The sequence below is a fragment of the Orussus abietinus genome, unplaced genomic scaffold (assembly GCF_000612105.2).
Source record: "Orussus abietinus isolate OABI.00-Male unplaced genomic scaffold, Oabi_2.0 scaffold230, whole genome shotgun sequence".
In the NCBI taxonomy this organism is placed as follows: Eukaryota; Metazoa; Arthropoda; class Insecta; order Hymenoptera; family Orussidae; genus Orussus; species Orussus abietinus.
The window spans coordinates 1-69,447 of record NW_019394379.1 but is presented as its reverse complement, the minus strand read 5'-3'; the positions used below and the strand labels follow the sequence as shown (position 1 = coordinate 69,447).

Here is a 69,447-nt window from a genome sequence, read left to right as displayed (position 1 = left end):
TATTAAAAATGTTCCCTTAAAAAAATCCAACTTTTGCAGTCGTTGAGTCATGTTTACATAAGGTGTTTAAACGTATATGGTGGCACAGCTAATTTAACTTCCCATTAATACCTCGACATCACATACTATCATTTCGTAACTGCTAATGGATAACAGAGATCATGATTAATTAGTCTAACTAACCTGCCACTAGTTGCACGTTATTAATCGGCATTTGCTCTATAGATTATCCGGAGTACTCTATATTACAGGGTCGATTACATCCACCTAATACAGGAAGTTTGAAATCCATGTGTGTTTTTTTTTACACACTCCTGCGTCATCCGTAACACATGAAAGTGTTTTAATTGACGGGAAATTACGTCAGCAGTCGTTACGTTGTCAAAACTAACATTTTCCTACAGATAAAGCAAAACGTCACATCGTTAACAATGTCCTTTGTGTATCCCATTATCTTTATATTTCGGGGTAAATAAAAAAAATCTGCAACTCACACCTTAAATGAAGTACTCGTATTGCTGTGGCGTTAAATCGGACAAAATCGTGGATCATTGAATCATCTATTTTTATTCAAAGGGTCAGAGGGTCCTCCATTCTTTCACGAGGTGTCCCTGAAATACCGTGACGTCACTGGTACCAGAAGGAAGATGGAGGAACGGAGTCAAGGTTCTGATCGGAACCGAAGGATGATCAATAAGCGCCACGCGCATCTCCGTGAACCCGGAAGCACCGAGAGGAATCATTTCTTTTTTACTGTCTTTCATAGGAGGGAGAGACAGTAAAAAAGAAAAGAGGCGAACGAGTTACGCAATTACGAGTCGAAGGCAGAATTACGTAAACGACAGTGGGCATTCTTAACCCTCTCTAACACCACGTGACTTTCGAGTAGATATCGATATTTTTAAGTCTTACTTGATTTTTCCGACAGGACTTAACCCTTTAAGAGAGACAGTAAAAAGAAGAGAGGCGAACCAGTTACGCAATTACGAGTCGAAGGCAGGATTACGTGAACGATAATGGGCATTGTTAATCCTCTCTAACACCACGTGACTTTGGAGTAGATATCGATATTTTTAAGTCTTATTCGATTTTTCCAGCAAGACTTAACTCTTTAAGGTGATATGAAAGGGCCATTCTATACATATGAAACGTGAAAATATTAATAAATCTTTTATCCAAACTGGGTGCACCGAATCATTTGAAACTTCATCACGTGATTATGAAGGCCCTAAGGAAGAACGCCATGCTCGTGAAATTTCATTTTTCAGAAGAAAATGTGATCTTGGTTCTAATTTGGGATAAATACTAGAAATTTTGTTTGAAAAATGACATTTCACGGGCATCGTGTTCTTTCTTAGGATCTCCATTATCACGTGCCGAGGTTTCAAATGATTCGGTACACCCAGTTTGTATAAAAGTTTTATAAGTATTTTGATCTTTTTGGTATATATATATGACACTTTCATATCATCTTAACATCGGCCAATTGCACGTTGTATGGATATTTCCTTGGCTTGAGGAAAAATCGGGCTACAGGAGATTAAATTCGGTGTCGAGAGGCGCGACTGGCGTCGCGACGCCCCTCTTGGAGGGAAATCATTGGCAGAATCTCGTACTTTGGCCGGACCTAAAAATAATCATGAGTCAGGGAGAGTATCGCACGCCGTGCGATTACGTTCTTGATAATTGGAGGCCTCAAATGGGTTAATCGCGATCACGAGAACGTCGTGACGATCGTCTGACGTCCGGCCGAGACGGCGTTCGTCGGGAGCGACGCCAGGAGCGGCGCCGTCACTCTCCGGATCCGCGGCTGGAATCGATCACGGTTAACCCTTTAATTGGATACGTCATTTTCGCAATACTCCTTGTATTTGCTCCCTCCACCTACGCGGACCAGATCTGCTCGTAGATATCGCATCAGAGGCCCATTGATACGGCCGAATCGAATCGATCGCCTCTTCGATGATCCTCGATGGCCGATGCCAGGGCGTTAATCATTAAGGGGATGTCAAAGTGGTATTTGAAGGGTCTAACGTTCATGAAACATTTCTCCGAACTGGTTCGGTACAAACTTTACAACGTGAACATGGAGGTTACAAGGAAGGTCCTGACACTCAAGAAATTTCATTTTTCCCAAGAAATTTTTAAAACATCTACGAACAGATATGTAAAAAATTGAAATTTCACGGGTTTTTCTTTAGAGAATTTCATTTTTTTATAAATAATTTTTAAAATATCTATGAAGATATGTAAAAAATTGACATCTCATGAGTTCCAGGACCTTCCTCATGTCCTCCATGTATATTTAGTAGTGTGAATCGATTCGGTAGAGTCAGTTCGGAAAAAAGTTTCATTAACCGGATCTCTTTGACGCCACTTTCACATCGCCTTAACAGTAGAACGACCGGCAGATTTTTTTTTTTTGTATAGGATGAGCCATTTGAAAGGAGTCATTTTGACCCGTCTTGGTAGTTCTAGGATTAAATTAATTTCTTTCCACTCTACCACATTTCTTTATGAAAAAGGACATGTCTCTTCTTCCTCGTCGCGCGACATGTCTTCTCATTTTTCTGATCCTGTGAAATTTCATTACGCTACGTTTCGTAATCGTGGATCGATGTCGGGAACGGCTGATCGACTCTTATCCGAATAAAAAAAAAAAAGGAAAGATTTCGCCGGAAAGCGGAATCTTCCTGAATAATTAATCTCTTTTCCGCAAACGTCTGCGGGCCGCGGATTTTGGATAGGAAAGTTTCGGCTGGAATTAGCGCCACTAAAAATGATTACACTCCGATAATCTCGTTTTGTATGTTGATTACACCCGCCGCGCCGTTTTTCTCTGCACAGTTAAAAAGATCCACAAAATTCATACGCTTTTAGTACATAAAGTTGCAGTAAAATTATAAATTTGATGTCTTCAGAGTGAATTAATATACATTTGTTATAAAATTCTAATTAAAATATATAATTCTATAACATCGCGTTGTAATTTTGAGAAATTGCGGAGATAAATTATAAAACTCATGTTCGAAAGTCATTTAGTACACATGGGTTGCAAGTCTTTTATACGAGTTTTCAATTTTATGATCATATGCGTAAGTTTATTTTTAAAGAAATTTAATCGAGAGATGACAAGTATCTATGATACTGGCGGAGAAGCATTGTAGCGAAATTCTTGAGTCCGAGAAATATTCAAATAATATTTAAAAAAAAAATCCTTATAATCAATAGAAGACTCCGGTAGTATCGTGGACAATAAAACTGATACTTTTTCCGTGAGTTCCGGGTTTGGATTCCACGATAATTGCAAATAGATTTTTTTCGTGAGTTCCGGGTTCGATATCACGACAATTACTAAAAGATTGTTTTCGGCGTTTAAGGTAGGGCTGCCTCTAAAATCGTCCTCCACGTGCCCGGAACATATGTCAAATTTGTTTACAAAAAAAAATGTTTAATATCAAGTACCGATTAACACAAATTTCTAACATATATTATAAATTTATTACACATATGTACTAAATTTATAATACATGTTATACATTTTACTTGAAAATATGTTATAAAATTTGTATATACCATGTCTGAATAAAACTGCCAATAAGAATTTTATGAAATTATCATATTATTTTAACAGCGTGGACTGTCGTTGTTCCGCCACGACGAGTGGATTTAAATGTGTCTTATCAATCCGTTTCACAATTTTGCGAATTGTTGGTTTTTTTCCACCTGTGCTCACAGAGACGTGCCCCCCTCCCGTTAGTCAAAGGAGTAAAGTTCTCACAGAGGCGCGGTGACGTGTTCATTAGATCATTTTTCTCATTAACCGGGTATCGGAAAGTCGGCGACGCTAATTGCGCGGAAACGGAAGCGAGGCTGTAAAATTACCCTCGGGATTTCCGCGAATTCCATTAAGGGACCTTGATGCATAAGTCGATTGGCTGAATCGATCGTTGCACTTTTTCCCGAAATTACATGCACTGTTAAACAAAATATAATTTTATAACGTTTCTCTTGGAAGTTTCATTTAGACATGGTATGCTATGTTCATAATATATTTCCGATCAATTTACAAAATGTGGTATAAATTCAGTATACAGGTGTATTAATGTTCCCCATGAAACTGTATATAATTATAACACGTCGACAAATTATGAATTTGTTTAGAAATTTTTAATAAATGTGTACTAATTCACTTTTGGGACATTACATTTATAATTCTGCTACTTAAGGGACCTTGGTGCATTAGTTGCACCAAGTTCCCAAATTGGTTGGGGCATTGGTGCATTGGTGCATATTGCACGAAAACGACAGATGGAGTATGCCATTTAGTACAGTACTCAATATAATTCGATACGGCTGTCAATATAAAAACGTACGTCGGCAACGTAGGTATTTAGAAAAATCTGTTTTACCGAAGTCGATCAAGTTCCTCCACGTGTTTCATTTCACGTTAAGACAAACAAGGATTTCTTGCTTGTGTCCTCGACGAGCGTAACGTACATTTGCGACATTACCCGCGGTTCATTAAATCCGTCTAAACGGCTTTTCGGATCGCTCGGTAAAGAAAATAAAAGAAACGATATCCGGAGGACGCCGGACGTCTGTCATGTACTCCTCTGTAAGGAGTTAACGGGCGTGAATGATCGATACAATCTATTACACATATGCTTTTTGCCCCCGTCGAACCGCGAGAGCTCATTAATCAAGAGGCATCGCGACGAAGAACGAGTTTTTATTACCGTGCCCTTATTAAACCTAATTCGCAAATTCGGTGAGTCGGCGTGACTCGCTAATGTCCGACTCTTTCGGGCCCCGAAAAAAAAGGGACAAAAAATGGAGAAAAGAAAAAGTCGATGCGTGACCGCCACGCGCGTTGGAAGTGAAACTTCTGCTGGTGGGCACGTAGGAAAAGAAAATACTACTATAATTGAATGAATAAGTTGATAAGGATCTGAATAATTACAATGATTCAAGTTACATCGTAATATTTAAAAAATTAAAAAATTTTTATAATTTATATAGAACCAGTCGCGCGTTGGAAGTGAAACTTCTGCTGGTGAGAACATAGGAAACGAAAATAGTACTATAATTAAATAGTTAATTTCAATAGAGAGTTTGTCTGCAAAAAAACCGTTTAAAATCAAATACTGATCAACATAAATTTATAACATGTGTAATAATTAAAACTAAATTTGTAACATATGTTATACATTTCATTTGAAAATATGTTATAAAATTTGAATACCGTGTCTGAATAAAACCCAACAAAAGTATTATAAAATTATCATATTTTTTTGTTGACAGGGTAGAAATAGAGAAAAAAAAAAGTACTGATAATCTTGCGATCGGAGTTCGGTCTCGAGTGTCAATGGGATGAACTCTTGACCGAAATCAGACGTGACAAAAGTTGCGTGTCAACGGCAATCCCCGGAATTCGCAAAAGGGCACGCGTGCGCGTTTCATTCGTGTATACGTGCAAGAGAAACTCGAGTCTCGTTCGAGCTTTTTTTACGGCCCGAAGAAGCTCATTGACGAAGCGAGGTGTGAGAAAAAAACTGCCTCGAAAATCTGGAAAAAAGTCGGGGAAATTTTCCGAGCAATTCGCGAAAGCCCAGGCCTTTAATCTTTCCGCGATCACATGGTTCGCGCACATGCGAGGGAAATCATGTGATCATAAGGCAGTACATAGGTGTATTAATGTGTACGGGGAATAAATATGTACTCGACGCGGCTTGCTTTCGTTTGATCAGACACCCTGTGATCACGGAAAGCCTACGAGCCATTTTACCCAATTGGGAACTTTCCAAGAGGCTCGTTCCAACGCCTTTCTTTCTCCATTTATCGCTCACTCTTGCAACCCGAATATCCTTACACGGTTCTAATTTTACTTAACTATATATACCTATTTTTTAATAGTCCTATCTTCGACACTGATAAAAATTCCCATGTAAATTAACATAATCATTGGTTATTTCGACGCCACGTTAAATTACAATGAAATTGTCCCCGTAACATGTGAAGAGTGTAAAAATGTATCGAAAATTTCCATCGATTTTTATTAGAGCAGGATTTCCTTTGTACACGCCCTAGGAGCACGAAATGATTTCTAAATATTTTTTTTGTAATGTTTTGTAACATTTCGTTCCATTTTAATACAAGTATTTTTTAAATATTATCTGCCGCATACATTATAAACGTTTTAAAAATATTTAAAATCAAATTCACACGTTTTTTTCCCATTTTGAAATAGCGGAACGAAAATATTAGAAAAATTTCTCGTGTTTTTTGATACCAAATGAAGTGCCCGATAACAGTCGGGAAGTAACAAATTTATTTTTACGTTAATAAGTTAACATTTCTCAATATGTTTACAAATTATTGAAACTAAATATGTCATTGAGACTCAAGAAATATTTCAAATATCTTGGAATAAAATCTACAAGAAATCTGAACAAAATCTGTCGCTTGAGATATTTAGCAAAGATTAGAAAGAAATATTTGAAAATTATTCTATGCTATTAGGGCTGGATCGTGCCTCCGTCTCGAGGTATCGGCTCGTCCAACTCTCAGGGCGTTCCTCCGCGCGTATTCGCGGCACGTATTCCGCGACGCTTTTCCGATTCCCGGTGCGTTTCCTACCGGCAAGGTGCATTTCGCGAGAGAGCGGTGCATGCCGAAGGCGCGTCGAAATCCCGGGCAGAGCCGACTCTAGCGGAAAGTGCGGCCAATTACGGCCAGGTAACCGGCCGGCGTACAGGTGTACAACGGCGGACATGAATGCCTCCCCTGCGCATACGGCATCGCCTGTGCAGGTTGGGAGGGCATCGATGTCTCCCAGTGTACGCATCGCCGAGTCGGCTCATGCCGATCGGCGCGATCGCCGTTAACGGTGAACCCGATCGGCCTTCGGGGCACCCGGAAAAGGAGCCGCGCTTTCTATAAATATAGGTCCTAGTAGCTCTTAACGTCCCCGCGATTCTATAAATACGTCTCGGCGTGACCAACGAGCGGGCCCCGATAAGCTGCCACCTGTTATCACCGCCGACTACCGCGGTACAGGTGTCCAAGTGACGAAATACCTCTCCGAAAGGTAGCCTCCTCTTGGGGCGACAGTGACAAGCCAAATGATCGTCATACTCTACGCAAGTTCCGCCAATAAGAATCGATTAATCAACTTATTGATACCTGGGCGGCCCGTAAACAACCCTAGTAGCATAGAATAATTTCTAAATATTTCTTCGTAATCTTTGCGAAATATCTCAACAGATTTTGTTAAGATGTCTTGTAGATTGGAATTCGAAGATATCCGAAATATTTATTGAAAATCTTAATGACTTTCAGTTTCAATAATTTATAAACATGTGTAGAAGTTTTATTTCTTAATTTATGAACATACAATAGGTATACATTTTCTACTTTACGATTATTATCGGACACTTCGTTTGGTATTAAAAAAAAAAATTGTTGTAATATTTCCGCTCCGCTATTTTAATATGGGAGCAAAACGTGTGATTTTGATTGTAAATATTTTTAAATCGTATGTAATGTATTCGGCAGTAAATATTAGAAAAATATTATGAAAACACGTGGAACTAATTTTATACAAATATTGTAAAGGTAATATTGTAAGGAAAATGTTTTGCAAATGTTTCAAATGCCTGCTAAATATTTACAAAATGTACGATATTCGTTAAATATGTAGATAATATAGATTTTGTGCTACTGGGGAAGGCTTTGCATTCAATTCATGCGAACAATCAAGATTTCAGTTTCACCCCACTTATCAGATGGACTATTTCATTCGGACACTTCGACTCGACCCGTCCACGTGTTCCTTGTCGACAGGTGCGCGAGGTTATATGAAGAAATCGATTTTCACGCCTCTTCGATTCCTGGCCGACGCGACTCGCCCGAGTGTACCCACGTGAGACGTGGGTGTCTACTCTTAATTACAGACCAACCTCCCTAATAGAACAAAATATATCTCCTATATTTTCTCTATATTTAACGAATATCGTACATTTTCTAAATATTTCGCAGACATTTAAATATTTTCAAAACTTTAGAATATTATCTCTATAATGTTTATATAACATCGTTCCCCCACATATACAAAACATTTCGTTTCATTTGAATAAAAGCATTTTTCAAACATCCGCCGAATACATTACAAACGTTTCAAAAATACTTAAAATCAAGATCCCACGTTTTGTTCCCATAATGAAATACCGGAACGAAAAATTTCTCGTGTCCTTTGATAACCAAATGAAGTGTCCGATAATAATCGTGAAGTAAAAAGTGTGTTTTTATAATATGTCATTGAATTANATGTAACGAAAAGGTGCAAAATCCTTCAGGTAATGAAGTAGCTGAAATAATACACGACGTACATGTACTGTAAGCACTGACTGCTAATATAATTAATATAAAAGTGTGTTTTTATAATATGTCATTGAATTATTATTACTTTATGTTTTTATATTATTCCTTTATTAATGATAATAAACCAACTTAGTTGAATTGAAAAAGAAGTAAAATATCTGTGCAACGTGGGCCTCTTTATTTTCTAAAATTCCGTGTCCCAAAGGGTTAATCGGTCCTCGTGAAGTGCATTTCGACCGAAGGCATTCGAAGTTCCCGACGAAGTGACCCCTCGACGTCTGTCGGGGTTCCTCGGGCCGGCCGAGGCGGTCCCCGCGCATGCGCGTGCGCTCGCTCGCGAGTCTTGCCTTTTATTTCGGATCCGGCGTTGCTGCCACGCTGTCTAGGGTCTAGGCGACTATCTCGCGCAGCTGCGCCTCTCGCTATCTCGCAACTCTCTCGCTCTCCGTCGCTCTTCCCGCCGCGCCCGTCCGCCCTCTCTCTCGCGCCCCTCTCGCGTGGCCTCGCCTTATCCTCGGCTCGCCTCTATCCGCCGTCCCACCTCCCTCAAGGACTCGGGGAATAAATTCCTAGCGCTTCGACGTACCGTACACGGTTCCCCGTATCCCCCGATAGTGGTTGCACTCTCCTCCACGCTATCGCGCCGACGAATTCCCACGTCAATTCGAAGAACGCTTCTTTATACGTAGATGCGCTCACCGCACAGTGGGTCAAATTAAGGTAAAGTGAAACCCCCCTCAAATCAGTCGATTCGGGTAAAACACTTTTTCATTTCAAGGGTATTGGATATAACCATGTTGACATATGACTTGTAAGCCCCTAGGAATTATCCTGACACTTTCAAAATTTCCATCTTCCAATGTCTACCTTAAGGTGAAGTGAAACACGTCGAGGAACTTGATCGACGTCGATGAAGAAGATTTTTCTAAACGCCTACGTTGCCGACGTTGGTTTTTATATCGACAGATGGGTCGAATTATATTGGGTATTGTACCAAATGGCATACTCCACCTGTCGTTTTCGTACAATCATTATAAAGAAATAGAAGTAAAACTCCAGAAATCCTCTGGATTCGTGCTTTCTGGGGCCCTAATTGACTGCAGAAGGACCTCCTGCGCCATCTGTGATTTCCAGGTCAATTAAATGTTCACTCCGAGACCTCGTATTACAATCGTTTTGGCATAGAAGCGCATACAACACTTTTTTTGCCTTTATCCCGTTCAAATGCGAGTTTATCGACTACCAGAGTGTTCTAAATTGTCGTAATATTGTCCTGACCCTTTCGATTCTCATATCAGAGCCTTTCTATAATTGTATATTGATCGAATTATGATAGCTCGACGCCATTTTAGTTCTGGTCTGGGCTGAGTTAAAAAATTTATTTAAAAAATCCAAATTTTCAATGTGTCAGGACAATTCTTAGATGATCAGGAGTGATGTGTCAAAGTTTCGGACAGTTTGGCCTGATACCCTTAAAAAAAAGTGTTGTCTTCGAATCGACTGATTTGAAGGAGGTTTCACTTCACCTTAATCAGGTCATAGAGATTGGACTATTCTATGTAAATGCACGGGCACAAGGATCTCATAACGCGCGAGGGTTTGCACGGAAACGTTTTCTGACTGTAAAATCTTTTAAAGAAAAAAAAAAAAAAAAATAGAAAAAAAAGACTGATCAGTTGCATATCTTTTGTGCGCACGTTACGTCTGATTGCAAGACGAACCGCTGGACCGCCCTCGGTCGTTCCCTCGCGGTCGAGAGGAAGTGGAACTCCGGGATCCGGGGTACCATACGTTATGGTAAACGTTGGCTCTCCCTCGTTCCCGCGCGGGTCTCTTTCCCCCTCGAGGCGGGCCTCGAGACGAAGAGCTTCGCCGTGCTTTTACTCACCGCTGTCAATTAGCCGGGCTGAACGTCGATGGCAGAAACTATGGAGCAACGGTTCGATAGATTACGCCTGGAAGTACGGGCGGCAATATCAATACACACGGTTCCTATTCTAGGAACCATACGTGGTACGTACCAGTCGCCGCCGACGAGATCCAAGACCCTACACCGTCCAGAAACTCACCTAAGATTTTCGATCTACCGCCTCGCGCGACCCAGAAAAACACCCTGTGTATTCCTGTCCTAGAAACTAACGGACGTTAAAAAATACCCAAGACCCCGTAGAGCGGCTCGGTACGACATGTTTACGGAAGTACAAACGGGGTCAATTTACCCACTGACCCCAGAACCGACTTACATCCGTGTAATACACCCGCAATGAGGGAGCTCCCTCGAGTGAATCGCGTCGGTGGAAACACACCCATTCAGCGAGCCGGAACATTCATGGAAACATCCACTTTCACAGCGCCATCCTCCGGTCGTTTTGGAAACCTCCCTGAGGAATAAATCACTGGGTGCATTCAGAGGGGACAACTGTGCCCATAATTATGAAAGTGGTCTAAGTCATATATTTTTTGTTTCGAAATTACATTGGATTAATTTCGTTTGAAATAATATGCCGTGAAATAACTGATAAACTCATTTTTTTTTTTAATTTTGACTTAGATCACTTTCATAATTATGGGCACAACTGTCGAGTGATCGGTTAGCGCTCATCTGCTGAATGGGTACGTTCACTCAACATGATCAGACCAATCAGATCGCATTTTCAGCAGAAATCGCAACATGTTCCCAACTCATCGGTGACCGCTTATCTCCTATGAATTCACCCACTGTCAACAGGATCATCGGGATGTAATGTAGAAACTTCTACTCCTAGGAGGAGACCTCCGCGTCGAGACGCCTAATCATTCATTCGGCGTACCTTATCAGCCCCTCCTTCCGTATCTCGCTCCTTGTCTTCCCCATCCCGGGGGACTATTATTAGGCGTACCCTGACCACACCTCGCCTAACTCCACCTCTGCGTCCCCTAACTCCTCTCTCTCTCTCTCTCCTGCTATTCGTTTTCCATTCGTTAACGATGCCGCCGCTGCCAGGGAGATTTCTCGGTAAGATAGAGGACCTCTCTCTCCCGCGCATCCTCTCCTCGCACCTGCGAATCTCTCGCGAATGCCGACCACGATAGCGGGCCTATCATTGGGTGCATTCAGAGGAGACAACTGTTGAGTGATCGGTTAGCGCTCATCTGCTGAATGGGTACGTTCACTCAACGTGTTTACTGATCAGACGCCATATTATGTATCACAAATTTTCTACGCTACCTACGCTCAACGTGTTGGGTAGATCAAATTCAAATTCAAACCGTGTAGATTCAAGTTAAAGAAGCAAGGATGGCAATTGAAATGAGTTATTACAGTGAAATGTATGAAGTAAACGGTATTCGGTACGATGTAGTAGAGAGTGCAGAAGTGCATAGAATGTTAAAAAATGGTACGTTATTTCGAAATGTATACTTAATGTAATGTATTCTATCTTTCTAAAATAGACCAAAAAACTAATAATAAATAAATAATTAAGTTAGTATGAACATGTGAGTATTTTTTTCAGACGTTACATTCTGTTACGAATATTTTTCTAAAATTCATCTATAGAAGTTGTTGGTGTATGTAACGAAAAGGTGCAAAATCCTTCAGGTAATGAAGTAGCTGAAATAATACACGACGTACATGTACTGTAAGCACTGACTGCTAATATAATTAATATAATTGATATATTTATATGCCGCCATATTATGATCACTGAACAGTCCATTCAGCAGAAAATCGCAACATGTTCCCAACTCATCGGTAACTGCTTTTCTCCTCCGAATGCACCCATTGCGCGCCGACGCTTCGGCACATGCGCCCCCGCGTCCTGCGGAAATGGAAGGTCGATCGTGACCGATCGTTTAATTCGGAGAATCGGTACGGGAGAAGGAAGCTTTGGACGAATTATGCATACCTTTGAAGATTAACGCGAAGGCGGCGGATTTTGTCTGGAGTTCATCCACGGCCGCCATCTTGTCCCTCAAAGTCGCCCCAAGGCTGACTCTACTCGTCGCTCTTCTACTACTCCTGCTGGAATGGGCATGATGTGCCGATACGCAAAACTTTCGCATACGTTCGTCACTCAAATTATAATTCAGATGGATCAGATGGACCTGCGGGGATTGCTTGTGCGCCATTTGCAACACGCGCTGATAGAACTCGGCGCCTCCACCAACCGCCGCCATCTTCCCTAGTAACATACGCGCTTACTCATATCTCAGTTTTAGCATTAAAAGACGTATTTTAAAGCACAATTCAAAGCAACCCAACTCATGTGTCGCTTTTAAACCACTATTATAGAAAATTCTTAAAAGAAGCTATAAAAGATGTATCGTAGCAACAATACCCCCTTTTAAGCTTCTTTTCAGCGCTTTTAGGAAAATATTTCGAACGTCTGGTAAATATTTGCAAGATCTATGACATTTGTTAAATATATGGAAAATATAAGAGAAATATTTTCTGCTATTAGGGATATTGGCTATTCACGTAATGGACCAATATTTCGCCATGTTTTCGCCAAGGTAGTGTTCTACATGAGTATGCGTGAATTGTAAGAAGTAGTGGGAAAAATTATTGGTCAGTTGGGTGGCATGATTTTGGGAAAGGGTACTTTCTTGCTTTTCGAAAGTATATAGGGAAAGGTTTCTTTGAAATCTCGCTTTTTTTTTATCGAGGGGCGCAATTGGACTAACTGGTCACTCTGGGACGCGACGTGTCTAAAGGACGGGGCGAAACGGTGGATCCTGGGCTCCTTTTTCACGAGATATTCTTTACCGCGAATGATCCACGAAGTAGAGGGTAGGGCAGGGAAAAAAGGAGAGAAGATGGAGCAAATACCGCGGTCGCTAGACGAGGATAATAACGAGCCTCGTGTCGTCGGTGCCAAGCGGTCTACCGGGGCACCGAGCAAAAACTAGTCCAGCGGCCCGGAACGCCTTGGCAAGGAACGTTCTTACCGATCGCCGTTTCTTCGACTCCTCATTTCCTCTTCAGGGATAAGCCTTCCGACCGACGTTGCATCGGCCGAAGTGCTCGAGAATGCGTCGGGAAATTGCGAGCGAATCCCGTAATGTGGAAACTCCTCGGCCTACCAATTCCGCCTATCACCTGTTACGCGTTACCTGTAATAGAATAACAACCAATCAGTGATCTCAATCGCGATCAATTGATCATATTCACGTTTCAGCATTTTTTTCCGATTTCTTTACCTAGTGGGTGGCCGGAATTACAACCGAAGCACTCTCAGGTGCACAACACAGCTGCACCGGGGGAACGAATTGCAGCTGCATCAGAGCTATATTTACTCGTAAGGATTGTCGCGGAGCGGATTTTCCCTCTGTTTTTTCTTTTTCTTTTTTCCCACGATCCGTGGTCTACCATGATGTTACTTAATGACACCGGCGCGCAGGTGTAGCAGCGTGAAAATATCCTCGATTAGAAGAGCCGTCTATCAGATAACGCTGGAACGGATCCCTGGTCTCCATCCGCGTTATCTCCCGCATCGGTCTACACCGGTGTAGGGTTCGGTGAAATCATTTTTCAATCTCGACGATACTTATGATTCAACGCCTCGTAAGGAGATCCCTCGATCATGGCCGGCTGGTTTTCCTGGGCTCGCCTCTGGGTCTTCGCGAGGTTTTTCACGAACGGGGGATCTTTTTCGGCATGTTCTTGTACGTGTTCTTCTGCGTATTCTTCTGCGTATTCTTCTACATGTTCTTCTACATGTTTTGCTACGTGTTCTTCTACATGTTCTTCTGCGTATTCTTCTACATGTTCTGCTACGTGTTCTTCTATATGTTCTTCTATACAGTCTTCTACATGTTCTTCTACATATTCTTCTACATATTTTTCTACATATTCTTCTACATATTCTTCTACATATTCTTCTACATATTCTTCTACATGTCCTTATACATTTTCTTCGACTCGATAACCCTGTAAGAGTCCCCCTGACCCTCGATGACGTAGGATATATGACGAGGGGCTTTTCATTGTCGATGCAACTCGATATTCCCTGCAACTGCGAAATGCCGACGTAAGTGGGGCATGAATGGAGCCATCGTCATCTCTGAATCCGACAAATCGTCCCAGAATCGTCTCGAGGAGCGATTTCAAATGGCGTAGCCAGAAGACGGCGCGCGCTTCTTCGTCATGGAATTCTTTTGTCTTATTCAAATAGACCGGCACTTGACATCGCCGTAATAGTCATTAATCCGCATCGAGTCCTCGACAGGACGATGTGCATACCCGTGCACCGCACCTTGGCGCCGCTTAGTCACTCGGAATTATTTTCAAAGTCATCCCTGCAAGTCATTCCCCGATCCGCCGTCATCTTCCCGTCAATGCCGATCTCCTATTATCTGCAATTGGCTCGTGACTCACGATCGGTCGGTACTTCTTCTTCCGACGACTTGAATTAGAGTAAGCCGACTAATCGCTCTCCTTATTCCTTGAATCTTTAACTCTTTCACGAGTATGGGGAAATACCCCATGAGTTTCCTCCCGCAGTTATGGGGCACTCCTAGGGAATCCGATGCCGCTCCTATCCCTGTTGAGATAGAGAAATTAATCACATCTCATGAAGTATTAATTTATACCCTACATATATCAAAACGTCAAAATATTTATCAAGCTTTTCTCCAAACTAAGTGCCTCGAATTATTTGACGCTCTCCTTATTCCTCGAATCTTTAACTCTTTCACGAGTATGGGGAAATACCCCATGAGTTTCCTCCCGCAGTTATGGGGCACTCCTAGGGAATCCGACGCCGCTCCTATCCCTGTTAAGATAGAGAAATTAATCATATCACCTCAAGTATTAATTTATACCCTACATATATCAAAACGTCAAAATATTTATCAAGCTTTTCTCCAAACTGGGTGCCCCGAATTATTTGACACTAACACGTGATTATGGAGGCCTTAAGGAAGAACGTGATGCTCGTGAAATTTCATTTTTTTTTTATACAAACATTTTTCCATTTATCTCATACTGGAACCAAGAATACATATATATATATTTTTTTCTTTAAATGAAATTTCATGAGCATCGCGTTCTTCCTTAACGCCTCCATATAATCACGTGCTGAAGATTCAAATGATTCGGTGCAATCGGGTTCGAGAAAAATATAAATATTTTAACGTTTTATATACATGTATATTTCATATTTCAAATCACCTTAATTGGCTAGAGATTGAGAATTAATGAGAATTAATTCATTATTTAATTCATGATTTTGTATATTGTTCTGCATAATTCTTGCCGATTACTCCTACGGCTCATGAAGGCTCGAAAAAAGCGGGAATAATTTCTGATTTATCGTTCAATAGTATCGGCACATCGATTCGCTAGGTATATTAAGTGCGCCACTCAGCGAGGTATCGCTGAACTAATAGACGCAATTCGAGAAAAGGAGGTCGAGCTAAGGAGAACTTCGCGCCACTTGACGCACCGTCATATCTCTTTACCCCGATTATTGCGACGTTCTCGCGACGAGCAAATTGGATCGTCGAGCGATCGCAATAAACGATAATGTACCCTACCCAATTCCGTGCGGCAATTGTTACGCCGACCATCAATTATCGCCTGTATTACGAATGTGACGAGCGAATAAGTGAAACTAGTCTTGCGCGATGCTCACTCCTGAATCGGAGAAATTCAACGCTGCTGACATATGCTCATGAGAAATCTACCCTTCGAATGTTTACACCTTGAAATACATTATATAATATCACCCCTCCGAAGTAGAATCGCGATTAAGGTGATATGAAAGGGTCATGCTATATATCAAAACGTGACAACATTGATAAAACTTTTTACTCCGAAACTAGTCTTGCACGATGCTCACTCCTGAATCGGAGAACTTCAACGCTGCCGACATATGCTCATGAGAAATCTACCCTTCGAATGTTTACACCTTGAAATACATTATATAATATCACCCCTCCGAAGTAGAATCGCGATTAAGGTGATATGAAAGGGTCATGCTATATATCAAAACGTGACAACATTGATAAAACTTTTTACTCGAAATTGGATGTACCAAATCATTCGATACCTCCTCACGAGATTATGGAGGCCCTAAGGAAGAACGCGATACTAGTGAAATTTCATTTATCGACAAAAAAATTCTGCATTTATCTCGGACAAGAGACAGGAAAACATTTTTTCTTTTTCGATAAATCAAATTTCACGAGCATCGCGTTCTTCCGTAGGGCCCTCCATAATCGCGTGTTAAAGTTTCAGATAATTCGGTGCACCCAATTTGGGGAAAAGTTTTATATATATTTTCACTTTTTGATATGTATGTATGACAACGTTCATATCACCTTAACACATTCGCGACCGCTGACGTGAATTCACGTCATTTTAAATTCTATTCCTGATTGCCGCTGACGTGAATCACGTCCATGACGATACACGATACAAGTTTGCGACAACCAGTTTCAGAATTTCATTATTTTCGCCGGTACTCGGTATTTGAAACGGAAAAGATATGCCGGTCGCGAATGTGTTAATAATGTGAGTTGCAAGTTAAATTAATTCCTCTGTTTTTCAGGAAGATAATCATGCCAGAGGACCGATCAGTAGATGAAGAAACGCAGCCTGAAAGTGTGCTTTTACTGCATACTTGGACGTCGAGAAGAACCAGAGAAGTAGCTGCCTCTTCCGGTGCCTTGATATCCAAAAACTGGGTCTTGACCCACGGATCCTCCGTAGAAGGTTGTCTAGCTACATGTCCCAAGACCCTAAAACTCATATCGAATTTGGAATCAGGACACTTGGTGCTCGCCAAAGAAGAAATCGCAGAGGAGTCGACATTCCGGGTGATCAGAGAAGAGTTAAAAAATCCGGAAACGAACCTCGAAGAGGAGTCGGCCCTCCTCGAACGAGAAGGAGTAATCGCGGCAGCCTGGAGATGTCCTCTTCTGAAGGATACCCTAGACGATGACTTTCGCGGATGGAAGGTGGGGAACGAGACTCGATACACGAAGAAACTACTCCCCGTGTTCTTGCTGATAAAACTTGAGAAAACGGCCGACGTTGAACCCTCGACTATCCAAAAGGTACTAAGAAACTTGTCCAGGAAGATGGTATATCCCGGCAGAGGTTCTCTCGTGGAAGTCGAGTCCACTCCTTTTGGCAATCCAGTATTCATTGGATCGGTCGGGGTAGGAGTGGTCAGTAAAATCCTCGGATCCAAAGGATCGATCCTACTTACGGACGCGATTGCTTATCCAAGTTCAGTAGGTGGACCCGTCTACGTCAGCGGTGCAAAGTAAGTTCCAAGAGTCGATGAAAATACCTAAATAAAATGATCAAGCTGAATGACAGAACTCTCCTACACTCGTGGCTCGGGTCCACGTGCGACGTTTCTTCCTAGAGTAGCTAGAATTTGCGGGTACCCTGTCAATAAATGTGCACAAGCTCTCTTCCAAAGCCATGTACGCTATGGAAGGAACTGTCCGTGAGCAGCTCTCGCAAGTTGTCCTTACACCTGGACACGAGCCATTACAAAGATTCGTCGGATAAAGGAACGACCCAGTTAATGAACACTCTTCTCCATGGTAGCAGATCAATCTGCGGAATGGTGATCGCGTCCTCCACCAGCTATGACGGCGAACGAGTGGACTTCACCTTGGTTGCAAATCTGTCCCCTTGCCTGCGACAAGTCACGGGATTAGACCTCGCCGACGAGCAGTCAGTAGACTCTCGATTATACGGTAACCCTAGAAAAATCATTCTTCTTTATCAAGCCGATCCGACCTCTAAGTCCTTACAATTTCGACAGACTTGGCGGAGAGAAGTGTGGTGGTCGTTCGTTGCGGTTCCGATTGGGGAAGCGGAATTCTCCTGTGCAAGGAAACGGGCACGATTCTCACTTGCTCCCACGTCGTCAAAAAGGTGTGAGGAAAGCGTCCCGAAACGTCAGCTCTCTAAAAAAATAAGATAACGAGTTTGTAGGATTTGATTCCTCCTTCCTAGGCGCCGGGTCGACGCATTAGGGTGACGTTGAGGCGGTCTCTTCGCGGGCGGTCCTCGTCCTCCGCGGTCGCGAGATTGGTTTATAGGACGACCTACAACAAACCTTACGACGTGGCTATCCTCCGTGTCGACCCGGAGGAGACTCAGGACCCCTTGCTGAGGAATATGAACACCGCGAGTGGCCCCGTTCTGCGTGGTAAGACATCCAACGATGACCACGTAATGAATCGACCGACTTCTGCGCTGCAGAGATAATTCGGTCGACGTTGGGTCCTCCGATGTTCCCTGGTGATACCAGAATGAAGTTGAACTCACCTACGACGGTGCTCTAGGAAATTTTACAAGCATCGCGTTCTTCCTCAGGACCTCCACAATCACGTGTTGAAATTTCAAATGATCGGTGCACTCAGTTTGGAGAAAAGTTTCATTAATATTTTGTCGATTTATATTTGGAAATGCCCTTTCATATCACGATAAGTGCCTGGAAAGGTGGACAGTTGGTTGATTATCCCAGTGTCTACGTTATTAGATATTTCCGACATCGCGTTCTTCCCCAGGACCTCCACAATCACGTGTTGAGATATCAAATGATCCATACACCTAGTTTGGAGAAAAGTTTCATTAATATTTTGTCGACTTATATATAGAAGTACCGTTTTATATCACCATAAGTGCCTGGAAAGGGACTTATGAATGGAGAACCTTGTTCCAGGCGAGCCAGTGGCCCTGGTGGGATTCCCGTTGTTCCCGTCGACGGAGCCGACGATTTCCAGAGGATACGTCTCCCGGGTGTCGTGGTGCATGGTCCAGACCAGCTGCTGCGTGCAAAGCGGCACCAGCGGTGGACCGGTCATCCGGTGGTCAACCGGCGAGATGATCGGCATGATGGTCAGCAATGTTCGGAGCGATTCCGGCCTCTATCCCCATCTGAACATGGCCATACCAGTTTCGGTTCTTTCGGGCCCTCTGGGTCGATATCTAAAAACCGGCGGTACGTCCCTCATTGATACGGCCCAAAAGCGGGTCTGGATTTTTTACCTTATTATCATTCCCACCGAATAACTGACGCACCCACCCGTCTCGCGGTGGTCGATTTTCTCACGTGGTATTTATGGGTGCCATTTCAGACACAGATCCCCTTAAACTTCTCGAGTGCGACGATGCGATCATCCGCCGAGCCTGGGATCTTCATCAGCCTCCTCCTTCTGCGAAGTTATAGATAATTAACATTCCCCGTTTAACGAATTCAATCGAGCCGATTATTTCTCTATTTGGACTCCTTAATCGAGGACGGGCGGTTAATTATTTCCGGAGCGTGCTGTCGTTAATGGGCATGTTAAAAGATGCAGAAAGAACGCATCGAGAACCGCGGCAGAAAGGCGCCGCGGGGAGGGATTAAATGCATTCGGCCTGTGACGTCAATGGACCTCATCGTCCGATCGAAATGGACTGACGTAACAAGATTCCATCTGCAATACTGCAACGTTCGAATTGCAAGATGAGACCGAATGCACCGAAAAAAAAGGAGAAAGGAAGGAAACTCGTATGGTAATATTGCGTTCAGGGGAGTTTAAGGAATATAATTAAGTCGATGGTATCATCGGACTGGAAGGACATTGGTGTTCGGAAACATCTGCTCTCGGTGCATATGCTCCTTGATTAGTGGCTTATTAAGCATTTTCTAAGGTTCATGTTCTAGGAATTGTAATACCATTAGGAGCTTTGCGCGAAATAAAATGTTATAATGGAACAGAGGCAGTTTTAATTTACCTTTAATTAACTTTTGTGTTCCCTCTATGTCGAGGGTTTCAATTAAAAATACGTAATCGAGCAGAAGTCTCGTGGTGGTCGATTTTCTTACGATTTTCTCACGAACTTTGCGCTAAATAAAATGTTATAATGGAATACAGGCAGTTTCGAATTTAACTTTAATTAACTTTCGTGCTCCCTCTATATCGAGGGTTTCAATTAAAAATACATCATCGAGCAGAAGTCTCGTGCTATCTCTTGAAAATAAGGAGCCTTACGTTAGTTCAAAGTTAAATAAAAGTAGAACATCTGTATGCAAGAAATACTGTCTTTGGGAAACTATTTTACATGTTTAAACAGTGGTTATATCAAGTTTCAATAATATGCAGCTTAGGTACAGGAAGTGTGCACGTGCTGTTATCTACTGCATTTCTGCGATAAGGCTAAACATGAATATTAAGAATTACCATCAGATCGTACGTGGTTCATATTTGAAATTTCGTGGACCAGCTTCGAGACATCGTACGACAGATGGTGCTGCTTTTTTGTTGTGGCTATTTGTTAAGTCGAACGTGCCTCTACATTTGACATGTTTAATATTTACAGAGCGACTGAAGTTTTATCACTGCACATGTGCCAATAGAAACAAACCAAAATCTGTCATTTCATCGTGTCGTTTATTATTAATGCAATTATTAGATAATAATTGAGTATCCGGAATTTTATTTACAAAATTCGTGATGTGTGAACCGTACTATCTATATTTGTAGTTTACCATTAGGTACGAGTGGCACCGAGGACTAGAAAAATATTAGGGCTGAATTATTAATTGTTAATTAACGAGGTTAAGGGTCATTGAAAGGATGGCTCTTATCCGTATCGATGACAATGATCCCTGGTACGTTACAACGATGAACTTTATTTGTACACAATTTCCCTGTTATATTTTAGAGTATGATAATATCTCAGTTATACCGTTCTCAATTTATATTAGATGATTTCAAAATGTTTACATTACTCGTGCATTAGGTTATTGGAGTATGATGCCTGCGAGAAGCTTTTTCGAGATATCATGGAAGAACTGACGATGCGTAATCGAGAAGTGAGAACTTCTCAAGCATTTGCAGCCTTATCGGCGAACATCCGTTTTCGGATGAAGCAGTACAACGCTGAAGTAAGACAGTTAAGGAAGAAAGTCGAAGAGGCTTCAAAGTTTAGAACAATGTATCCTTCTATGACGAACATATTTCTAACTTTAGATACTTTAGAAGCAAATATATAAGTCTTAAAATTTGATATATTGCATAATATTCCTTAAATTAATAATGTATTCAGTACTGTAGAAGAAGCTGAACGTAGGTCAAGACAGATTGAACAATTGGAAAGCAAAGAAGTTCAATTACAACGATTATACGAATCGAGATCTACAGACTTGGCTGTAGCACGTGCCGATTTAATGAGGTCTAGTACATCAGCATTTGCAGATAGAGGGACAACTAGTTGGGGTATCGACAACGACGACGATCAACCAATTGATGTACACGTATCTATTGATGATTTAAAGAAGCGACAACAACAAATGCTACAAGGTAACTTGGCTAGTTACTAATTACTTTAAAATATACGACTTTATTTCAACATTATATCTCTTATAGAACAAGAAGATGGTTTAGCGGAATTATCGAAAGTAATTTCTAGACAGAAGAATATTGCACAGGCTATTAATAGTGAAGTGGATCATCAAAATGGTAATTCAATGGAATATATTGAAATTTATAGACATTTATGTAAATTTGAGCACCCTAGTAATAAATTTAATCTGGTTCCAGAGATAATCGAAGATCTAGCGGATCATATGGAGAAAACCGATGAACGTTTAATCGATGGCACGCGACATATACGAAGGACTAATTGGTCAGACTCCGTCTGTATCTATTGGGTTATCATAATTTTACTTTTTATCAGTATTATCGCGACTGCTTTGGCATAACGGTATAACGTATACAGTGCAGTGCACTACTTACTTTTAAACTATGCTAGCTAGAATAATTATACAAACAGATGTCTATAATTTTGGATAATTTGTAATAGTATGAAGGGATCTCTGTGTGTATCCGTCATGATCATATGTTATTAATATATTTTTCATGTTAAGTATATTAAGCTGATAAAATTTATCAATTTTAATGATGGTATAAAACGTGTATTTGCAAAAATTTGTGTTACAAAGTCCACCAGCCTGAATAACTACTGCTTGAAAACAATTGAATTCTGAGCTGAGAATATAACACATAATTGACCAATGATTGATTAACTTGCATTTAGAAAGAAATTTTTATCCAGTTACTTAAATGTAAGTAATTAAGGCCCTATCAGAGGTGTGGTATCAACGGAATTAATAACGGAGATTAAGATAATTGGCTTCTAAGTATTGTTAAAAATGCGTAATTTCTAGGTTGTTTTAATATCATAACAATTACAAATTAGTAGCATAATTCACCGATTGAAATTTGTTATTCCCTTAAATTAGTTTGATAAAGATCAGATTTTGCAGTTGCGGACATTCACTTAAATAAATTGATATTTTTACAAGAATGCACTACTGTTACGCTTAGCATTGGCTTTACCTTGTGACATGTAACATTGTATAAACGGTATAATATAGTAATATATATCTAATTTCTACAAAGTCTTGTACGCTCACATAATTCTTGTCGGGGTTGTAAGAAGTTGTATACATACTCTTCGTAATGCGCGGTACTGTCATCTCGATTGCTTACCAAAAAGTTACTTGTCGAGGTCTCTTTGTGCTGTTAATCCTAGGCTTTTGAGGAGGGCTGTCGGATTAGGATCCCTACCTCGGAATCGTCGAAATTTTTCTCTTCCCTTGTAAGCTCCCCCTAAAAACAGGAACGTGTCGCGAAATCGTTCCGCAATCTTTTTCTTCTCAGCTTTATCGCCGGCGGGTACTTCTTGAAATGCGCTGTATATATCAGCCGCGATCATTCGAGACCAAATTCCGCTGAAAAGAAATTCTGTTAATAAAGAGGGGACTCGTATAATCAGTATCTTGTATTACCTGTAATAAGCTGCTCCCCACTCGCTAGTAAATATTTCACTGAATGAACAAATATGAGAATCCTTTCTGTACTCGGGGATGACAAAATGCATTTTCCAAAGACGTTTCATCATCGGTACCCAGAATTCCTCTCTGAAATAAATTATATTTAATGTATAAATGTATTGCATTCAAGACTAATTTAGTATTACTTACTTGGAGTATAGTTCGAGATCAAATCGAGACAAATACAGTTCTTGGCATAGTTTGTAACCAGCTAAATGCAATTTAATGTATTTAATCGATTCAACCAATTCATCGGGCAACTGCTCTCCGGTCTTATAATGAGTACCAAACTGTCTTATTAAAGATGGTTCATAAGCCCTATTTACGACAGTAAGAAAAATATTAGCAATTTTAGACTCCTACCAGTAAAAGACGTATCCTCGTATTTTTAATATCATTTTAAGTTTAGGATTCCCCAAAGGTCGGACAGTTAAAACATTTCAAGGTAATTGTGAAATATCATACTTCGAAAATACTAATGTCATACCAATTTGCCAAGAGCTGCCCGCTAGTCTTGACAATATCCCATTCGACATTCGTTGAACCTGCTACCTCGGAGTAATTAACTTTGCTTAATGAATGCTGCAGTGCAAGTCCGGTCTGAAAAATGAATGGAAACGAATAAGAATTGTAGTTCAGATTTTCCTTTACCATAAGTGTATCGTTTAATTTATTATACCTTCTCGAACAGAGCAAGAACTTCTTTAAAAGTGAGCAAAGAAGGTTTCCCATCACTTGGAGGTTGAAAGCAAAATATCAAAGCAGCCAGAGGCGTGCTCTGTGTGCTTGGACACTTACTTCTCATTGTTATCATCAACCCTTCGCTTCCTAGTAAATCCACTTTTCCTTTTAGTCTAGCGTAAGGATCTAGGTAAATACCTGCAACTGGTTCAATGCTGGATTCAGTTAAGTCGAAAATGTTAAAAAACCTTACGTCCTGATGCCACACATCGACTCTCTTATTTTCTACAATCTTTAAATCAAATAGCGTTTCTAAGAGCTGGAAGAGGGAATCCAGTACATTCGGTAGAGAAAAATATTCTCGTATCACTTCTTCCTTATAGCTGAAATAACATTTAAATTACTATAAGTTATTCTACACGTGACTCAAATATATCTTTTTTCACAAATTGAAATTACTTATGTACACTACGCAATTGCTTCCTGCTCCAGTATGGAACATCCCATTGTCTAAGGTGTCCATTAAACCCTCGTTCTGCAGCAAATTCAGACAGAGATGCTAATTCTTCTTCTTGGGCTGGACGAGCTGCATATGCGTTTTAGAGATTACAAATCTGATTAATAATATATAGAGGTAGTTGTTAACAAAATGCCTTAAGTAGTTACATACCTGTTGCTAAAAGTGTGTCTAGAAAATTATAAACAACATCTAAGCTGCCAGCCATTTTGGTCTCCATGCTCATGTGGGCATAATGCTTATAACCCAATATTTGAGCTTGTTCAGTTTTCATAAACCTAATTTCTTCCAGTGGGGTACTTGTTTGTAGCGAAGAGTCATTGTACAATGACGACCGTGTCACGTTTGCTTCCCATATGTTCAACCTCATATCACGATCAGGGCAATACTCTAAACATTTAAAAAGGGAGATGTTTGAAAGGACATATAGAAATATCAGGACTTAATTTTCAAATTTAAGATTCTATTTTTAATTTTAAGTTTCTGTCTGTACACACCTAAAAATGGTTCATAAATATATGGTTTCAATGTCACTGTCCACGGTCCTCTATATGGTTGCGATGGATCTAATGCAATTAGTTTCAGGAAATCTTCAGGAAAATCCTTCATAACATTTGGATTATCTATCGTATGTTTAAATAAATTTGTTGATATCTGTAATGTTATTTATGTTAATATCGTTCCCATACTATCAGTAATACTACAATATTTTGTACAAACCTTTAGTTTTTCATTGAATTCATCACGAAAGGAGTAAATCCTTTGTAAATCGAAATTAAATGTTTTGACCTTTCTGCCTGTGATATCTATACCATTTAATCTACCTTCAAGTACATATTTACGTACAATAACCATCTGTTCCTCTGTTAATCCATTTTTATCATTCTCAAGAACTTTTTTACATAATCGATAAATGGGTACGCTCACTAATCTCTGCCCAATCGACTTAACGGCTCGAGTATGAAGTTTGTAGTAATACTTTGTAGGCATCAAACTCTGATTACCATAAAACAATACTTTTGATATACCCCAAGTTGTCTCCAAAGGATCCTTCAGCTCTTCAATGGGACCCAAAGCATCCTTAAATAAATCAACTTCTTCGTGTGCTATCGATTAATGAAAAACAATTTAACAGTTACGATCAATAAGATAAAACCAAGAATACCTTTAGTATTATAACATATTACTCCCAGGTGTGATGGATATTTTTCCAGACTCGATAACCATTAAAATTACCTTGTATGTACTTTTCCACATTTTTGACTTCCTGTTCAAACTCGACCGTCTGTCTGCAAATTGTAGCGATGCACTTTTCGATTGTAAATTGATTGAACTCTGGCAATCCGTCTTCCTTCAATAGAGGATTCTTTTCTGGCAAATCCTCACCAATTTCGGGAACACTTTTGAGGCAAAGATGACACAACGTATATACAGAGTTAAAAATTGTAATTGTATCATAAAAAGTGATATAACCTCAACAGAAACAGAAGATCGGTCGAAAATACTTACAGCACTACGTAACCATTTCGTTTAGGAGTTTTAAGAAGACTGAATCTCGCTGAGACCAGTCTCTTCGCACAAAGAGTAGCTGCCATTACTGGCGCTTATTAAAAACAAGATTACTATTTTTCAATGCCGCTTTCATACATACTGATCGACACGACCATGGATTCCACAAAATTCTTTTCCATAGAGAATGTGAGAGAAGAGATTGCTTATTCACATTCACGTTTATCAGAGAGAACCTGGGGTAAAGTGAGGCCAGTACGTTAACCGTTCATACCCTCCACCAGGAGGCAGCACAGGACCGATAGCGCACTTTGCCCGTGAGCAATCTCCCACCTCATCTCCGATATTATATTTATATATTTTATATATATTACAGATAATTTTAAAATTTGTAAAAATTGAAGGGGATCGGTTTTTGGGATTCCTCCAGGGGGCGGACACTCTCATAGGAACCTCTAAAACTCTCACACGGGCAGTGCCCACCTACTAGGTTCCTCATCCTTCGTCCCGCTATTGAAATGATGTATTGGGTGTACAGGGTACCACAAACATCCGTAGAAATAATGGCATAATAGCGTTCGTGTCGAAATAAGTTCTATAACTATGTTCCTCAAGTCGTGGCTACTCTCATCATCCGTCGATTATGACTTAGTTTATGGACAGTTTAATATGACGAATTCAACGAAGATTCTACGATGCTGTTTTTTACAACTTAATTTTTATTAAAGTTGAAAATATTGTTAAGAGCTGTTCATCAATTTCTCGCGATCTTGTAGCTAAGGCAACCGTCGCAAAATGGAGGCAAATTTAAGCGGTAAGTATTGGACAATAATCTTAAGATCGAGCGCAATTTATTTATACCATGTATTCGTTAAGTATAAATAGTAATAGTTTAAATAAGTGATTATCAAAAACAAACAAAAGAGATTTAGGCTCATATTTACTGATTATATAGCGTACCTCTTATGTTGCTCCTGGTCTCAAATTTATGTTTATCTTTCTGTGTGTATGTAACTATTTAGTATTAGAGAATTAAAAATAACAGAATTAGGTTATAATAGGTAAAGAAATGTTATTATTTCCGTCTATTTTATATCTTATTGGATCTTGTTTCTCAATTTTTAACGATTGAGGAGTTAGTATGATATTACTGCTTTATACAGATTTAAGGATATAACTTTAATAGTACAAATATGAGTACAAAGCAATAGCATATTTATTCATATTTTATGTAATTTTAATAATTGTATAACCTAACCTAATTACTTGCATTAAAATTTAATGAATTACTACCTGAGATACGTGTACTCATTTAATTTCATAGAATAGCCAATACATGCTTGGTACATCATTGCAATGCAAATTATTATTGACTTGTTTTTCACATTATTTCGACAATTATATTTTCAACTAGATACATGTTTATTTTTAGATTCAAGTTCTAGTGAGTATAGTCCTAAGCACAACGGTGAAAATGAAACGGAGACTGAAATGAAGAAAAAACGAACGTATTCAGCTACCTTTACGAATGAAATGGATTTGATGCAGAATACCAGCAAGAAGATGAGATACGAAGATAAGACTACTTACGAATCTACCCAAAGTAATTCTAACTCACATTTCAAAGAGGCAAAAGTGGCTCCAAAAAATAAAGGGGAGCATATGATGAGAAAAATGGGATGGGTTGGTAAAGGATTAGGAAAAGATGAACAAGGTCGTTTAGAACCTGTTAAGGAATCTACACAAAAAGATCTTAGAGGTATTGGTTATGAGGTACCTGGATTAGAAGATGCAAAAGAAAAATGGGAAAATTTCCGAGACTACGAAGTGGTAAAATGTCCAGAAGATATGAATTGGTTAAAAAATGAACATAAGGAATTACCTTTCGAAGATGAAATGAAAGATTGGATGCGTACAGGTCCTACAAAGGAATCTTTACATGGCGAAGCAGATTTCTGTCATGCCGATATAGTTGAAGATATTCTGAAGTATAAAGATATATTTGGTTCCTTAGATAAATTAGGAAAACGACGAGCTCACATGCGATGCAATCCATTTGAAACCATTAGGGGGGCTTTCTTCTTAAATCGAGCTGCTGTTAAAATGGCCAACATTGACAAAGCTTGTGACTTTATGTTTACCAATGCAAATGTGTTGGATAGAAATGGATTGCCAAATAAATGTAACGAATTATTGTACTTTGCTGACGTGTGTGCCGGTCCTGGTGGTTTCAGTGAGTACGTACTGTACAGAAAAAAATGGCATGCAAAAGGATTTGGTTTTACATTAAAGAAGGAAAATGATTTCAAGCTGGACGACTTTTATGCTGGACCCTGCGAAACTTTTCATCCTTACTATGGACCTAAAGATGATGGAAATGTGTTTGACTCCGAAAATCAAAGAGCTTTTAGAGATTTGATTATGAGACAAACGAAGGGAGTAGGAGTACATTTCATGATGTCCGATGGTGGATTTTCTGTAAAGGACCGGGAGAACATTCAAGAAATCCTATCGCAACAGTTGTACTTATGCCAGTGTTTGGTTAGCTTGATGATTGTTAGAGATGGTGGTCATTTTGTGACAAAGCTATTCGATATTTTCACTCCTTTCAGTGTTGGACTCGTTTATCTCATGTACCGCTGTTTTTCGGAAGTTTGCCTATTTAAGCCCAATTCTTCACGACCGGCTAATTCCGAAAGGTATCTGATATGTAAAGGAAAACGCTCTAATGTTGAACACATTATTGATTACCTATCCAGAGCTAATGAGATTTTCGAAATGAGTTCCGCAAAAGGGTCAAACCTCTCCGTCATTGAACTCGTTCCAAAGGCAGAATTAGAAAAGGATACAAGATTCCTGTCCTATGTAATCGAGTCCAACGAATCTCTTGGAAGAAGACAAATTGCAAGCCTGCTTAAAACGATTACTTTTTCTGAAGATACAAATCGTATAGAGGACAGGCAAGCGATATTGCGAGAAGCGAGTCTTAAGGACTGGAAGCTAGAGGACGTAGGTCGTACGAAGCCAAGTGATGGGGAACCCCGTGAAATTATACGTAACATACAGTTTAATACACAGTTGCTAGAAAATACAGGAAGGATCCTTAATGAAGATGATGAAACAACCTTCAAAAATTTCTTGAATAATTGGTACTGCATGCCATGCGCTACTGCTCCCAACAATGACGAAAACTGGAAAGCGACATTTTTCATAAGTTTAGGAAGAACCAAAGTTTACCTTTACACTAAAGGCCGTTGGACTAAATTTTCCAAGAGCGTAGAGTTACCACGAGGCACACTTGTGTTTGCAGAAATGGTATGGAGCTGTAGGGGTGAATACTCGAAACAACGAAAAGTCCCTACGTTACATATCTTGGATGCTCATTACCTCGGAGAAGAAGATGTGAGCAAATTATACATAAACACCCGGTGAGTAAGTTTGAAAAATCAAGGATATTTAAATTTTTAACTCATTAATAAATTAAACCAATCAGAGTTCCAATTAAACCTTTGTATTTAAAAAGAACTCTCACTATCTGCGGTATCTGGTAATATTGTTAAGCAATTAATGTTTTTTTATTCCTTTACAATAATCTACTTGGTTCAAGATAGTATGTCAATAGTACGACAATACTCTATTCATTTTTTCATCGCTTTTAAAGACTGAATTTCTGTTATTTATTCTACTGTATGAGTGATATTTTTTCAGGCATAAGCAGATCAAAATATTCTGCGAAGCGCTATGGAAACCGAATGACAATATCAACATGCGCGTCTGCGCCAAAGATTTATTATTCATTAATGAGAATTTCAAGTTACCGTACCAGCTGTGCACAAACAAAAAGAGCCTCCGACTTCCGAGTTATTTCCCTTTTGTATCGCCCGAGTCCTACGACGCCGAGGAAAACGAAACGGAACCTCAATTCTTTGAAGTCAATAGCGTGCTCTTCCTACAGGGTACACCGACAAATTATGGACGTCATTTGAGCCAAAGTACAAAACATTATTATATCTGCGAGAAAGGCACTCCGTTATCGATATATGAAAAGGACATACATGGAATGCCCAAAGCCATTGTACATTTTCCGGAAACCTTCAAAAATCGTATCATTTGGAACAGAGATCCTAATGATCCTTCGTCGATAGATAACTTACTAAGGAGGCTTCGATATTTTATCGAAAAAGCTCGTAATAAATAGTGTTAAGCACGAATCGTGATATTCTACCAATAAGACTGGACAGTATGAAAGAGAAAGCTAAGTATTCATTTGAGCATAAGAGGGCCACAAGATGTAATAAAACAAGAAACCTTGTTTGGAACTCGTTACAGAGAAATAGGTGAAAGACGAGTTGAAACAGGATGAAGAATTTTTCACTTTTTCGAATTGGTTTTGTTCTACATCTAGATTCGTGATTGAAAAAAAAAAAATGTAACGAAAGTAATTCACGCAAACCCAGATCTAACCTTCATGTGTTTAAATATCACCAATGGAAAGTCAAAATTCGACAGAGACCTAATTTGTTCTTAAATGTGAATAATACAATATGCAAATTTACATCGAGTGACTTCACTTTATGTATTTCTATCTAGGATGTATTCATTAATTACAATGAATTAAATTAGCTTATAAAAGACGATGTAAATACTTTGTAAATATTACACATAATAAGGTTATTTCATTAACTTGAGAAGTGTTTGTTATTCTTTCCTTTATATTTAATAATCAGTATATTAGGGGGAGCGGGAATGTAATGTCGTTTTCTTACATTAAATTTAATGCGCAGAGACGACATTACTTTCCAGTCTCCCTAATATTTAGCTTTGAACAGGTATAAAACCTTACACTTGTGCATTATTTACAGTATCAATAACAAACAATGCTAAACAATTTAAATAATTTCAAGGGGTATATTACTGTTACCTATATGGCACAATCATACATGCCTACATACATGTATGTCATAAAATCAAATTTAACTAACAAAACACGGTCACGTATCTCGTATTATAAAGTACATACATTCCAGTATCTAAACCAGCGTGACTTTTGTCGCTTTCTTCTCTACTGCTATTACATATTATACTATTATCCTAAATAGTAGAAACCGCATCAGATTAAATTCAGAGAACTTGTAATGATGGACAAAACACCAATAATGTAAGCGTGAAAATCATAAAGTATTTAATATAATCAAACCAAATGTAAATAAAAGTTTCTAATGTTACGACGGCATGTTGCTCCATTCTATTTTTTTACGACAGACAGAATTCCAACAAGTCATATTTTTCTGAGGATATGACGCTAATTGGTTAAAAATAGTTCCATAGTTCTTATTCAACAAAGATAAATGAGTTTGAAATAATGCAGAAGGAAAATTATTTGATAACATGATTATGAAAATGTTATAAAGGCTAAATGACGATGTTACTTAAATTTGGAAACATTTAGATTAAGCCTCTACTTATGAAAAGAGTAAAGAAACGTAGAATACTAATTATTAGTTGGATCTGGGTTTGTATAACGTTTTTGATTAATGATCGTTTGTGTAACTTGTCACCCTAAGTAGGAGAGTCGCAGAGAAAATTCCACTGTATCGTTATATGTTATCGAAGAACAACTACGAAAATAATGATTATTGCGTTTGTACTATAGTTTATTTAAACTGTATAAAGTGAGAATCACGTGGCTGTTACCAATAAATTTAACATGCTTTACGAGTTAACTCGTACGTGATAGAGTTGATTTTTTGTCAATAGAATTAAATACTTTTTAGTAGCACAGACACCCATAATATGTGCCGCTTCACAACCTAAATCCAGAATTCGTTGTCTCCCTACCTGTGCATCTTTTTTGGGTGTTTCGTAGATGAATACATGACGAGTATGTTCAATTATGGCAATATAAGACCAATCTGAAATATATGCATATGCCGGGATGAAATCTTTCTCAAGTAATCAAACCGAGATGACACTTACCAGGTGGTGAAATGCAGAATTTCTTGTTCGTTTTACTGGCTTCGATATAACCAAATCCTGGAAAGGTATGTACATGCTCCAAATTCCAATCTTCACTATCAACTTCTTCGGTTTCCCATACACAGCCATCGTGATCTTGTCTCAAGCACAGAGCTTGACCATGTTTTAGGCTGCATGTAAAAAGTATTGTATTGTATGTACCAAAATTTATTAAATGTGTTGTTTCATAGCTATTGAAATTAATTCTTTGCAGGCAATGTTCTTTGCCTAGTAAATCACATTCTTCCATTTGTTCTGCATTGAATCCAATTGCAGCTTGATCTGTAGACTTGTTATCTTGCATATCTGTACACAAATGTGCCAACCTAAAAATTAAGAATAGTAGAAGCTGCAGTTATATTTGTTTTAAATAATAATTCGAACCTAAATTGGCGAGTGCAATGATACCTTAAGTGAATTTCAGCAGCTAATGTTTCATTAGGCAGGTATTCTGCACCAATGTCCCCTTCGATCAATTCGTTCCACATTAAACCACATTCAAACTTGAAAAGATTAACTTTTAAAGTATCTTTCTCACGTTCCCAGGTGGTCAATTCTGATTCTAATCTATGTCGAGTATTCCCTTGTAATAATATTATATCATCCAATAAGATGGATATGCTAAATGGAGCTACATTTATTTTAAGTTTACTTTTCTCACTGTTATTTGGTACCTTAAACAACACTGTAAGGGTGTCTTCATCCTGAGACCAATAATAGCGTGGAGTTTTGGCCACTTCAACATCTTTTTCCATAGACGCGTTATCTTCATTGGAAGATGATTCGTCGTGTTCAAAAGCTGCAGCCTCTTGACTAACAATCTGTATGTAATTACCATTTCTTTCCATATAAATGCATTCCACGGCACCTCGTACTCTCAGAGTCTGTTTAGATTTGAAAGTTACCACTTCTACTGAATCTTCTTGTATTTCATGAAGGTAAGAGAGTAATGTAATTCGTGAACATTTCTTTCCATCAATATCTACTACACTGCATAGTGTGACAATTGTCAATTTTTTATCCTTTATATGCTGTGCATCCATGACGATACCACAATCGATATCAAAAGTAAACGGCTTAGTTCCTTCATTACCATTTTCAATTATAATCTGTAAGTTTCCACAACCATTGGATATCACCGCAATGTTTCTTGAACCAAATTTAATCGATGGGTTGTACATGGAACCATGGTACTTGTCGCTTTGAATCGTAATCGTCCCAACAGGTTTCAAAGTGCCATCCTGTTCTAGTCGCCAAACTCTTCCATCCACGTCAACAAACCAGCATGACATATCAAAGGGATTTTTAAAGAGATGATTGTGAAATGCAAATAATCTAGCTTCAAGCCATGACTCTTGAGACGAACTTACTTCCACTCGAAAGACATCTACAATTAATTTTCACTCATCGTTAAAAGCTTTCATAATGTTATTAATTATCAATAAATAAATTGAACGACAAAACATCATTTTTTCGTTAATGATAATCTTTTAAACGCGACTAAATGTCTTGATAAATTAACGAAGTACATATCAGTAAAAACCATGCACAAATTATAAATAATTCTTAAGTTCACCTTTTTCGAGACTTGTTACGATTTCAACGGGTACAATTTCTGCCGAAAACTGATACTTTTCAAAATTCTGATTAATTAAGGCTGTATTTGGTCGTAGTTCAATAACTTTCATGATAGCATACAGTTGCAAAACTCTTCCGTTGTAAAATCAAACCGGATCAGAGTTCTGTCATCAAAATGTGTCAAATACAGTCAAATAGTGATAAACACTAGCAGCTTCGTATTTCTTAGCATAGAAATAAGAAGACATGATAGGATACTGCTAAATGTAATAATTGAGGTGAACAAGCAACATTTAGTTTGCCGACATCATAACAGAGGGCTCTGATTGGTTTTTCCAGAAAGATGAGATTCTGATATTTCATGGCCAAAAAAGATGAAACTTAGTTGTGTGATAACAAACATCCTTCAATATCTTTTACCAACAAGTACAGCAAGCTCTGTGGCGATGAACTACCCATGATGACTTGAATAAGAAAAATGGATCCGCCTAATGAAAATGATCCACCTAAACCTGGAAAGGGGCACAAAAGAACAGGCAAAACAGAACATTCAAAAAAATCCAGGAAGTCTGAGATTAGACAGCGAATAAGTTAATAAAAGTTCAGAATATTAATGGTAGATCGATCTCATTAAATTGACTGAAGTGGTATTTTTCATATCACTAAGTAGGAAAAAATTCATTTAAATGTAGAATCGACAAAATATAATCAAAATGATTGTTCGCCGTCTCTTCTCCGTCAATCCTGACAAAGTGACATAGAAAACAACAGGAGGGACAACGTGGCCAAAAAAAAATGATGATTGTCCGTTCGAAAGAACGGAAGACCATCGTAGTTGCCCTCTTCTTAAGGGGCCTCTTCGGCATATAGCCTGTTCGACTCTTGCAGTCTCTTCGGGCAGAGCCCCCTACGTCTCGAACGCTTGGCAATCCCCTAATTTGTCGGATTAAAAAAAAATAATAATAATCACTCCGCGAGCAGATCCATAAGCTAGCAAAACGACGACCTGCGATCCGAGGATGCGCAGTCCGTGCGTATTGCACATTTATTCGATTCCCAAGCGCGGTCTAATTAATTTTATTCCTGAAAGAAAATTGTTACAATCGCGGATATATCACAGGGTGGACATCCTCCGCGCTTCCGGAAGCGCGGACGATGGAAAATTACCCCAGGTTCAGGATCTCCTCCCAAACCCCCAGGAAGAGATCTCGCCCTGGCCCTGCCTGCTTACATCTAAACATTCACTCAAGACAACTGACCTACCTCCCTAGCTATATCTAAAAGAAAAAACACATTCGTTCCAACACACTCACTCCACGGTTCTCTCTCATTCCGCCCGGGGACAAAAAGCCTAATCCTAGGGACAGCATCCCGGGATGCCTCCGACCCCCGAGCTCAGTTCTCACACTCATACGTTCCGATTGCCATCGCCAGTTGAATGAATGAAAAATTAACCTTGTTCACGGAATCGAAACGCGGATGGCAATTGAAGGGATTCGCGAAGTTTCGGTTTACCACGTCTCCTGGCCCCGACCCGATCGACTCGCTCCTGGAGGAGACGACGGGTGGGGGCCAGCAAAGAACGCGGCCACAAGAAAAGGCACCTACCGTCGTAGAGGCTGAAAAAATCCTAAGCTGATTAATTTATTCATCGTTGAAACGAGCTACTGACTCTACTCGATATCGATATTTCATAATTTTTCCAAGAAAGAAAGGCCAAGCCCAGCACGCACTACGGCCCCAGGGTAGTGGAAGGCTTGGCCGAATACAGCTGAAAATCCTGAAACGTTCCCCTCGTCGAGGCGGCGGTTCTAAACCGATTCGGAGGCACATCGAAGTGCCACCTCGACTCGAGGTCGGCTCCTCGCGAAATCCTCCTCCCAAGTCTTTTTAAGATCATCCGCAGAAATATCGCGAAACCGGTGGCCTCGAAGTCGGAGGGTCGTCCGACTTCCCGGCGCGTGATAAAAAAAAACACGAAACGTAATCTACCGCGGACCCAGGAGAAAGCTATTCCTAATCTAAATCAACATACAAGAAATAAACAAATTCCACGCGGCCAATCGCGAGTCGGCGAGAGGTCATCCCGTCGACTCGTGGTCCCTCAAACAAATCATAACATACAACCGACCCCCGTGCCGGTACGGACCTTTCGTCCTGCGACATGAAGGGGTCGGAGGAAGGAAATGTTGAGACTTACCAACGGGACGATTCTCGTCTTTTTCTGGCGGTACTCCCCCAGGAGATCCCTCCGCAGAGACCTGGGGTTTCTGGCCTCCTCTCCATCTGCCTCCCTTCGAAGTTGGCTCTGACTGCATTTCTCCTTTGTGTCCGCTTACGTTGCTTTCGCTGCTTACACTGCATCCGCTGCATCCGCTGCATTCGCTGCGGCCGCTGCATCCAATCCATCAATTGCATCCGCTTCCTCTTGCTTCATTGAACGATAATTAATCCTTGGCACTCGCGACCCGTGATCACTGTGTCGCCTTGACCGTCTTGACTTCGATTTTTCCGCGTGTCGGCACGAAAATTGCGCATGCACCCCGCAGTATTTACGAAACCTCCCCTGAATCTCGTAACAAACGAGAATGCCGCCAGTTGTTGAGAAATATTCCACGCCATGTTGGTTTGAATTTGTAACGTAGCACGTAATTCGTTCCTCGTCATTCTCTAAATTGATCGCGGCGTCTTATCGCGGCGGCTTATCCGGAGCAACTGCCGGTCCAGCGACACGGGTCGCGACCGCTGGTCAGACCCTGCTCCCGGATTGGGCCCGGCCTCGTCCAATCCGGGAGCTTGATCGCGATATATAGGGATAACTCATTCTTTAATTATTAATTATTTATATTATTTAGTTACTTATTTATTATTTATTTAATTATTTATTTATTGTTTATTTATTATTTATTTATTATTGATTTATTATTTATTTATTATTTATTTATTATTGATTTATTATTTATTTATTATTTATTTACAATTTTTATGTGTTTATATGTGCGGTAAAAGACGTTTATAACCTAGCAGAAGTCGTATATCGACCATCTGCGGCATTCTTCATATTGGAAACGTAATTTAATGTTTTTTTACGATTGTCTCCGGTAAACTACGTTGTTTCGTAATATGCGTAAAAAACCTCGAGAAATGGGGAATTACCCAACCCTGGCCCACACCAACCATCAGGGGGCAGCACAGGAAGCGATCGCGTGACTCTGCCCGCAAACAATCTCCCAACTTATCTCTACTTGTAGAAATACCTTGTCTTCCTCCACCATGACGTGACTGCACATGTGACGTCACGAGATTCGTTCTTCGGGAATCTATTGACGGAAAATTGCGGCTATTTTTCCGTTTTTCTGACACGAACTCCTGTGGAACATGTGGTTAGAGGAGTGCGATGGTTTTGCAGAACTGTGTCGGAGTTATTTACCGTATTACCTGTTAATAGTTTTACCGATATTCATTATAATAGCACCAGCTAATCCCGTAGCTGCTTCCCATGAATTTCCCGTGTATCGGATGTACCAGTATGACTTGCATGGCGTTCCACATGGTATTTAATATTTAATTAACATTGGTTATTTTGTCCACTTGATTGTATTTATTGCCTATAGTTTAATAATTAATACTAATGTTTGAAATCCTCTTGTAGGATGCCGAAACGCTCCTGTCTCTCTGGAGGCGAGGTCGCTCGTTGGATGGGTAACGTCTAGACACTGTGTCGTTGCTAGAGCTTTAGATCTAACGGCCGATCTCTATCAATTGATTAAGAGTAAGGCTGGGGCATTGGTAGTCATTCTGCCCGAGAAAATGGATCGCTTAACAGAGGAGGAGAAGCAGGTAATATAATAAATGATTGATTATATAGATAGGTAGATTCACAATAATCAGACCTGCTATTACCTATGTATATCTTGAGAACACTTGAATTAAATGTGGCTTACATTTTCAAGCAATTCATGGCCTTGGAGGAATCTATGATGTTCGGGTCAGAATGCATGATTCCTGTGTACTTTGCGCAATGGAATCCAGAGCTTCAGCAAATTCTAGATAACATCGAAAACAGCTTTTTTACCGACGATAAGTCTGGTTCGGCAGCAGAAGCTATATTCAGCTCAATTTCGGCCAGTGGATATCAAGCAGTGGTCGCATCAGGTCAGGCTACACCTAAAACTGATGTAAAAGTTGCAACGCTCCAAGGAAAACTTACTGGAACAGGAGCAGAAGAAAAATTACCAACGATTGCCCTAGTTGCGCATTACGATAGTGCAGGAGTAGCTCCGGTAATATTATAATTCATGGATTATTTCTTTGGGTTGCTGTAGATAAAAAGTATTTCACTATTAATTCCATAGTAAATATACTAATTTATTACTTAGGAACTGTCGTTTGGCGCAGACAGCAATGCTTCAGGCGTAGTAATGTTGTTAGAATTAGCAAGATTATTCTCCGTCTTGTATTCCATGAGTCGCTCTAGACCAAAATATAATCTCGTGTTTCTGATAACTGGAGCCGGCAAATTGAATTATCAAGGTAGCAAAAAATGGTTAGAAGATCAACTCGATGGCCTTGAGGGATCAATTATTCAAGTAAGTGTAGCATTTAGTCGCCGTAACACATTTTCAAGGTATTCATGACATTTACAAATATATGTGTTAGGTAATGAAACAAAACAAATATTTCAGGATGCTTCATACGTAATTTGTGTGGATACCGTATCAACAGGCAATAGTTTATACGTACATGTATCGAAGCCACCTAAAGAAAATTCGTTTGGTGGACTCTTTTACAGAGAGCTAAAGGCTGTTTCGGATTCTGTAGGTAATGTACATGTTGAAGGTGTTCATAAAAAAATTAATCTCGCTGAGGAGACGCTGGCTTGGGAGCACGAAAGGTACAGCATTCGGAGACTACCAGCTGCGACCTTGTCAACGATAAACAGGCATGAAGATCCTGCCAGAACTACAATTCTAGATGTTATGAGAAACGGCCAAGTAAATACATTGTATAAGCATACACAAGTGGTAGCGGAAGCTCTAGCACGACATATATATAATTTAAGCTCCAGCCAAATTTTCTCCGAAGCATTGGTACGTACAAATATATCTGACATTGCTAAACAAATATATCTGATGATTTAATGACCGGTCAAAATTTTAATTCATTTTCATTAGGGAGTTTCTAAAGACTCGTTAACACTGTGGCTCAATTACTTGGCATCCCAACCAAGGGCGGCGTCGCTTTTAGCGGATAAGCAAAATCCTTTAGTCAATACCCTCAAGGACGCAATGACAAAATACCTTGGAGATGTTAAAGTCACGCTTCACAGTCCTGACAAGCGGGACCCTGAATTTGTATTCTACGATGTGTCAAAAGCCACTCTTAACGTATACAGGTATTGTGTTCTTCTTTTTTTAAAGAAAATTATTAACCGATTCAATATCTGCATTTGTTGTAATCAATGTACTCTTTGATTACAGCGTGAAGCCGGCGGTGTTCGATCTTTTCCTCACGATTGCCATAATCTTATACTTAGGACTGGTGTACTTGGTAGTTCATAATTTCTCACACATATATTCACTCGCTACGCGAATCGCAGTTAAAAACAAAGTCTCTTAAGCGTACTATGACCATCACTTAAAAATAAGGTAACAACTGGAGAAAGCTGTGTAAGTAATATTCATTTGAAATGATTATGTATCCCTGACAAGTTTTAGGAAAATTGTCATAAGACAGTAAACTTTTACGTTCAAGTATGTCCCAAAAAGTAGGCTAGCTCAGTACGTTTCCCTGCAATTGGTTCGTCGTGAAAAGTGCGATTAATTCGTCGCAAGGCGACGTTTAGAGACATTACATTTTCTAAGGGTATTCACGTGTCGAGGTATCAAGTTTTTCGCAATCAATGCTGATTAAGTTTGCATTCGTATCGCGGATCATCGAATCTGCGATATTCAGACTATCTAGTGAGACTCGCAAATAACTTATAACTTAATGGTCTACTTACGATGAAGAACTTAATGCCATAGTGAATACTGCTCCGTTTCGTGTTACAATTCAACTGTAATATATGAAAATCGTGTAATGTTTAAGAGTGAGCTTATTGCTAACGCGACTCTTCCGTAGCGCCAATAAATGTATAAAAGTCGTACATACAGACCTGTAAAAAGTAATAGATGTCACGGTTGTTTATTAAAACGTAGTCCAGTTATTTAATACCGTGAAAAGCTATTTCCCCTGCTCGAAAAGCTCGTTTAAAAAAAATTGAAAAAAAAAACCCGGAGCGATTGTTGCGACACCTGAGTCGAAATGTGTGAAGCTTTGTAGGTACGCGATTCGTCCACGTGACACTCTGCAAATCTGTCACTATCCACGTGGACCTGCAGAACTGTCAATTACAACTAAATCACTATGGAATGTTTATAAACACCTGTTTCACCCTCTTCTACTCGACAACGTGATCCACTGGGTAAACCAACACGGAAAGTATAAAAGAAAAGGATCTTATTAACAACATTCTTCCAAAGAAATACCCCAAATTTCAAAGACTTTGATAATTACCAAATACTATTATGCCAGGCCCGATCTTCTCAAACCAGAGGTTTAAGAAAAATCATCCCGATTAACTCCACCGATTCCATTCGACGTGGTTGTTTATAAAAAAAAAAGTTGAAACGCCCAACTCCGGAATAATCAAAGGTAAGTCCCTTTTTCGCACATTCTTCAAAACGGTTTATTAATAATAACGCGTCACCTACGCTACGTAACGCTTTAGTATTACNTTATAAAGTAATGTACAATACTTGGAAAAATACAACTTTTAGTGCAGGTCAGACAGCGTAGTAACACTTTCCTCTCCCATCGGGGTGTACACCCAGTTTTAAAGCTGCCGGTATCAAAGAAACCTAACGGAGTACAAAGGTATTGCGGTCTTCCCCTTTCTACGAAACAATGGCTAATTGAATTTCCCCTCGTTCTAGATGAAAAAGGCCGACCCATCGCTAAGGATGCCGAAGCATCGTCGACGAGTGCGGATCACCGACTCGGTGATTCCGGATAAGGAAATAAAACCGGGGCATCGCAAGGGACGCGCTCCGAAGACCTCGGCTCGATTAATTACGATTGATCGATTACGCGTACTCGACGGCGACGCGGGTGTACTCGATCTTCTATTTAATATACAGAGTCCCTCGCTCGCATCCTGGACGAGTATCTACGCGGAGGAATGATATCTCGCATCCCGTAATTTAAGGCGCTTACCGAAGCAGTCACTTTGTTCGCTTAAATACGTGGAACACATTGCACTTAGCAGCTTACAATTACTCTTAGCTCCTAACGAGTCGATGGAAATGTAGTTTTAATATATTCATCCGGTTGATCCGACCGAAATATCTATCCCGGTTGCGAACCAACGAGAAGCGCCGAGAACTCGTTATCGACGCCTTGCTAACAAGGAAGGCATCCCAGGGGACGATCTCTCCGATTTCATTTCTTTTATAATATGTTATAGTGGACTAAAAACTAAGCGACCCGTATTTTTTTTTATCTGCCATTAAATACTTTAAGGGGGTGAAACCACTATCCAAAATAAGGCCTGTGAGGGGTGGCTCACCCCTTAATTTCTTTTTTTTAATTGAAAAAATTATATTTTTCATTTCTCGTTATGAGAAGCTTTCCAATTGAATTGGTTAAAAAATATGTTCTTGTGGGTGAAACTGCCAAATTGCCCATGGACATGCCTTACTTTGGATGGTGGTCTCACCCCCTTAAAGTGTTTAATGGCAGATGAAAAAAGAAACACGTGTCGCTTAGTTTTTAGTCTACTGTAACATATTATAAAAGAAATGAAATCGGAGAGATCGACCTGGGATACCTTTCTCGCTAAGTCTTACGCTATTTTACCAAGGAAAGAAAAAAAGAGAAAGAAATACTGACGTAGAGTGGTTACTCTCAGTGCACGCAAAGGCAAGCTCGAGGTACTTCTTCGGTCTCCTATTGGAATGAGAGATTGTTTACTCTGTAAGCATTATATGAGAGACTACAAATCGTCCTAAGACGATAAAAATAAGCAGGGTCAACGCGAAGTCATATCGAGGACGATTTTAATGTAGGATACGTACCTTCCTGTACATTCTCCGTAACCAGTATCCTAATTACTTCTCTACGGTATTGCACGTCATTTAGCGGCTAAGGATGCTTGGAACATTTTCTTAAGTTATGGATTATCGTTCCTATCAGGAAGAGTACATTTGTCATTCTCAGGTCCACCTGTACTGAAAATCGGACATTGATGATTTCCCATCTTTGGTCTTAATTGAACGCAACGCGACGATCGATTGGACATACTTTGGGCCACGGAAATTAATAACAAATGGTATTTCGTGAAAAAGCTACCTCGGCTCGTATATATGTACCGCGGTCGCGCCTATGTATAATGGCGGACATGTATGTCTCCCCTGCAGATACGACATCGCCTGTGCAGGATGGGAGGGCATTGATGTCTCCCAATGTACAATGTGGACATGAATGCCTCCCCTGCAGATACGACATCGCCTGTGCAGGATGGGAGGGCATTGATGTCTCCCAGTGTACAGAGGATGTAACGACTGCCGGTTTCGTGCACTTAGAGTACGGATCGTGCGTATACCCTGAGAAAACGATTTCATTTCCATCAAACAAATATGTTTGAGCGAGTCTTACTTATTTTTCCTTTTTTACAGAGTCTAATAAGTATGCATTTGAGTAAAACATATCTGTTTGATATCTCTTTGATATAATCATATTATTCCCCTGCTTCGAATTGAATGAATGTTTCGTTCAATAAAAAAATTAATGATTATATTTGAGGTGAACAAACGTTTCATTATCGTTTCATTATCTGCTTGATTTGAATATAATAAATGTTTCATTATAAACGAATATTCTAAGAGAAGAAGAGACTCTCCGTGTTAACGAACGTCCGATTAAAGAACGTTGTTATAACTTTTTCACCCAATTTCACGTGATGCAATTCATATCACAGACTGTAATTATTTCAGCCCATTGAAGTATTCCTACGAGATTATTTATCCCGAAGGACCTGGCGGCACCTCTGAATCTATTTCTTGGAATCGAATAAATCATTTTTTTTTTAATTAAAATACAAGATGATTGATTAAAAAAAAAAGAAAAAAGGAAAATTATTGATATCAATGAAGACAGTTACGTCGAAACAAATAATGTATTTAACTTAAGGACGTGACAATTTCTCATCCACTGAAATCAAATAAACCTTTTGTTCATTGATGATTGATTCTTTTGCTTTAATTAAACCTGTTTTAACATATCTCTGTATTTGGATTAAATAAATTGTTTTCTCAGTGATACCGAACGTCTATACGTCACTAGAAGTTGGTAATGAGATAGCGCGCAAGTAACGAATGCGTCATCCGAGTTGCAACACCCTGCAGTAAATAATTTATTAGCTAAATAGACTTTGTTAGAAATGCCTACATACATATCTAGTTTCCCCAGCCTCGGGCCGATTATCTCGGATTTTGAGTATGCGATTCATGGTACGACGATGCCATAGAAAATTGATTATTTATTTTTATTCTCTCATTCTCTCACTTTTCTTCTTTTTCCCCCTTCTCTTCTTTGCCGATCTTCACTCGGTCGAGGTCTACCCGTTACATTAATAGAATGATATTAAATAAAAGACAGAGTGTGGGATCATTCTCTTAGTTAGGCTAGACAAAATGTAATCTACATATATANTTCCCGCCCACCCTTCTCCCATTTTTCGATAAATTTGGAAGCATTTCGAATCATTTCTCGCGCACCTTATCTTTAATTTAAGTACGTGAAATTAGCACCGCGGAACGTCTTCCGGTAGCACAGAAGAGTACGGTATCCGGCCGTGACAACAAAAGTCGTTTAATAAAATAATACACCGACGTACGCGACAAAAGGAAGCTTCTTTCATAATTTTTCTACCAGCCAACAATCCCGTCTACGTGTTCAACAAATTATACACCGACGTACGCGACAAAGGAAGCTTCTTCCATAATTTTGTCTATCAGCTAACAATCCGGTCTGCGTTTTACAATGTTTAAGATGTATGCGCGAGTTAGGAGGAACGCGACAAGAGCGCCATTTAAACCTTAAATTGGCGAAAGATCCTAATAAACAAATTGGAAATTCCGTCGCAAGCTGTAATTCCTCGTTGCAACGGCGTCCCCGTTTCTCTCGACAATGCAATTGTTACAACGCGACGTACACTGGGAGACATCAATGCCCTCCCATCCTGCACAGGCGATGCCGTATCTGCAGGGGAGGCATTCATATCCGCCACTGTACTCTGGGAGACATCAATGCCCTCCCATCCTGCACAGGCGATGCCGTATCTGCAGGGGAGGCATTCATGTCCGCCATTGTACGTACAATACGACGTACGAGGTACGTTGTATTGCACGACGTATTGTGTGACGTTAACAATTGTTAACGTAAAATGAAGACCCGACTCGCCGGCCGGATATACACCTTCTCTGTGCCCGTCGAAAGCTTCAAATGCGTACTCGCTTTGCAAAGCATCGATTAATTACTATTAATAATTATTTTCAAGGAGGATTTAATCGGTGATCTTAGTGCACACCCGAGTCGCTCGACGATCAACAAGAACGGATCGCGTCCACGTGAGTATTTTCCAAGTACCATCAAGCGAGCGATCTCCTCGCTAAAAGGGGCGAATGACGGTGATTCCTCGTTTGACGATATAAAAAAGGGCTTTGGGCCACGGAAATTAATAACAAATGGTATTTCGTGAAAAAGCTACCTCGGCTCGTATATATGTACCGCGGTCGCGCCTATGTATAATGGCGNTATATGTATAATACACCGGCGACGTCGACGAACCACGAAATAAATACTCCTCGAAGACCATAGCATTGTCTCCATACTTGTGACTGTTATACATCCTATGTATGTACATTGCGGTGTATCCTACAATACTGATGGTCATTTCCTTCGGGTGAACGCAAGCAGTCGCGAAACCTTAAGTTCCATTCGAAAGAGCAACGGAGTTAAGAAGGAAAGAGTAACGTGGGGAGAAAAAAAAAGGAAAAAAAAAAGAGAGAGAGAGAAAAAAGGAGTAAGGTCATTAAAGTCGTCAAGTTCGGCGACCGTAACTGCTAAAATAAAACTGGCGGCTTTTGATTCGAGGGGAATACATAGCGCTGGGTTATGCGTTCATACGCGTTTTGATTCGTCTCTAAGTACAAAGAAACAAGAGGACGTTAGTCGTCGTTAATTAATTAAAAATTACTCTTCGAAGAAGTAACCGAGGTGTCCTCTCGGTCGCTTTGCTTCTTCTTCTTCTTCTTTTTTTTTCATTTCCTTTCTCGCTTTCGCCGTTAATACGTCTTACTTAAGGTCTAAGGGGAATGTAAGAATCGAGAGCGTTATGCCCCCCGCGTGTTTAGAGTAATTACGTGTAATGTATATATATATACAACATCGATTATGTATATACGAAGTCTCGTGAACCTAGTATGGCTTGTAAACGCGTCACACCTTGTGCAGTCCATTAATTCCCAATGTACACGCATGCACGTTAATTCATTTAATTAAGTTAATTAAACCCGTCAGTGTTAAAAAGTCGCGGTCTCGGAGGCAATGATGATTACGGCACTCGTACGAGCTGGTCCATGTACAATTATTAATATTATCATTATTCCTTTGTAAACGCACATATTTTACGCATCTCGTCCGAGTTGCAGTTTTACATGTAAAAAATGGTGTCGCCTCCCAGAGATCGGCCGTAAGCGCTGCACTTGCAAACCTTTCGTCAACTTCCGGTAGAAATTGAGAGCTTGGAGAGAGTACCGGGAGACTTTCTTTAATATCAAAACTGGGAGATCCGAGCTCCTTAGATATTAATTAATATGAATTCCACGTTTAATTAATTAATATGAATTCGACGGTGCCATCGGATATGCTTACGGAAAAGATATATTTTTTTTTCGAATTCGCGATACTTTCCCCCCCTGAATATTGCTTGTATCGTGGTCCTCGTGAATTGGCGAAATAATATAAATTAATTAAGTAAACCTCGAGCGTGCTTAAGATTAAATTAAAAAAAAGAAAAAAAGAAAAAAGAAAAACTCCTAGCAATGATCAATCGCTATGTGCCGGAGTCGTATTACAACTATTGTCATTCATATTCGCATACGATTCCTGCCCTTCTCCCGAATCCACTATATGTTGCGATCTTAATCATTGCTGTTTGTATTTCCAATGTCATATTCCCGAAGTTGAATATAACCCAGCTATCAATTAGAAATCCATACATAATCGGAAATCGTCTCCATCGATCCAGAATTAATAACTGCAAATCATACGCAATCGCTAGTGTAAGAGTTGTCCTCTCGTACCTACAGTGTATAATCTCTCTAACATCAGTCTTGCCTCTTTTGTATCACATGAAAATTGATCCAATTTTTCCTTCCTTTCTTTCTTTTCTCCCGAATAATCGAGGAATCCATAATCTCCCAGTTTCTCGAGACGATACGCAGAAGGGCGCGCTCTTCCAATGGTCGCTCTCAATCTTCACAGAAGCGGAAGTGTTCGAATTTACAGCACTAGAGTATAAAAAACGTAGCCCAAGGAAACAAATACAATGATAACCGCTGTACAAGGTGTGCCGAACGGAGAGATGATCGTTCTTTCAACAATTTTCACCTATACTGGACTGCTACTGTACAAATCTCCCCCTATAAAGATGCGCGCGAAATTCTCAAAGCCCACGTCGCTTATTTTCTTTTCCACGCTCTCAATGACCTGACGCGAATATGGAAACATGAAGTAGTATAAGGAGAGATAACGCATTCCGGTTCCACAGAAAGTGGAAGGCCCCAATATCAGGACCCACGATCTCCGATTTTCGCTTATCTAGCAATGCGAGCGCCACTCGCGGAGAATACGGGAACTCCAATCTACGTCACCGAAGCATCACCTATCGACGTAAATCACCTAAAATACATTTCATTTTGCAATTAAGGTACGCAAAGTGATACGATAATCCGGGATTGATACATAGAATTTGATGTTTCTCTTTTTTTAACGCAATAAAGACTAACGGGCCCGCTGGCAGACGATAACTTTTAATTGCAAAATCTCATCGAGGGGGCGCTCTCAGCCCTAGATTAAAAAAAGGATCCGAACATCCTGGACCCCTAAAGTGGGGAGGATTTCGATACATTTGGCGTTGGAATCTCCTTATACTAGTCCGTGGATGGAAATGTCGTTACAAAAGAAAGTAGAAGAGAGGAACGCCTAAGTGAAGGATCCCTACACACGGCGTGTGCGATTCTAAATGGGCGAGCCAGCACATATACACATATATACGTCGACAGAGTCGAGGATAAATTAAATAAACGTGTCGCGGGAAACGAGACGGAAAAGGTAGCCGTAGAATGGAATCGGTAGGAATGTCGATCGTCGCGAATAGAGAATGATGTACATGAGAACGGAGCCACGTCGATTTGCGGGACACTGAATCGCATCGCTGCAGGATGCATCGGCTGCACTAAAGCTAGAGTCACGGAGAGTTAGCGAAGAATCGATTCGAAACGCAAGAACGTCATGAAAAGGACGATCGTTCGATTTAAGGGGATGCGAGAGTGGGATCCAAGGAGTCATTAAACTTATCTCCTAACAGGGTGTACCGAATCGTTTGAAACATTACAACGTGAATACGGAGGCTTTAAGTTAGGTCCTGAAGCTCCAGGAAATTTCATTGTTCAGGAAAAAAATGTCGAAAGTATCTCTAAAGAAATTTCCTTGAAATTGAAGTTTCCCGGGTGCCAGGACCTCCTTTACAGTCTCCGCAATGACATTGTCAGGTTTGACACGATACGGTATCCCCAATTTGGAGAAAAGATTCATAAACGAGACCTCATTGACGTCACTTTCGCATCACCTTAACTTAAGGCGAGAAGGATCAAATAGTCGAGAACCTTTTCACACATTCTATACGCTCGGATCAACCCTCCGAGGCTACTCGGGTTGACGCGGAATGTAGAGTAGAAAATCAATACCTCTAATTTAAATGGAAAGCTATTTCTCGACTTGATCTTCGCATCGGCATCGAGTATCGCTAACGATCTTTATTCCTTCAGTCTTCCGCAAATCTACCGGTCTTAATGTATCGTCGCTCGTATTTTTCGCAGGAGGTTTTTTGCTTTCAGTCTAACGAGCCGCCCGTTCTTATCGGGCTGATAACGTGGCTCTCGAGTAGGATCACATCGCACGGAATGTGAGAGCTGTAGTCCTTAATATGTAAGGTGTCCTGCGGACCGCTGTCGCGAGCAGGAGGCAGTGCGGAAAATGCATCGAGACATCCTCCATCCACTATGCGAATGCTTGTCTATGAACCCCTCCACGAAGAACAGGACACTCACCGAAGCATCATCTGGAATCCCCTTACTCGGGGAAACAGTGCGTTAACACATTCGCGACCGGCAAATTTTATCCGTTTCAAATATCGAGTACCGGGGAAAATAATGACATTCTGAAACTGGTTGCCGCAAACTTGTATCGTGTATCGTTATGGATTCACGTCAGCGGCAACCAGGAATGGAACTTGAAAAGACGTGAATTCATGTCACCGGTCGCGAATGTGTTAACATTTCTCCCTCCCTCTTGAATTAACAAGAAGGAAATATTTCCATTATTTTTGCGATACCGTTAAAGCCTGTACGCTTAATAATTTTTTAGGCGATATCATTCAGGGGATGTCAAAGTGGCATCTGAAGAGTCAATCGTGCATGAAACTTTTCTACCGAACTGGACGCGTTAAATCATTTCACACTTTAAAACGTTAATGTGGAGGCTATGAGAAAGGTCCTAACCCTCGTGAAATTTCACTTTTTGCACAAAATTTTTAAGATATGTATGGAGAAATTTAAAAAAATTCATATTTCATTAAGGTCAGGACCTTCCTTATACCCTTCATATTTTGATTGTGAAGTCTGAATCGATTCGGTACACCCAGTTAGGAGAAAAGTTTCATAAACGAGGCCTCTTTGACGCCACTTTCACATCGCCTTAATGGGGATTTTTTTATCTCGGAAGAAAGAGTGCTCCGATAAATGAAGCTTATCTCGTCATTTATACCAGATCCTAGAAGTAGCTCGATAAGTGTCCTCTTCGAGGTGGAAGGACTCCCACATATCTTACACGGCCCGAATCCTCGCGAATTCGTCTCCTTTCCTCCACTTAACCCGTTCGATACGAGATTGATCTAAGAGCCAGATCTCGAAATCGCATTCGGCACCCTCGACGCATATCTTGCGATATGAGGAACTGTTCCTCGACGGAGAGGTCTTGCTTGTTCTGCGAAATTCGAACCTGCGATATGCAATGAACGTTTTAAGGAAACGCCACGTTCGGAGACCGTAGCAAAGTTCTACCGACCACCTCTTGTCTTGCCCCCGTTAAGAATATTTAAATCCTAAGACATATTAACTGCGAAGACTAGCGAATTGCATTAACATATACAACGGCATCGCTCCCTTATTTTCGTATAATCTCTAGAAACGTAAGAAATTTCGTATAATTTTTCTTCGCTACGACTTCTAAACCACAAGGAGTTCAAGTGCTAACTACCGATTAAGGCGAAGTAGGATCGAAGCACGACAACTAGCATCGAAACGTTCCCTTGAAACGTTCTATGCGACACAGTTGGTTATCCTGCGGTGAAAAGGATACAATGATGTTAAACCACCCAGTATACCGCAATCATAGAACCTTCTCAAGTCAGAGATGTTCCACACCTCGTTCCCGTCCGCTTACAATTCGACTCGATGACCTAAAATCAACGGTGCACCTCGACGCCTAAAATTCGCAACGGAGCGATCAGACCTTATCCAAAGATCCGAAGCTATCCCGCCACCCAGAGAGCATGGGAATAATTTCAATCGATAACCGGATCGATCCTCTAATTTTCTCGCGATGGTCCTTTCAAAAGCCCTCAGAGCGAAACCTTCAGGTCCCTCTTATCCCCTTACATGAGTGTGCGCTGTAAGAACTTCCATCAAGGTAGGACATGCCCAGCTCCCGTTGTTCGTGTCCAGGGTGTCTTCGGAACAGTCAACAAGGACCTCTAACCCCGCAGTACAGATCCAGGGTCACCATCGAGGCTCCCAGCTCCAAGGGTCCGTCGTAAGGTACAGATCTTGTCGTGCCCCATCCGTTGTTCCTGTCCAGGGTGTCTTCGGAACAGTCAACAAGGAGTTCCACCCCCGCAGTACAGGTGCAGCGTCACCACCGAGGCTCCCAGCTCCAAGGGGCCGTCGTAAGGTACAGATCTCGTCGTGCCCCAGCATCCCCTCGCCTCCTAGCTCGCCTTGAAGTCGAATTCCAAGAGCGACCAACGTCCCATCCGGTCCCTTAGATCAGCCAGTGCTATGACAAGAACTCCCTCTCCAGCTCCGAGATGCTGGGCTTCCGGTTCCTGCTGAGCCGCCTGTTGGCCTGCAGGGGCACGGTGACGTCCTGACTTTGGCCATGCATCGGGATGTCCAGCAAGGTCTCCCTATGGTCCCGAGGCACGCCGTCTCGGTCGAAGGTCACCGGCGAGAACCTGACCCTGCTTATCGAGATCTGGCTGTCCTTCGCGGACACGTAGCTCGAGTCCTCGGAGGTCAGCGAGTCCGGGGGAGTCGGGTTCGTCGGGGTGCCAGAGCCCGAGTTGTTCTTGCTGGCGCTCTTGTTCGGCGAGCTGTACGAGTAGTTCGACCTCTTCAAGCTGGAGCGCAGCCTGGTCACGACCTCGAGGTTGTTCGGCCGCTCCCCAGAGTTCGGGTTAGACTCGTGGGAGTTCTGGCGGGTCAGGTACTGCGAGCCGTACTCGTGGTTCAATATATTGCTACCGTAGAGGCCGATGCTCGAGACGTTCGGCGAGCGCTGGTAATAGTGGCTCGGCGAGTAAAGCGAATAGTCAGCATCGTCCTCGAGGCGGAAAGTCGGGTTGACGTTGCTCTGGCTCGACGTGCTCGCGTTGGAGACGTTCGAGGAGGTGCGATGGTGGGTGTACGAGGGCAGCCTCGGGCTCGGCCTCGCCGTGCTGTTGATGCTGCTGGGGTTGTCGTACGCGTGCGGAAACTCCGGACATTCCAGCATCCGGTCGCTGGAAATCGGAATTCCACTTTATTGACGGTCTCACCTTAGTTTAGGGAAATAATACTAATATACCCAGATAGATACTCATGGTGAGGGAAATCGATTTACAATTTGCAGACCATTTGCTGCGTGAAATGTCTGCAATATGTGTACGCACGTTACGCAATAAATCTCAACAAGAATTCCCGATTGATTTGTCGGAAATAGTTGTATATATTTACCGCATACTCGAGTCATATGCCGGTAATGCCGACATTAATGAGCTGAAAATTTATGGAAAATTTAAAAGAAGCTATTACATCGCCTTGTGACAATTAATTCCCGGACCTTGTATGAGGTCAATTAATGCTACAAATGTGAGCTTAAAATATGACGTTGCTCCATTGTTTATCGGCAATGCGCGACGTAAATTCAGCTGTGCATATGCATACAAACATTGAGACATTGCACGCACGTAACTTTCTTTAATATTTAAGGTGATGTGAAAGTGGCGTCGAAGAGGCTTTGTTTATAAAACTTTTCTCTCAACTCGGTTTACCGAACAATTTGAAACTTTACAGCGTGAATAGGGAGACTATAAGGAAGGTCCCGAAACTCATGAAATTGCAATTCTTTTCACATTTCTTTATAGGTATTTTAAAAATAGTTTATGAAAAATGAAACTTCACGAGTTTCAGGACCTATCTTAGGGTCTTCATATTCACGTTTTAAAGTATGAGATGATTTGAGACACCCAGTTCGTAGATAGGTTTTATGGACGATTCAGCTTTCGGATGCTACTTTCACATCCCCTTAAGTGTTATTTTGGTTCGTAATTGTGTACTGCAGATACGAGTTCCAAACGAGGACTCACGAGCGTCACCCTCGTGGCACATTTTATGATCTTATCAGGCAAATTTGTTGCAAATTATTCATCACTTTGTCTATCTGGGGAATTTTTGAGGAATACGTGCACCCGGACGCTTACTGGTAGTCGGTGTGAACGAAATACGCGGACTCGGGAGGTCGATAGTACTCCGGTGGTACCACGGCGTACATCGGGGGCCCGTAATCGGGAAAGGAGGTGGTGTTGCCCATGTAGATGGTCGGCACCCTCTCCAGCCTGTCGATTCGGCCCATCTCGGGCGAGTAGGCCTCCTCGTTGCTGGTGCTGGAGCTTTTCCTTCGAGGACTGGGTGTCGGGGCATTCGAGCCGGTACCGCTGGCATAATGCTGAGGGGAATCCGTGAAACGCAACGGCTTATCGGGCATCACGGCTGGTGGAAGGCCTGGCGCGATACCACCCATGTTGCTCAGGAACGGCCTGAAAGAAAGAGCCAACCCTCGTCAGAAAAGCTGTCCCCACTTCCCCTCGCCCTTTTGCCAAAATAACAAAATTCTACTTCCACCCTACACTGATCAAAATTGTCAATTTACATAATCAATGGTTATCTCGATGCCACAATAAATTGCAGTGATATTACGGTATCTACGTAATATCACATTCGGCATCTAGGTTAAAGGAAATTATAATGTAATATTACATCTAAGTCAAGTTAAAATACCCTAACACGGTAAAGATACAATGTTAGGTGTATTTATAGATTTTCTAATTTCTCACTTTTCCATTTTACGTTCTAGTATGTAAGCCTTCGTTCATGAGGTGTGTCAAAATGCATGTAAATTTCCAGCGATTTTTTTCAGTACAAGGGTGTTCATACCTGTAGTAATTATTCTATTTTACGTTTTTGTACGTGAAACTTCATTTATAAGGTAAAAGTGTACGTAAATTCCCATCGACTTGTTTCAGTACAAGGGCGTCCATACCCATAGTAATTATTCCATTTTACGTTTTTCTACGTGAAACTTCATTTATAAGGTAAAAGTGTACACTGGGAGACCTCAATGCCCTCCCATCCTGCACAGGCGATGCCGTATCTGCAGGAGAGGCATTCATGTCCGCCGTTGTACATACATTCCCATCGTCTTTTATCAGTACAAGGGTGTCCATACCTATAGTGTCGTGCCGGTCCATGATAAGTGTTGTGCGGGTAGCCGCTGGTCGAGCTGAACTCGTAATCCGGACCCAGATAAGCGGAATTGCGATTCGAGCCGGTGTCGGCCTGGAACCACCACCTGGGGGGCTCATCCTCGCAGTCGTTCAGCCTCGGTTGTAGCCTCGGATGAATCGGCGACACGTTCGACATCCTCACGTCGTAGCCGGTCGCCACGCCAGCCAGCATAGCCGCAATGTTGTACAGGACCAGTTCTATTATGCTTAACTTTGGTTTTTTCGCCTCCCCGTTATAGAGGGTCGGCATTGGTACCGGCATCGGCATAATGTACGGCCCGGTCAGCCCGGGCTTTAGAGGGTAATCCGTCGTTATCCAATCCGTCGGCAGTTCTGGCGGTAGCGCCGAATAGTCTATAAAATATAATTACATCTCCTTGGAATCGCAGAAAGCGCCACGACGCCTCCCGACGTTTCTCTGAGAGCTTAAGGTGAAGTGAAACCCCCCTAAAATCAGTCGATCCGAACAATACACTTTTCTTTTCTTAAGGGTATTAGACAGAACTCTCCGAAACTTCGACACGTGACACGTGAGCACCGAGGAAATATCCTGACACTTTGAAAATTGGAATTTTTTAAATCAATATTTTTTAACTCAGCTCATACCAGAACCAAAATGGCGTCGGGCTCTGATATTTCGATGGATGTACAATTACTGAAGGCTCTAATATGAGAAACAAAAGTGGCAGGACAACTGTACAATTTAGAAGAGTCTGGTAATCGAGAAATTCGCATTTTAACAGGATGAAGGTAAAAAAAGTGTCTTATATGCTTCTATTTTGAAACGATGGTAATACGAGCTCTCGGAGTGAAAATTTAGTTCGCATGGAAATCACAGATGGCGCAGGGGGTCCCTTTGCAGTCAACTAGGGCCTCAGAAACCATGAATCCAGGGGATTTCTGGACATTTACTCAGATTTCTTTAAAATTATTGTACGAATACGACTGATGGAGTATGCCATTTAGTACAATACCGAATATAATTCGACACAGCTGTCAATATAAAAATGAACCTCGGCAACGTAGGTATTCAGAAGAAACTTTTTTACCGACGTCGATCAAGTTCCTCGACGTGTTTCACTTCACCTTAACGCTAATTTTACCCCCGACTCTCCAAGGGGGATTCGTTGTACCGGAAGAATTTCCGAAATTTCGGCAATTTTTAATGCAGCGATCCCTGTCCAGGGACTTTTTTTTTTATCATTTAGACTTCGATGCTTCGTTGGATTTAAGGTGGAATAAATAAAAAGGATCACGAACTGGCGTCAACGAATCCTCCTTTTAGGCTTATAGGGGTGCGAAAGAGCGAAGGGCTTTCGTCCTGCGAATTTCTAGAGCAAGGGTCAATTTCTTCGGAAATCGATCCGAATGGTATTCTAATGAGATGCGGAACCGATTAATCGATTGAAGATTTTCAAACCGGCGGAATGGATTTATGAAAATCACCCCGCGATTTATCGATTATTATCGAGCTTACGTCTAGTTGCCCGACGCTATTCGCTTGCTCGGTTTCTTTTTTATGCATTTTTTTCTTTTTTCATTTTTACGGAAGTTCTTGCGACGCAATGCCGTGCCTTGCGACTTTTAAACTCACAAGGAAGACATCCCAGGTCGATCTGTCCGACTTGATTTCTTTTATAATATGCTATAGTAGATTAAAAATTAAGCAACAGGTATTTCTTTTTATCTGCCATTAAACACTTTAAGGGGGTGAAACCACCATCCAAAGTAAGGCCTGTGAGGGGTGGCTCACCACTTAATTTTTTTTGTTCTTAATTGAGAAAATTATATTTTTCATTTCTCGTTATGAGAAAGCTTATTCGGGTGGATTGGTTAAAAAAATATTACGTTCTTGTGGGTGAAACTGCCAAATCGCCCCTTGACATGCCTCACTTTGGATGGTGGTTTCACCCCCTTAAAGTCTTAAATGGCAGAGAAAACAAAATTCGTGTCGCTTAGTTTCTAGTCTACTATAACATATTATAAAAGAAATGAAATCGGATAGATCGATCCGGGATACTTTCCTTGTCAGTAAAACATCAAATTAAGCGACTTTGGACCACCCTTTGTTTTAGGAATTCGCTCTGGTCGCTGCGAAAAGGCATGCGAAATTTTGGCAAGGCATCGTCCTCGGTCTTACCTTCGAGAAACTAAATTAAGCGACTATCGGGTGCCTTATCACACAATTATCTATCCTACGCTAACATTTAAGCAAGGCGGAACGAGGTGACATGCGATAAGCGTACTTCTATTATCACTAACTACACGTTCCACATGGGTCTCACTCTTAATCGCAGATATGCAAGGGACTATCGGTGCCAAAAAACGGAGAACAAGGCAAAAAAAGGTGAGCAAGATTTTCTAAAAGACGCTACCGGGCCAGATAATCTCAGTTTCGAGGAATTTCGGAAAGCGCTAAGAAATCTGATAACACGACTGATTGCGCGACTTAGAGTTGCACTTTCCTTGAGGGACGGAAAAACCGATAATCGAGGTACACTGCGTTACAGAGAACTTAAGTCAAGCAAGACTATAATTCTAAGGGCATGCTAATACAAACCCCAAACCATGGAGGCAAACTACCAGAAGCTGCGCTCGCAAAACAATAGTGGATCGGCCTCCTTATTCCGACAGTACCTGATAATACACTAAAGGATAATGGCTCGGCAATTGTCCAACAAAGTGCAAGAGAAGAATGTATAATTTTTCTTTCTTTTTCTTTTTCTTTTTTCATTCGCCTGTCTTGAATCCCCCTCTCAGGATATTGAAAACTCAAAACGAGTCGAGATCCAAAGACGCGAAGGACTCGGTAGAGTCTCGCGCCAAGTGCACGGGAGCGAGTCCCCTCGGCGAGTGATAAGCCTCGTGATAAGAGCCTCGAAATAAACCGTTCACTTAAAAGGCGGTTAAACTCGGGCATTGAGGAAAGGTCAGGACCAAAACCAAACGGAGTTAACAGTTAGGAACCCAATGGATAGCATGCAGGGAATCTTTTACGCTCGGCTCCGTATCCTTATCAGGTTATCACCGATACTCATCGAGGCTTCGATTAAGATTATTAGGACTACTCTTGTTTGCAATCGCGTCCAGAAGAGACGCCTGCAAAGTGCTCGGCTGGCAGGCATGAAACACAGAAAAAAAAAACAAAAAAAATATATATATAAATAAACGGATATAAGTAACATGTGGACAAATCATATTCCTAAGTACAAGACTAATCAGCCGTCTTATCAGCGACATTAAGCCACTGCGGCACTACTTTGCAAAGACATCTTAGCTATCATTCCACAAACAACTATCCGACCAACAGTCGACGGTCCGAGCGTAAAAAATGTTGAAAACTAAAAAAAAACAAAATCCAACGTGTCCAACTGAAAAGGTTTTATTGAAAAAGTTCTATTTCTAAATACAGGTGTGTGCGTGTGGCTCCGTGTGCGTGAAATGCGTGTGAGTCTCTGTGTGGTCCGTGGTGTGTACACACTGTGTGTACACCCATTTGCTCGAGGAAACGTCAGTTATTAATTTTCAAAACGGCAATACGGGGACGTTCTTTTCAGTCTAACATCACGAGACGAGGGACCGTCCCCCGAGCGATTTGATCCTTCTTTCATGGCAAATTCAAAATTCAATTTTATCCCCATCACCATCAATGAACACTTATTCAAAATCCAACCAGCTCCGAGCTCACGGTACAACGGTTTCGTAGTTGAACAACAAATACTATCCTCTTTGACATGTCGAGTCGAGAAAAATCGTCCATTAAAAATCCGAGAAAAGCTCCTTACTTAGCCCTTTGAGCGCTAAGCACTTTCGACATACGGGCGAATTTCCTTAGACCGTGCGCGCGATATTGAGCCAAACGTCGGACGCACATATGCGTCGACAGCGTTCAAAGGGTTAAAAATAAAAAAAATAAAATAAAAAGAGAAAAAAATCGTCCCTGCTCGAAAAGCGCCCTTGAGCCCCCCCTCTCCCCAAATCGTCAAGTACAAAAACTAAGTGCTTCTCGAGAGGACCTTAAAAATGCAAACGGAATGTACATTATTCTCTGCGCATCGAAGTCTCAAACCGTCCGTGAATAAAATCGCCCAATTACGAAACCGCGTTTTGCAAGTCCACCGAAAATCCTCCTTTTAAACTAAATACGCATCGGAGGTACGACGGCAATATAATTTAGGAATGACCACTTAATGGAGGAATTAATGCCACGAAGAACTCGCTCGGATAGAGGGTATCCCGACGTTTCTTTCAGCCTCTGCTAGTAGTTAGCTCTAATAGAAAAAGTGTCATGTACCTCCGAGTCTTAACGGGAAGAGACCCAACACCATATATATATATATATATGTATATATATATTTAAAAAAGGAAACCAAAAGAAAACAATTAAAAAGAGACCGCATTAAAGTCCTGCCCCGTGGACCGTAGAACCTTGTTATTAAAAATTTAGTTTTGCGGGATGTGCCAGTTAGCGGATTATGCTGCTAGTCGGTCATTTAAATGCGTGAAAAAAAAAAAGAAAAAAAAAAGAAAAAGAAAATTCGGAGAGGCCAAAGTGCCGCGATTGGTACACACACAAAGATACCTCCGAGAAGAAGGCGGGTGCCGGATATGAAGAAAAAAGAAAAAAAAAAGAAAAGAAAAGTTGAATTAAACAAATATTAGGAAACCGTCATATTGCACCGGCAGGTGAACGCAGAATTCGCGCGAGTCCAATCGTCGTTTCGTTAGCTCTGAAACGCAGGAAAGTAAAAAAAAAAAAAAAAACACGGTACACCTTCGCGATCCTCGTGTCGAGAGTCACGCCAAAGGGTGCCCCCTTAACAGGTAAACCTTAAATTTACGTCTGGTCCCTCACCGAGAAATTTCACAATTGAAGGATAACGAAAGAAAGGCAAGAAATAGGGAAAGCTAAGAGAAGAGAAGGTAGAAAATCAGCGGCGACATTGGGCACGGGATTCCTCGTCGTCCCTACCCTCCGAGACTGCGCCTCCCCTGAGAAATTCCCAAAAGGCCTAAACGGCAGAATGTGCTCGATATAAATTAAGGGACAAACTGTCGACGGACCCTCGAGGGAGAATTGGAAACGGGGTAATGGCGAGGCGACGGCGAAATCCACTCTCGGCACGCGAAGCGACAAACTTGCGAGCGCGTTACGTCGAGGGGGCTTCGGGGGTTTTCTAAATCATAAGGGTGCAACCAGTGATGCGATGAGTCGAACATTTAGATTTGTCGAATTCGAATCATGCACGAGTTAGAGCCAACTCGAGTCCATTTGGTCGTAACTCGAGTTATCGGTTAAAATGTGAGGTGCGAGGGCAAGAGCGAGACGGGGTTGCCTCCCCTCATTGAGTTTACTTATATTCGTCTACTAGAGGCATTGTAACGCAAGTTAATTTACTCTCAAAGGAGTTTGAGTACCTGTTTTAGTTGCAACACGAGTCAATTCGATCGTAACTCGAGTTATGAGTAAAAATGTGAGGTGCGAGGTCAAGAGCGAGACCGGGTTGCCTCCCATTATCGTTTATTTATATTCGTCTACTAGAGTCATAGTAACGCGGGTTAATTTACTCAAATGAGTTTGAATAGTCGTTGTTGGATCTGTTTTAATTGAAACTCGAGTCAATTCGATCGTAACTCGAGTTATGAGTAAAAATGTGAGGTGCGAGAGCAAGAGCGAGACCGGGTTACCTCCCCTTATCGAGTTTACTTATATTCGTCTACTAGAGTCATCGTAACGCGAGTTAATTTACTCAAAGGAGTTTGAATAGTCGTTGTTGGATCTGTTTTAATTGCAACTCGAGTCAATTCGATCGTAAGTCGAGTTATCGGTCAAAATGTGAGTTGCGAGGGCAAAAGTGAAACCGAGTTGCTTCCGCTTGCCGAGTTCACTTAAAGTCATTTACTCGAATCATCGTAACGCGAGTTCATTTACTCGAGTCATCGTAACGCGAGTTCATTTACTCGAGTGAGTTCGAGTAGTCATTGTTCGACTCCTTTTGCTCGTCAACTCGAGTTTATTCGAGTAACTTTACCCTCCAACTCGAGTCATACGTCGAGTTCACCCTACTAACTTTCACATAGGAAATTAACAGTTTCGTACAAGACTTTCAAACGTCGACCAATGACGTGTCATTGCAACAATGCAAATGTCTTCAAGCGAATGTACTCGCACGCGAAAAAAAAAAAAAAGAAAAAAAAATCCGTAAGAACTCGAGAATCGGTCCCGGACTCGAGTAGGCACTGTCATGGACTTCGAGTAACTCGAGTCAACGAAGTATTCGACTCATCGCGTCGGTGCAACAAATGGTACCTTAAATCCAGGTATAATTGGCCAACGATAAGGCACAGGTGGGAAAAGTCGACGGGGAAAGGGGAATAAAATGTCTGCTAATGGTTGCATGCACTATCGCTCACGACCTACGCCTTCTACGATGCACAGCTCTATGTAAGATACTTTCTACCGAGGAAAGAGAGAGGAGAGACAGAGAGAGAGAAAGAAAAAAAAAAATGAGGGAAAAAAAATGATATATCTACGCCTCGAAAATGCGGACGAGCGGCCGGGAAGTGCCGGAGCTCGTCACTAGGTGACTCTCCGGCTTCCGGGTCGAAGGGGCCCGGAAGCGATCGCGGGGGGTCTAGCGGAAACGCTTTTGGCAAAAGTTCGACGACCACTAAGAGAGGAAAGGATGGCCGACTTACGCGTCGAGATGTTCTCCTCGGAAAGGCCTGGCGACGAAGGAGAACAGATTTATTTAGATCTAGATTAAAACATAGATCGGTTTGGGTGGGATGGAGCGATCGATCGCCGGAACACCCAGGAGAAAAAGTAGCCACACAAATGACGCGACCCTTACAATCGAGAAATGTGAAGAATCTACTCGATTCTACGGAAAATTCACCGAATGATCACCTGGAGTACTCGCTCTAAGTGATCGTAACATCAAGTAGTCTCGACTTTTTCTTTCCCCTCGGGGTTCAGGGACAGAGTTCGCGAAGTCGCTACGCTAAACAAAGGGGTAGAATCACGCTGATCTCGAACATCTACCTCGCAATAAAGAAGGTTACGTGCACCGTACCTTGCGTCGTCGGCCTCGAGAACCCTGAGGAAGTGGCAAGTGAGAAAATAAAGGAGGACGTAACTACGTTCGAAATGCTCCTCGCTCCCGAGATCCTCGCCTAGGGCTTGCCCGGTTCTTGTTGCCGAGCATATTCCTCGGTCCCCGGGCGTCGCGAAGCCTATCCCCCGGGTCTTCGTCGCTACGGAAACAACCCGGAGCTCTTCGGCATAGTCGATCTCGCCTCTCGGCCAGCGTTTCCCCCCGACTCCGGCGGGCATCGTCTCGCTCTCCGCCCTCGCCGATCCTTGGCTACCTTCCGCATGGTACGGCAACCATTTGCATATCCGTTCCGGGTCAACTTCCCCCGGGCTTCCCGGCGAAGTCTTCACCCACCACGAAGAGGACGGTGAAGAGTTTCGGAATGTCCTGGCATCGGCCCCCCGGGCTCCTCGGAGAGGAATCGACGATCGTGTCCGGCGACTCGAGCCTCTCGAGCCGAGCGGCGTTCACTCGTTGTTCTTGCGGTGCACCAGGTCCACGAGAACGCCAGCGACGGGCCTCATGGAGTCGGTGCCCTCGGAGCTGCGCCTGGAGAAGCCAAGAGCGTTGGTCGGCCCACCGAGGGCCTCCTTGGGTCGACGCATCGGTTCCGAGTTCTGTCGTCCCCGATCCTGAAGAGTCGTGGCTTCGCCCTGGGCCTCGAAGTCGCCCAGGCACTCGCTGCTCTTCGACTTGGAATTCAGTGCAGGGCTGGAGCCGAAGTCCCCGGAGTACACGGTGGGTCCATCCGGTACGTCCCTCGAGGCCCGCTCGAGCTCCTCCAGGAACCCGAGCGAGCCCTTGGAGGACCTGGTGGTGTCGCTCGACTGGTCCGCGTCGAGGCGACAGAGCTCGGCCTCGAGGGACTCGAAGTCGACGCCCTCCCTGGAGTTGGCGGTCAGGAACCTGGCGGCGATCCCGGCCTGATCGGAGCCTCGGCGCCTGTCGAGCTTGGAGACGGAGACCGAGTCCCCGACCCTGACGGCGGCGGGCTTGTCGTCGATGGCGTCCCTGCTGCCCCAGGCGCGCATCTTGCTGAAGACCCTGAGAGGGCTCTTGGATCCGCGCGACTTCCGACCTCTCGACGCCTTCCCCACCGAGTTCTCCGGGCTCGACTCCGGCCCGTCCGCGTCGTTGATCCTGATGGCGACGGAGTTCCTCCCCTCGGAGCCGCGGGGCGAGTTCAGGGAGCTCTTGCGCGAGCCCGAGGGCGAGCAGAAGAAGTCGGCGAGAGAGGCGAGCCTCGACTCCGAGCTGTCCCGGCGCTTCGACTCCTTCGACTTGCTCCTCGAGCGCGTCTTGCTCTTGACGCGTTTCGCGGTGCCCACCAGGGTGGAGGCGACGCTGTGCACGAAATTCGTCGAGTGCGAGTGCTCGGGCTCGGCCGCGGGCTGCTTCGCCCCGCTCCTACCGACCTGGCCCTTGGCGGGGTCGGCGAGCGCCGGGGGCGGGCACTTGGCCGAGGAGTAGCTGTCCGAGATCACGGAGTACTCGCTCGAGAAGTGGGTCCTAACGTTGCTTCTCGAGGTGCGCGCGCAGGTCGCGACGTCGGCGACCTCGCCGTCCGGCCCGCTCGCAAGGGCCTCCTCCGCGTCCCGCGGCGAACCCTCCGTCGCGGAGGTCGCGCCCGCGGGGTCGCGCGGGTCCTCCGGGCCGGCGCGGTCCCCGATTAGATTATTCGCCGAGGAGTACAACTTTCTGGAGGTGGGGTTACCTATTTCCTGGAGAAGCGGCGAGCGGTGCGCGCTCGCCAGGAGGGCCGTGCGCAGCGGGGTCTTTTCGAGATCCGGGGCGGAGCGTGACCAACGCTTGCCGCCTGGCGACGTGGTGTTAGGCGGCTGCGTGATAATAGCCCCGCGTTCGCGCTGGTGCAGCGTCGACGGGCCCCATGTCTTACCCTTAACTCCGTCGGCTGGTACTAGATGGGAAGAACAAAAAACAAAACGCTACTCGCTACCGTACTAACTACTTCGGCTCGGCAATAGCGTGATACCTCTCTCATCGACCCTCCCCGAAGACGGTCCCCGACGAACGCCCATTCGCCGAGGACCGTCTTCGGGGGCGTATCATCGTCCACGCGAAGGACCGCGTGCGATCGAGACTGTAGACGGATGGTCGACGGGACGGGAGGGAAACAAAAAAAAAAACATCCTATACAGAGAGAGAAAGAGAAAGAGAGAGACCAAAAAATAAATTAAGATATACAACGGGAGGTACGATCAAAAGCAAAGACATCGCTCATGGCTGTATATATATATATGTATATCAAAAGAGAGGCGTCAACTTAAGGATATATACTTCGAGACTAATCACACCATGCCGTTATGGATGCTTTAATACCGAACAGACTTCAAACGTGACTACTAAGCACAAACTGAGTTGCTCGACGGGCTCGACGTACCCGCTAATCAAGTAACTTTCGAAATGGAAACACCGTCTATTACGTGGACAAGAACGAGGGCCTCGTCGAAGAGACCGTGGCGGATATACGATACGTTGTCGGAGCGGTCAACTTACGAGCTATGGCTCGAAGCCTCGGTATACTCGGGGAGCCTGGCGGGCTGTTCGGCCTCGACGGGTTCCTGGTCTTCCCCCGGTCCAATGCCGTATGCTGGACAGTTATCGTATGACGGAAATCTTCAAAACGAGTCATCGTGTTAGGAAATATTCGTACACGGTCGAGGCGGTTGTATGCCCGTTCGCTGTCGACGTCAGGCCAGATGATTCTCGACTTACCGGATGGTGCGCTGATGTTGCTCCCCGGCTCCTTCTTGTTCAGCTTCAGCCTCGACTTCTTGAATTTTCCGCGTCTCTTGTTAGGAGTCGGCGTGTTCTGTTGCTGGATTATCATGACGGTGAGCTCGCGCTCCAGCAAATCGATTTCTCGAGCGGCCAACTCCTGTTCCCTCTGTCGCAGGTTCTCCTCGTGTTGTCGCTGTTGCACCTGCGCCTTCGTCAGTTCTTCCTCCCTGCAGCGCAACTCCTGCCGAACGAGAGGACCGATAAAGGCCATAGCTCGATATCTTTCCGATTCCGTTCCGATAACTTAAGTGGACGCTTAATTGAGAATAAAGCTCTCCGTACGGATACCGAAACCGGCAGAGTAGTTCGTTAGAAATATAAGAATTCATCTCGAGTACGAGTTCATTGATATTAATGTGTCGTCGTTTCAATGTCAAATCGTGAACGATAATTCACCTGGTACTACCGGTTCAACATAGAATTCAGCATTGTCTTACCTCTTCTAGGGAGCGGCATGCCTTCGCATAGCATGTGAACAAATTCCATACATAAATACTATTGTACAAAGGTCCACGGAAACGTCGCAAGTGTTCAAATCGTAATTTTTGCAGCTTCGAAGTCTACTTTAAGTACGAGAAACTCATGCTTTTTTGCATGACCTCAGTTCGTTGATATTTTTTTTATTATGAATGAAGGAAAAAGATAGATAATGGTTGTAAGAGAATAGTGCTGAAATGCAACGAGTTCGCGTAGATTGGCAGAATAATCGGTCTAATGAAATCACGCGGGGCCGAGTAACGAGATGATCTCATTAGGTCCATCTTTATCGAGATATAGGTTCTTATCGACATAAAATCGATAGTTTTCACGCAGTCATAATTGGATCCATTGATCACACGAGATGGCTAATTAGAAGACATTGTACTCGGGCGTACCTTTTCCTTCATGCGCAACCCGTGGAGTACTTGTTCGATCTCCAATCTCCAGTCCTCCTGCATTGTATGAAACGACTCGTGTGGAGTAGCGGCGAATGCACTTCGTACTTCATCCAGGGCAACCAATATTTCTGCAAATCCAGGCCTGCAATGGCTATCCGAAGACCAGCAAGCTGCACAAGAAATTCAACAAGACCTTAATAAATCATTCACATTTCCCAGGAGATTCTAACGCGTTATTTAAATGTCTTACCTTCCATTAGATACCTCCAAGGCTGTGGACACGTTGATGGAATCGGTAATGTAAGCTTGTTAACTGCAACGCCATAAGCAACGGCTAAAGCATCGATCCCTTTGTAAGGGGTTTCACCGGTTAGGAGTTCCCACAGAAGTACACCGTAGCTGTGAATTTATTTAGAAACAATAGGTGAATAGCTTGTACAAAAGCAAGTAACGTGTAGCTATTACAATAATAAACAATCACCTCCACACGTCGCTGGCTTTACTGAATGTACTTTTCTTTATAACTTCGGGAGCCATCCATGCATACGTGCCTGCAGCCGACATGCGAGTAGTCTTGTAAACCTCTCTAGCCAAGCCAAAGTCGGTTATCTTCAACGTTTTGTATTGAAGATCATCGTTCTCTATCGGCTCGCTCAGCAGTACTGTAATTTTATTATTTAACGTTTAATTTGTTAGAACGTTTAGTCTTTCGAACGTTTTATGGCATGAAAGGTGACAAACAAGAACCCACCGTTCGAACTTTTTAAGTCTCGATGTATAAGACTGATCGGAGCTTTATTATGCAAATAATCCATGCCTCGAGCAATTTGTATCGCCCAGTCGACAAGTACGTCTGGCCTGATTTTTCTACCACTCAAGACCCTGTTGAGACTTCCGCCGCGAGCATATTCCATTACAAGACACATATTCGGCATCTTGAGGCATACTCCCTCCAATTGCACGATGTTCTCGTGTTTAAGCAACCAGAAGAGTTTGGCCTCCTGTCGAACATTTTCTAACGTGACACTAGGCTCCTCATCAGGGTCTTGTCTGGCTGCTTTTACCGCAACTTCGTGTTTCTGCCAGAATCCTCTGCAAAACGTAGAAACACTTTATAACTTTGTATTCCTCCAACTTTAAGCATGCAACCATAACTGCTCGTACCTATACACCTTTCCAAAACCACCCACACCGATCACCTCCTCTAATTGTAATTCTTCAAAGTCTATTTCTACTGGCTGCACCTTATCGATCACCGATGACACCCTGTCGATACTTTCCGCCTCGGCGACAAAATTTGCTGGAAAAATGCCGACCTTCCCCCGTATCTTTCCCGTCCACCACCCTTCGTCTCCTGATATTTTAGAATCTTTCGACAGAACCTGATAGAATATAACAATTTGATTAAACGATATCCTTGACGCTAATACTATAGCATCGCTACTCTTGCGTAAAAGAATTACCTCAACCGTTTCGCCTCTTTCCAGCGACAACTCATCTTCACCCTGAGCAATGTAATCATACAGAGCCGTGAAAATGATAGAACTGTTGTCCTGTCGAGACTGAGAAGAGGAATGCGTGCCATGCGACGGGCTCGTTTGCTGCGACACCGTCCTAGCCGTGCCGCCGCTGTGAGTGTCGGACACGCTGCTGTCAGACATATTGTTGCTCGACGCGCGTCCGTACAAATATCCGTAGCTACGCCAGAAGAGACCAAGTTATTTAAACCCTACATACCTTCCAAAACGCATCGAAAACTCACCTAGAGGATTGACTGTTCTGCCTGACACCGTGTTGATACCTCGGAGAGGAATTTGTTGTACCGGGTGTATGGGAATGTGAGGAGCCATTCTCCGAGTAGAGTAAAAACCGCTCGCTCCGATGACGAGCATCCGGGTGTCCGTGGTCCATCAAGACGGAGGAGCCTCTCGCCGATATCCCAGCTGGCGGCATAAGGCTCGACGCTCTCCCGCCTCTGCCGTTCCTTGCAACCTATCCTGCCTGCCTGGCTCCGATATGGTAACCACGACGCACTTTACGAGCCCCTTCGTGCAGAGGAGATTCATAAGGTGCCGTCAAAGTTTCCTATGCCTTCCGGGGAGCGACTAGAGCGTCGATCGACATCGAGTCGAGGGAAACACCTCCGAACCGATTTCCATCTCCGGAGCGGCGGGTCTCTCGAGGCGAATTCATGTGTCGCGGAGGCGGGTCGGGCTCGATCTCGAGAATCGCACGTCTGTCGCCGTGGAGAACGGCGCGCGGTCCCTCGAAAGCCCGGCCGCGGTTACCTGGTCGTTACCACCACCACGACCGCCACCACCGCCGCCACCCCGTGCACAAAAACAGTTTCCCGTGGACCGGCATTTTGGCCTTCTCCTCGGCTCGGGGAGGTCGCGGCACCTCGGCGGACTCCGGAGACTCGGCCAACGGGCCGGGATGGCCGGCGCCGCGACGGGACCGCACCGATCCACCGGCGCTCCAAAGGCCGTGCAAAACACTCGGGGTTCGCTCTCGCGTCAGGGTGTGTATACCCACAAGCCACTGTTTACGCGCACGGCTCTCGGCCCGGAATTGGCTCTCGACCGTGTGGCCGCGACTCGTGCCCGGCCTCGAAGTCGCGGGAACGCCTCCTCGAGGACGCGGCGCACCGCGTCAGCCCGCTGTACCTGCGACAATTTCGCGTTAACCATAGAAAACGGACCCACCGCTCACGACGATAACCTCACGGACGCCATGTTTGATTTTCACGGCCTCGCCGTTGACGTGCGCTCGCGCCTCGCCGCGATTTGCGGACGTCTTCAGCGGCCTCGCCAGCCAATCATAACCTATAATGTTGATTGGCGCGTTTTCAAAACAGCGAACGGTAAGTGTTGAGGCTCGGGCGTCATTTCTGCAATGGTTTCGATTGGTTTCTCGTTGTCGCCGCGTGGACGCGCTGCGCTCGTGACCCTGGCCAATTTCGTCTCCGACGTAGCCATCTTGGTTCTAACGGCTCTTATGTGCTCCCTTCCTCCTTCTTTTGTATTCTATGGCGGTATGTTTACAAGGTAACATTGACACTGCGTGTAGCAGGGCAAGGAATCGGCTAACAAATGTGCAGTAAAATGCAAGAGGAATTGTGGCGCGATGGCCACATCGTTTAATCGGTACGGCCTGGGTCCACCGGACGCGAAGAAGTGCGAATTCAGAGTTGACGCTGGCGATGACAGCGAAGGTGACGATGATGTTGAACGCACGAGCTCTATAAAACACTATTCCCCTCTTCCTCGTTGCACTCCGGTGTCGGAAGCCCCTATTCCTTCGGTGACAGTTCCACTCTGCGTTCTGGGCGAGGTTCAGCTTCGTTTCTTGTGTCCCGAAGACTTGGGTGAAGTACGGTCCCTCTGTCAAGATTGGTTTCCCATTGGTAAGCTCTGGCAGCGAATGCAGAGTCTCCTTTCCAATAATTGACAATTAACCACAGTTCTTTGTTTAGATTATCCCTATAAATGGTACGAGGATATTACGAGCTCTTCTCGATTTTATGCACTCGCTGCGGTTTACGGCGGCGTGATACTCGGTTTAATTGTAGCAGAAATCAAGCCGTACGTCGAACTGAGCAAGGAGGACCGTGGTATCTTATGCTCCAGCCTCGGGAAAGATTGCCTAGTGGGGTACATTTTGAGCTTAGGAGTGCGTCGGGCGTATCGAAGAAACGGCATCGCTTCCCTTCTATTGGAACAACTCTTAGAATATGTCACTGTGCCCGAACGATCCTCAGTGAAGGCAGTTTTCTTACATGTACTATCCAGTAATGCACCCGCTATCCTCTTTTACCAAAAATGTCACTTTCGGTTACATAGTTTTCTACCCTATTATTATTCCATTCGGGGTAAATGTAAAGATGGCTTTACGTACGTTCTTTACGTTAACGGTGGCCATGCACCTTGGGGACTTTGGGATTGGATGAGACATTTAGCTGGTGCAATGGCTAGTCTTGGGCCGTGTCGTGTCCCACGCTGGATCTGGCAAAGAGTTCTGTGGGCAGCTACGCTTCTTTCGTATCATAGATGATACACCCGTAATGTGCCAATGATCTACCAAACTCACCCATCGATGAGTCATCAAACGGTTGAAACGACCAATCGTATTACCCTACCAAACGTTATCGTGCGTTTTATAAAATGGCTCCGATATTGCCAAGACCGTGACTATTATTCCATGATAGTTCGACATAGGATGATAGTTGATATAAAAGAGAAAGGAGAAGTTTGAGATTCCGTCGCTTAAGAAACTAGTGTCAATATGTAAAAAAAAAAAGAATCACTGCCTCCTCACAAATGGAAAACAACGTGGTACTCACTGTACAGCTGCAAAGATTATTATTAATTACAATACTGACACTGGCATGAGTGGAAAAAATGAATATGTCTTCGGTATTCTGTTTTCCAGTGGTTAAATCGAAGCAGTGAATTCGTCGATGCTGTAAATTACCTGACACTTAGCTTTCAATTCTCGTACGATAAAGAGATTACTTGCTTGTATCTCGACTGCCGAATTAAAAAATAGGCATAAATAGACAAATACTCGTGCCTGGAGATAAGGCCCATATATGGTGGTGCACATACATGGGCGCATACGCACAGAGAGCTGTAGAAAGAGAGAAAGAGGAAAGGGATGCTTGACATTGGACCATAAATACTATTTTGTGGTCATGTTGTTTCGGTCACTAGTGTTAATAAGTGTACCGTATCAGCGATGTAACAACGTTTTATAATAAATTAATTCATTGTACATTAGTTATGAGTAATCGCAGCAACTTTATCCCAGGAAATCATCTTACTTAATTACATGTGTATTGTTTATCGTGTTTGTACTGAAAACCCAAATAACGCAGTTTTATTGTAAATATAGTTATTGGGCAAAGCCGTGTTTTGTCGGGTCGCTGGCTGGAGCACACTCATAAACAGATCTAGCGGTCTCAACTAATGGGTCCGTCGGTTTCTCCCAGACAGTCCTGGTATTTCAGACCGCTACATTTGCTTACCAGCATCAGAGATGATCTCTGCAAGCATGCTGGGCAGTCCGAGTGGGTCCGAGGCCCGGCAAAACGGTTTCGTCCAATCCGGGAGCCGCATCGCGGCCCGGACCGACGGACCGGCAGTTGCCCCGGATAAGCCGCCGTGGTAAGATGCCGTTAGCAGTTTAGAGAATGGCGAGGAACGTTTTACGTGCATCGTTCGACTTTAAAACAACGTGGCGCGAAATATTTCTCAATTATCGACGGCATTCTCATTCGTGAAGAGGTTCAGGGGAGACTCCATAGATGGCGCTGTGGTATGCGCACAGTTTCCGTGCCGACGCGCGGGGGAACCGAAGTGAAAATGGTCAGGACTGGTCAGGACACCACAGTGATCATGGGTCGCGAGTGCCAAGCATTGTGGCATCTATCAGCATGTATCTACAGAGATTAGCAGAGATGAGTTGGGAGATTGCTCAAGGGCAGGGTCGCGCGATCGCACCGTATGCTGCCCTATGATTTCGTACGTTAGCTTTCACCGTTTTTTGCCCCCAAGGGCGGCGCAACGAATTTCTGGTAGGGGCTCGCGCAATCGCGATGGCTGTACCATCTACCAGTTGCCGTTGGCGGCTCACGTATTCGCGATGGTAATACCATGCGGTAGTTGACGGTGGTGGCTTACCATTATGGCAATCTACTAACTCATCTCTGCCAAATCAGAGATGAGTTGAGAGATTCACGGGAAGGATCGAGCGACCGCGTCCTGTTTGACCTCCGGTGGAGGATGCAGACGGCTAATGCACTTGCCACCTGTTGCAAATCTGGGCAGCCGGAGAACCGGCTGAAAAAGTGAAGAACTCCTCACAAAAACTCCAAAACCCTGTACCTCCTCCGAAAAAAATCGCAGCCACTAGCTCGAGAGATCAATTTAAGCAGAACAATCTTCCC

General features: G+C 42.6%; 8 protein-coding genes across 10 annotated transcripts in view; 5 read left to right on the top strand and 3 right to left on the bottom strand.

The window, feature by feature from the left end:
- Positions 1–20,054, top strand: part of LOC105700102 (peroxisomal leader peptide-processing protease) — a 69,331-nt gene extending 49,277 nt beyond the window's left edge. Inside the window, exons 2-7 of one of the 3 annotated variants that reach the window (XM_012425692.2) lie at positions 16,917–17,636; positions 17,933–18,081; positions 18,150–18,262; positions 18,344–18,539; positions 19,056–19,334; positions 19,471–20,054. In XM_012425692.2, coding sequence (XP_012281115.1) covers positions 16,927–17,636; positions 17,933–18,081; positions 18,150–18,262; positions 18,344–18,539; positions 19,056–19,334; positions 19,471–19,562 — 1,539 coding nt within the window. In that variant the 5' untranslated portion in view covers positions 16,917–16,926 and the 3' untranslated portion in view covers positions 19,563–20,054. Of the gene's footprint in view, positions 1–16,916; positions 17,637–17,929; positions 18,082–18,149; positions 18,263–18,343; positions 18,540–19,055; positions 19,335–19,470 lie in introns of all 3 variants that reach the window. The other 2 variants (XM_012425694.2, XM_012425691.2) reach the window with 2 other exon arrangements.
- Positions 20,055–20,680: 626 nt separating this feature from the next.
- Positions 20,681–22,771, top strand: LOC105700122 (syntaxin-8). The gene is made up of 5 exons (XM_012425731.2): positions 20,681–20,990; positions 21,122–21,316; positions 21,428–21,681; positions 21,748–21,840; positions 21,922–22,771. Exons 1-5 carry the CDS (start codon positions 20,956–20,958, stop codon positions 22,080–22,082), a joined length of 738 nt encoding a protein of 245 aa, XP_012281154.1. The 5' UTR covers positions 20,681–20,955; the 3' UTR covers positions 22,083–22,771.
- LOC105700121 (probable cytosolic oligopeptidase A) lies at positions 22,538–26,092 on the bottom strand. The gene is made up of 11 exons (XM_012425730.2): positions 25,924–26,092; positions 25,651–25,814; positions 25,135–25,520; positions 24,912–25,068; positions 24,568–24,804; positions 24,357–24,483; positions 23,896–24,280; positions 23,704–23,816; positions 23,367–23,534; positions 23,172–23,303; positions 22,538–23,114 (listed from the first exon to the last, which is right to left on the bottom strand). Exons 1-11 carry the CDS (start codon positions 26,007–26,009, stop codon positions 22,880–22,882), a joined length of 2,190 nt encoding a protein of 729 aa, XP_012281153.1. The 5' UTR covers positions 26,010–26,092; the 3' UTR covers positions 22,538–22,879.
- Positions 26,093–26,591: 499 nt separating this feature from the next.
- LOC105700118 (cap-specific mRNA (nucleoside-2'-O-)-methyltransferase 1) lies at positions 26,592–31,646 on the top strand. Its single transcript, XM_012425726.2, has 3 exons — positions 26,592–26,737; positions 27,356–29,351; positions 29,632–31,646. Exons 1-3 carry the CDS (start codon positions 26,719–26,721, stop codon positions 30,119–30,121), a joined length of 2,505 nt encoding a protein of 834 aa, XP_012281149.1. The 5' UTR covers positions 26,592–26,718; the 3' UTR covers positions 30,122–31,646.
- LOC105700119 (nudC domain-containing protein 1) lies at positions 31,612–33,710 on the bottom strand. The gene is made up of 4 exons (XM_012425728.2): positions 33,515–33,710; positions 32,347–33,325; positions 31,900–32,264; positions 31,612–31,835 (listed from the first exon to the last, which is right to left on the bottom strand). The coding sequence occupies exons 1-4, from the start codon at positions 33,624–33,626 to the stop codon at positions 31,636–31,638; spliced, it is 1,656 nt and encodes a 551-aa protein (XP_012281151.1). The 5' UTR covers positions 33,627–33,710; the 3' UTR covers positions 31,612–31,635.
- Positions 33,711–36,787: 3,077 nt separating this feature from the next.
- On the top strand, positions 36,788–39,711 carry LOC105700124 (nicalin). Its single transcript, XM_012425733.1, has 7 exons — positions 36,788–37,069; positions 37,169–37,356; positions 37,470–37,799; positions 37,896–38,105; positions 38,202–38,606; positions 38,691–38,911; positions 38,997–39,711. Exons 1-7 carry the CDS (start codon positions 36,895–36,897, stop codon positions 39,133–39,135), a joined length of 1,668 nt encoding a protein of 555 aa, XP_012281156.1. The 5' UTR covers positions 36,788–36,894; the 3' UTR covers positions 39,136–39,711.
- Positions 39,712–48,554: 8,843 nt separating this feature from the next.
- On the bottom strand, positions 48,555–66,220 carry LOC105700114 (mitogen-activated protein kinase kinase kinase 11). The gene is made up of 13 exons (XM_012425715.2): positions 65,263–66,220; positions 64,964–65,198; positions 64,665–64,882; positions 64,252–64,592; positions 63,982–64,162; positions 63,751–63,899; positions 63,498–63,670; positions 62,557–62,803; positions 62,338–62,457; positions 61,535–61,738; positions 52,666–53,077; positions 51,641–51,976; positions 48,555–50,680 (listed from the first exon to the last, which is right to left on the bottom strand). Exons 1-13 carry the CDS (start codon positions 65,451–65,453, stop codon positions 49,957–49,959), a joined length of 3,531 nt encoding a protein of 1,176 aa, XP_012281138.1. The 5' UTR covers positions 65,454–66,220; the 3' UTR covers positions 48,555–49,956.
- A 319-nt stretch (positions 66,221–66,539) lies between these two features.
- LOC105700098 (N-alpha-acetyltransferase 60) lies at positions 66,540–68,278 on the top strand. The gene is made up of 2 exons (XM_012425684.2): positions 66,540–66,906; positions 66,976–68,278. The coding sequence occupies exons 1-2, from the start codon at positions 66,627–66,629 to the stop codon at positions 67,551–67,553; spliced, it is 858 nt and encodes a 285-aa protein (XP_012281107.1). The 5' UTR covers positions 66,540–66,626; the 3' UTR covers positions 67,554–68,278.
- Positions 68,279–69,447: the final 1,169 nt, after the last annotated feature.

What these genes read in the sequence shown, in the direction of transcription:
- LOC105700121 (XM_012425730.2), bottom strand. Translation starts at nt 26,009, where the DNA reads ATGGCAGCTACTCTTTGTGCGAAGAGACTGGTCTCAGCGAGATTCAGT. An exon ending in CGAAATGGTTACGTAGTGCT is followed by an intron (nt 25,815 to 25,923) that starts GTAAGTATTTTC and finishes TTGCCTCAAAAG; the next exon opens with TGTTCCCGAAATTGGTGAGG. An exon ending in CAATTGCGTAGTGTACATAA is followed by an intron (nt 24,281 to 24,356) that starts GTAATTTCAATT and finishes ATGTTATTTCAG; the next exon opens with CTATAAGGAAGAAGTGATAC.
- LOC105700114 (XM_012425715.2), bottom strand. Translation starts at nt 65,453, where the DNA reads ATGCCGCCAGCTGGGATATCGGCGAGAGGCTCCTCCGTCTTGATGGAC. An exon ending in AAAGAGGCGAAACGGTTGAG is followed by an intron (nt 64,883 to 64,963) that starts GTAATTCTTTTA and finishes ATATTCTATCAG; the next exon opens with GTTCTGTCGAAAGATTCTAA. An exon ending in TTCGTTCACACCGACTACCA is followed by an intron (nt 50,681 to 51,640) that starts GTAAGCGTCCGG and finishes TCCGATTTCCAG; the next exon opens with CGACCGGATGCTGGAATGTC.
- LOC105700122 (XM_012425731.2), top strand. Translation starts at nt 20,956, where the DNA reads ATGGCTCTTATCCGTATCGATGACAATGATCCCTG. An exon ending in ACAACAACAAATGCTACAAG is followed by an intron (nt 21,682 to 21,747) that starts GTAACTTGGCTA and finishes TATCTCTTATAG; the next exon opens with AACAAGAAGATGGTTTAGCG. An exon ending in TGAAGTGGATCATCAAAATG is followed by an intron (nt 21,841 to 21,921) that starts GTAATTCAATGG and finishes ATCTGGTTCCAG; the next exon opens with AGATAATCGAAGATCTAGCG.
- LOC105700118 (XM_012425726.2), top strand. An exon ending in AAATTATACATAAACACCCG is followed by an intron (nt 29,352 to 29,631) that starts GTGAGTAAGTTT and finishes ATATTTTTTCAG; the next exon opens with GCATAAGCAGATCAAAATAT.
- LOC105700119 (XM_012425728.2), bottom strand. Translation starts at nt 33,626, where the DNA reads ATGAAAGTTATTGAACTACGACCAAATACAGCCTTAATTAATCAGAAT. An exon ending in GCTGCTGAAATTCACTTAAG is followed by an intron (nt 32,265 to 32,346) that starts GTATCATTGCAC and finishes CTTAATTTTTAG; the next exon opens with GTTGGCACATTTGTGTACAG. An exon ending in ATTCTGCATTTCACCACCTG is followed by an intron (nt 31,836 to 31,899) that starts GTAAGTGTCATC and finishes CATATATTTCAG; the next exon opens with ATTGGTCTTATATTGCCATA.
- LOC105700124 (XM_012425733.1), top strand. Translation starts at nt 36,895, where the DNA reads ATGTGGTTAGAGGAGTGCGATGGTTTTGCAGAACTGTGTCGGAGTTAT. An exon ending in AAATTTTCTCCGAAGCATTG is followed by an intron (nt 38,607 to 38,690) that starts GTACGTACAAAT and finishes CATTTTCATTAG; the next exon opens with GGAGTTTCTAAAGACTCGTT. An exon ending in GCCACTCTTAACGTATACAG is followed by an intron (nt 38,912 to 38,996) that starts GTATTGTGTTCT and finishes CTTTGATTACAG; the next exon opens with CGTGAAGCCGGCGGTGTTCG.
- LOC105700098 (XM_012425684.2), top strand. Translation starts at nt 66,627, where the DNA reads ATGGCCACATCGTTTAATCGGTACGGCCTGGGTCCACCGGACGCGAAG. An exon ending in TCAAGATTGGTTTCCCATTG is followed by an intron (nt 66,907 to 66,975) that starts GTAAGCTCTGGC and finishes TTCTTTGTTTAG; the next exon opens with ATTATCCCTATAAATGGTAC.